Source organism: Rana temporaria, chromosome 4 (genome assembly GCF_905171775.1).
Source record: "Rana temporaria chromosome 4, aRanTem1.1, whole genome shotgun sequence".
In the NCBI taxonomy this organism is placed as follows: Eukaryota; Metazoa; Chordata; class Amphibia; order Anura; family Ranidae; genus Rana; species Rana temporaria.
The window spans coordinates 137,753,988-137,826,076 of record NC_053492.1 but is presented as its reverse complement, the minus strand read 5'-3'; positions in this window follow the sequence as shown (position 1 = coordinate 137,826,076).

The window sequence follows — 72,089 nt, the reverse complement described above, 5'->3', positions numbered from 1 at the left end:
TTTCTTGAACACTCGAGGTGCCGTAGCCAGCCGGAAAGGAAGGGACACAAACTGAAAGTGGCGCTGATTCACCGCAAACCTTAGAAATTTTTGGTGAGTGGGGAATATTGCCACATGTAGATATGCATCTCTGATGTCTATTTATGCCAGGAATTCTCCTCCCTGGAGGGTGGAGACAACTTAATGGACAGACTCCATGCGAAAGGAGGGGATGTTCAGAAACTGATTCAGGCTTTTCAGATCTAGAATAGGTCTGATGTCCCCGTTTGGTTTTGGAACTGTGAAAAGGTTTGAGTAAAACCCTGATCCCTGATCCTCTGGGGCTAACTCTATGATTACCCCCTGGGCCAACAGGTGTTCCAAGGCCAAAAACAAAGGCCTTCTTTTTTCTGGATCTTGTCAATTCTTGATCTCAGAAAATGGGGTGGGGGAAGTTCTCTGAAATCCAGCTTGTAGCCTAAGGACACCGTGGAGATTCCCCACTTGTCCTGAACTTCTTCCCACCAGGCGTTTGCAAATTGCAGCATCTTTCCCCCCACTGGGCCAAGCGGGGGCGTCCCTTCATAGGGAAGTTTTGGGGTTATGCTTGGAAGATTTTGAACCCCAAGTCCTTTTCTGCCCTTGGGCTTGGCTCTGGGCCTTTCCCCTAGCGTTATACTGGGGAGGCCGTCGCCACTGCCTGGAGAATTAGGTTCCAGGGGCTGGGGAAAGAGAATGCTTAAATGAAGGATGTTTACTCTTCTTTTTAACCGACAACAGAGTAGACTTGCCTCCAATAATCTTTTGGATGTATTTATCCAAATCATCCCCAAACAGGCATCCTCCACCAAAGGGGAATGCCGCCAAGTATCTTCTGCAAGAAACCTTGTCTTCCCAATGTTTCAACCAAAGGGACCTGCGCATGTGAACCAGCAGGAGATTCAAGCGGGATGCTTGCTGAATAGAGTTCATAATTGCATCAATCGTAAAGCATAGGGCCTTAGGAAGGTCCTTATAAACCTCAATAGTGGGGAGGAGGTTAACTATCGGCTTCATCTGTCCCTTAAGGAACTGACATATGCCAATTGCTGCAACAGCAGGTTGTACTACAGCACCGGCCATAGTGGTGGAGGCTTTCAATAAAGTTTCCAGATTTTTATCATTTGGATCTTTAAAGCCCTGAGCCTTGTCTATAGGACAGGTCAGGCTTTTGTTTGCACAAGAAATAGCTGCAGCTATAGCAGGTACCCTCCATTTCTTAGTGAAACCTTCCTCCATAGGATAAAGGAGGGAAAACTGTTTAGAAGGAGAAAACAGTTTATCTGGGTGAACCCAGTCATCATACATCAGTTTATCCAGCAAGGGATGAACTGGAAAGGAGCATTCAGGCTGTGGGGATTTCCGAGATCCCAAAGAGGAAACAGAGGACATGGAAGCTTCAACAGGAGGCAATTTGTAAGTGACACTCACCATCTCTGCATAATATTGCACCTGTATCTTTAGCGACTGAGAGGTAGAAGGAATCTTCTCATCCTCTGAGTCCTCAGACTGCACCTTATCCTCATCTCCAGAGAGGGATTCCCAATCCTCACCCTCAGAATGCTCATCTGATGAGAGAGCCAGAGCAGATGAAGGGGATCTACCCCGTTTTCTGCCACCTTTTAAGGAGGTTGCGATTATAGTAGCAATCTTTCCTTTTAAGCCATCCAAAGCTACTTTTAAAGTGTCCTCAGTGACCTATACAGGAGCTGCCATAGGAGAAATTGCAAAACCAGACAGGGGCACATGATCATCCTGTGAGGCTTCTACCAGACTGACAGAGGAGGATGGTAAACTGCAGGCAAGCTCAGAATCCTTAGTCATAAGCATGGATTTCCTAGTGTCTCTTTTACTAGCCCTTGTACCTCTTCTGGGGGACATAGTCCTTTCTGCAAAGCAAAGGTACTATCACAAAAATGCAATCACTGGTGTGCTATAGTCTTACAATACACAATATTAGCTCACTGCACAACTTGATGAGTAGGAGTCTTAGGTTTGCCTGGTTCAATCCACAGGAATGCTTACAGCCCACAGCTCTGTGTCCATGCCGCTTTATAGAAGGCTCTAGCGTGCTGGGCCTTTTAAACAAGCCTCTTGGCACCTGCACATAGGTGTGCCGTGCATGCACATGGGAACGAGCAACCATGGCCCTCCCCCTCTCCACCTGCCTATAGATAGTCACAAGCACACTCCCGGCACGTTGACCATCATGGCGGTGCCCTGTGGTGAAAGAGGAAGGAGAGTAGAACACTGGGGGGCTTTGGGGGACCCCCGTATGTGTTTTGTGGCAGAGCCTGCATCGGAGGAGGTGATTGGTGTTTAAACTGACCGACTTTACTGAGCGTGTTTCCTGGATGGCCTTTTAAGAATACACCAGGTGTGTAACTTACTCCATCTAGTGGTGAAAACCAGGTAAGACATCCTACTCACAGAAGATAAGAAAAATATAAATAATTATCCTCTCTAGCATAATCCCCGCTGCAAGAAAACTACTAAAAAATAGTAGTTCCAGCCTTCATACATTACGGCAGGTAATGTTGTGCCAACCTTCAGGTTTCCATGGGTTCCTACTTAGAGGAACCTCATATCTGGACCTGTAGAAGACTCTGCCAGTAACTTTTCGTGCCACAGTTGCATTAGTACACCAAAGCCTGGATCCCAGAGCCCAGACCTCCGCAGAGAGACATTACATGCAAACCTTGTTTCTTCTTTACACAAGGCCCGGGTACCACCCATCTTAGGCTTTTGATATCAGCCCAAGGTATGGATCCGGTTATAGCTCCTAGGCCCCCGCAGAAAACCATCAAAAGAGCTTTTTCTTTTTAGCACATGTTCAATGTGACCAACCACCTTAGACACTGGTGAAAAAACTGAGGTACTCTCCATTTGGGAGGGGTTATATAGGGGAGGAACTCAATTCTAATTGGGTTTGCTAGTGTCCAATCACTTGTGGTGACTACATAACCCATTAAGTAATTAAGGCTCTGTGTCCAGTGATGTATGAGAAAGAAATTGATGTGTACTTGAAGAGGGACTATGTCATGGTCAGTGTTTAACCACACCCATAGGTGTTCGCAGCCTATTGCATTAGGGTGTGCACCCCAAAGCCCAAACACACACTGCCGATCGCTCATGGTGTTCATTTAGAAAGGGTAGGGGCCGGGCCGGTAAATTACATATTTACTGTCCCCTTCCCCACTCCATAAACATCCCAGCAGCAACAGCCGATAGGAGAGGAGGGAAGCTGGCAGCGCTGCGGGGGGAAATAAGTGAGCCAGGGCAGTAGGGGGAATCTGTGCTGCACAGGGTGATTAGGGTTCGCCTATGACCACACCCCCAAAGATTTATATCAACATCTCTAGACTCTATTTGGGGATGCAGCGTAAGTACACTGAAGTACACTGAAGTACACAGTGACATTTGCTATGCTAGCAAAATAAGACTCACTAAAGCTAAGCAACCCTCTTATTTGAGGTTATTTACTAAAACTAGCACGTGCAAAATCTGGTGCAGATCTGCATAGAAACCAATCAGCTTCCAGGTTTTATTGCCACAGCTTAACTGAACAAGCTGAGGTTCAAAGCTGATTGGCTTCCATGTACCAGATTCTAAAGCCATTAGTTGTAGTAAACCTCCCCTATTATGCCTTCTGGCATTCATTAGGGTTTTTAATTTACCAATTCAGAACTGAATATAAATGGGTATATCCAAAATTTCAAAACTCGTTTTCTATTTCTCTCTCCTCCTTTTTTTTAACATGTTATCATAAAAGCAGTGTTTCTTGTAGGGGGAGGGTGTAGATAGTAACTCTTAGACACTATATATCAGGTAAGCTAAATTAAACAAAACGTGTTATCTTTTTAGGATGGGTGAAAATATAAAATAATAGTATGAATAATATTAATAATAATGTGATTTTAATATGAAAATAAAAATAACAAACACAAGCTTTCATTGTTTGACACCAGTACAATAATCTGCTGTTTTCATTAGTGTCAATTCCTTTTACTGTGAACTACAGCCATAAATGCACTAAGTAGCACACACAGAATATAAAATATGAAGACAAGCCAGCCTAGCCTATGAATTGTGAATATTCCCATACATTACAAAAGATCGCTATTCCTCATTAATTTTGCTGAAGCCTCCAGATGGGAAAGAAAATATTAATTTTGTTCAGCCTTAGGCATTGTCAACTGTTAAGGTACACACTAAATCACTAAATCTTATTCGCATTAATATCAGATTGCTGATGTAAAAAAAAGTTGAGGCCCATGGGTATAAGGTTTAGTTTGTCATAAGTGTTATTAATTATTTCCATGTCATGATTAATTTGTCAAGATGGCAAACATAATGGAAACTGGAATGTGAGCCTGGAAGTACTCCTGTTCAAACCATCCTACCTTAAAGTGCTAGAAATACCAATGGAATTATGCAAATGAATTGACTCTTTCAATGTTGCATAAACTGATACTCAGAACAGTGCATGGTACATTAGTCTGTTCACCCAGCACAAAAAGTTGAATTTGAAAGGCTGGAATCTTTATGAAAGAGACATTCTGGTTGAGGGTGCTTAGAAGTACAATTTATTTTTCAATAAGGCAATAGACTTGCAACCATTTCACAGCAGTCTCTTTCTTTTTTATTACCAGTTTTAAGTGACTGTGGAAAAGATACAAATGCCACTTTATTGTAAAATAGATAAGCAAGATAAGAGATCGATGGCAATAAGTGATGCTAAAAGATAAAATAAAGAAAATAGGATGAAAAAAGATTAACAGGAGTTTTAATGGTAGAATCCAATTTAGATGCCCAGAAAACCCACGATACACTACATTGAAATCTAAAAGATTAACTTAATTATGTAAATTAAATTTACTGTTTATCTGTTAAACATTAAAATCAATGGCATAGCAAAGACAAAACACATTTAGAATAATGTGAGCGTCCAAAAAGAAAACAATAAATATGCTCTATGCAAAATTTATCTGCGAAGGAATGACAGATGAATAGATACTAATGCACATTTGCTAGGTCAAGTATCTGCAAAACAATCATGTTTTAATATAAATTCTTTTACTGGATGTACATAAAACTCTTTTACTGAATACACATAAAAGCTAGTAGCAGCAATCGTGCTTGTGAGTTTCCTAAACTGCAATTAATTTTAATTATGTCTCAAATAATGAAAACAAAATGTACAGCATATAGAGCATATAGAGATATGCATTGGTTCGACCTCAACTTTCAAACTTCAAAAAGAAAAACTTTTAAAATGAGGAAACGAAAGGATGAACTGGAAGATATAACAACTAGAGAGAATGACATATATGGAGAGAACAAAATGGTTAATAAAGAAGGAATAAATGACTACAAGAATACAGATAATCTGTTGGTTATGAAGGATTTGGGTGAATAGGTGGTGAAAGGTAAAGCTGGCCATAGGCTTTAAAGCTAAATTCCAGGAATTGAGCCACTTTGTAAAAAGTGAAGGCACACTATGAGTTAAGTTCAATGAGGTGTATGCCATCTCCTGGACTTCTCCTTATTATTTACATTTGCAGGTTTGTTGCTCTGCCAGAGAGAAACTCTGGGATCTGAGAGGAGAGATGCACACAGAGCAGCTATGTCGGCCTCCCCCTTCCACTGGCCATTCACAGAAGCCTTTGTATTGTGCGAATGTGTAATACACAGACTTGTGTGATTGGGCATTATGAGGGGAAGGGGCAGGTGTATTAGCTGTAGTGACTCTGTTAAAGATGCAGAGATAAAAAGGATCAGAATCAAGCTCCTGAAAATACAGCAATAGCTGCCTTCTGAGAGTACTATAAACCTGTCAGATATAAATAATAGATATAAGTCCAGGAGATGTCTCTGAGACAAACTTAGTTTTAAAATGGCACAAGGGAATATAATAGTTAAAGTGATACTTGTATGTAATGTAAGTATTTTTCACTCTCGTTTACCCGTGGATGTTTATTACTTCTCATCCTTGAGCCATATGTTTGCACTGTGTACTTGTTAAATTGTATTCGTTTTTTTTCTGTGCTGTTTTTCCCTGTTATTCCTATAACACTCAATAAAACACATTGGGGGTTATTTACGAAAGGCATATCCACTTTGCATTACACTTGAAAGTGCACTTGTAAGTGCAGTCACTGTAGATTGATGTAGATCTGAGGGGAAAGCTTTGAAATGAGGGGAAGCTCTGCTGATTGTATCATCCAATCATGTGCAAGCTAAAATGTCCCCCTTAGATCTACAGTGACTGCACTTCCAAGTGAACTTTCAAGTGCATTTGCCTTTAGTAAATAGCCCCCATTGTTTCATAAAAGAAAAGTGATACCAAAGGATGTTTATTTGTTGCTTAAAAATTCAAAAGATGTTATACTTATCTGCTTTGTGCAATGATATTGCATTCTCTTTCCTCCCCTTCTGGTGTCCCCCCACCAGCACTGTATGCTCTTCCTTCCTCTGGGCGCCCCCTCGGCAAGCCATGTGTTACGGTGGCACCTGTGCAGGTGCACTACCAAGCCAGGCTGTTTTCTTCCATAGATATACACAGCACTGACAAGCCATGTCCACACTCCCTGCTGACAGGAGTAGGACTCCCACCACTGCCTGTGTCTCCTGTGAGACTAAGAAGGGGACGCGGCAGCCAAGGCAACACTGGTTCGATGAGAGGGGCCAAGTAAGTGTGTATGTAAAGCCAGGTAAGTGTTTTGTAGTAGGGGACAGGTAGTGGGGTGCGTGGCTTTCTAAATTATTTTGCTTTCTATTCTATATTTTTTTGAGGGACATTCACATTGCTATTATAATTCTTCAGATTACAGATGTTATAGGTTCTAGTGATTATCTGTAAGTTTTTCTAGTTCAAGTAATAAAACTTGGTGAACAAAAGCTGAGATAATAGGATAATGTACCATAGACAATGCATAGTATATTTTCCCAGAAAAGAACAGTAAAGAACAATATGCTGGCTAAGGGACTCTCCTTATTTACCTGTAGTTGTTGGCCATGGTTTTTATACCCACAATTGCACTGTCTGCATGGAGTTTGAATGTCCTCCCCATATTTGAGTAGATTTCTGTTAGCTATGGTTTTATCTAATAACAAAGACCTATAGGTAGAATAAATTGTGTATAACCTAATTAGCCTGAGAGTGTGCAAATAAGGTCAGCCCATGTTGAATTTTAAAGCGGATCTCCCATGCCAAAACGTTTTTTTTAGGGGGGTAGTTAAACAGTCATTCTTAATGCATACATTAACTCACGTTTTGCGTGTTCGTGGTCCGTCTATATGTGCTGCTGTCTCTAATAATAACTTATATTACATCTCTTTAGCCGTTGCCATCTTCACTGTGGGCATTATGAATCCCACTAGCAGAGATTTCCTGGATGCGGTGATGCTGTAATCCCAGCATCCACCGCTCGATCTGTCCTGTAATGGAGAGATTTCAAGTGCCCGCCCTCCTTCCATTGTTTACATCGCGCGTCACTTCCTGCTGGACGAAGTCGTGCGATGTTTCCTCTAACACGGGCCAAATATGATAACAAGGGAGCTATGACACAAGCTCCCAGAAGACACTGCGCGGGACAGGAAAGAACGGAAAACCCGTCGGAAACCTATCTTGTTTATAAGGTACAGTAAACGTTTTTTTAGATGCAAATATCGGATTAAGCATTGTTCAGGAGCATTATTAAGATTGAGATTATGTTTTATTTAGGGTGGAGCTCCGCTTTAAGCATTTTTAAGAGCATGAAATGTTCACACATACTGTATGCAAATTTGATGTGGGTTTCCCTGCATCCAATTTGCATGACAGGAAAGCGTGACTGGCTCTCGCGGTATTCCTGAGTCTGGCTCGGGGTGGAATTTCAGCACCAATAGCGGTAACCCCAAGCCAGACTAGGGATCGCATCGCAGTATCCACAGGCAGAGGTTACATACCTTGTCTCTGGATCCTGCGATGCCTCCCCGCTGTGTGATTGAGCTGTGTCTCCTCGCTCGATTCACATAGTGCCGAGTGCCGCCGAGCTCTGTTCCCTGCGCCGTTACGATGCGCAAGGCGGAGATCGGCGCTAAATTACATAAAGTAGATACACACAATACATACAGTATACTGTAATCTTATAGATTACAGTACTGTATGAAATAAATACACACCCCCTTTGTCCCTAGTGGTCTGTCCAGTGTCCTACATGCACTTTTCTATTATAAATGCTGTTCTTTCTGCCTTGAAACTGGAGATTGTCCATAGCAACCAAAAAGTGTCCCTTTACATCAAAAGTGGTTTTATATCAGCTACAAAACAGTGATAATAAATTAGAATCACTTGCAGAAATGAGCGATAGCGATTTGTGGGGAAATTCTAATCAAACATTAAAAGTAATGACAGCGACAATTCTGTAACTGAGCAAATTTCAGTGTTTTGAATTTTATTACATTATTGAATAATTTTATTATAATAACATTATTATTTCTTATAATTATTTATAGTTATTTATTATATTATAATTTATGATTTTGTTTTTCAAACTTTATCATACCCGGGATGTCTACTAGACTCTTGTTTGGACAGATTTAAGTGAGCTATTCCTAAGAATTTCAGGCCTACAATATAAAACGCCAAATTTCCATGCAAAATAATGGTACAGCATTCAGCACCTAAAATCTGACATAATCATACCGCCAGGGAGGTTAAGATGGTCTAGACTATAAGATCGCCAAAAACCCTTAAACTGAGCTGCAGCAGTGGCCAAGACCATACACAGTGGTTTAACAGGGCAGGTTCGACTCAGAACAGGCCTCGCCATGGTCGACCAAACAAGTTGAGTGCACGTGATCAGCATCATATCCAGAGGTTGTCTTTGGGAAATAGACATTTGAGGGCTGTCAGCATTGATGCATAGGTTGAAGGGGTGCGGGGTCAGCCTGTCAGTGCTCAGACCATACACAGCACACTGCATCAAAGTGGTCTGCATGGCTATCATCCCAGAAGAAAGCCTCTTCTAAAGATAATGCACAAGAAAGCTCGCAAACAATTTGCTGAAGATAAGTGGACTAAAGACATGGATTACTGTAAATGTCCTGTGGTCTGATGAGACCGAGATAAACTTATTTGGTTCAGATGGTCTCAAGCGTGTATGGCAGGAACAAGGTGAGGAGTACAAAGACAAGTGTGTCTTGCCTACAGTCAAGCATGGTGGTGGGAGCCTCATGGTCTGGGGCTGCATGAGTGCTGCCATCACTGGGGAGCTACAGTTAATTAAGGAACCATGAATGTCAACATGTACTGAGATATACTGAGGCAGACCATGATCCACTCCCTTCAGAGACTGGGCCACAGGACAGTATTCCAACATGATAACGACCCCAAACACACCTCCAATACACAAGTGTAATCTTAAGCGCTAGCCAATAGTGAAAATAAATGAAAATTAAATAAATGTGCAATAAAACAAAACTGCTGCTCAAATCTAAATGTGCTAACGACAAAACAAGTGGTATGAATAAGGTAAAGGTGATGAGCGCAAATTTATGCACTTAACAATGTATGACAGTAAAACACTGATTAAATATGCAAACAAACCATGAAAATCCATGTGAAAAATACCAAAAAAATTGCAAAATTAATAGAAATTCCCTTAAAACATGTAACAAAACTTTAAAGGTGACTAAGTTCACAAAAATGAACTTTAAAAATTCAAATGCACAAAAGAAAAAAATTCAAACTGAACGTATAATAATAATGAATAATTGCAATAAAAGTCCCATCCAAAACAACTGATGTGGGAAAATCGCCTGAACAGATCCTCAAAATCGAGTGTATGGAGACTAGAGCATCCTCTCAGCTGTATGCAAAGTCCTGGTCTTCAACAATATGGAGAGTCACCAAGGGATGCAGATGGATTACCAAAGAAAAAGCAAAAAAATAGAGACTCCCATCGTGAAGTACCGTATTTATCGCGGTATAACGCCCTCCAGCGTATACCGCGCACCCCTAAAGTTGCCCCCGAAATTCCTGTAAAAAAAATGTTAGATGATTTCATTACTTACAGTTTTGGTGTCTTCCCAGCGTCCATCGTCCGGTCCGGCGTCCGTCTGTGGCCTCGATGGTGTCCTCCCGGCTTCTCCAGCGCGTGCCTCAAGTCGAGTCCCCGCTTCCCTTGCTCAGTTTGACCGCCTCCGCCGACATATACCGAGTGCAGTACACTCGGGTACATTCGGCAAGGCTCGGCGTCGCTCGCGCTCACGCTCTGTGATGTTTATGCGTGAGCACGAGCGAAGCCGAGCCTTCCCGAATGTACCCGAGTGTACTGCACTCGGTATATGTCGGCGCAGGATTTCAAACTGAGCGCGGGAAGCGGCTATCGGCGTATATATCGCGCACCCACGATTTTCCCCTTATTTTAAGGGGAAAATAGTGCGCGATATACGCCGATAAATACGGTATATCAAAAAAATATGGGGGTTTATTAAGACTAAAATGTGCTTAGAAGCATGTATATCAAAAACGCCAAAACCAAACACTTCCGGTCGGACAAACGGGGCTGCGCGTCACTTCCGGTCACGTCTGGCTCGTACCTTATGCGTTACGTCATGACACGTGACTTCATCAGAGGCTTCTGATTGGCTGAGCGATACTTCCTTAAATATACTAATAAGTGGAAATGGATCCGCGGCCATTTTGGAGACTGAGTGTATTCTCATGCTATGGCGGCCATTTTACATATGGGAAAAAACAATGGGCAAACTTAAAAATACAATAAGGATGATTGAAATCAACTCTTTAGTGATTGACAACACATTAAAGGAGAGATATTCATGATTCTCATCAACCTTATAAGGAAGATGAAATGTAAATCATAAAAATAATCCTAAAGAGCAATCTAATCAAAAGGTGAATAGATGCAAATTATTGAAAACATTCGACGTAATATCAATTAACGATAGAGAAAAAGCATCCTAAATATCATTACATTGGCTAATATTGAAAAAGATTAATACATGATATTAATTAAAATGTATTAAAATATACATTTGTGTGGTAAAATAAGTTCCCATCATAAACTCTTAAAATTGATTGATTAAAAAACCGAATGAATAATATGTAAAGGAAAACAATATTGTAGTCCCTAAACCATGACAATAAACAGCGAGACGTCCAAATGCTGGATAATCATGGTATAAACTGTAAGTTATGGATAGACTAGACAGAAGTGAACCCGTAACCCCATCCGTTAACAATATGATAATTCCAAATCCATCCTGAATTCATTAAATGAGGACTATAGTAACAACAGTAAAATTTTAAAAAAAAATTACTTAAAAAACAATTGATGTCGAACTCCACATTTAAGCCATCTGGGACAAGTGTATGCAGAGAATGAATCCACTGAGATTCCTTCTGGCTAATAGTTCTGACCAAATGGGCACCTCTCCATGGTCTATTGAACTTATCTATACCCCAGAAGGATAGTTGTTTTGGATCTTTGTTGTGTACCTCCGCAAAATATCTACTGACATTATGTTTGGGGAAGCCCTTTATGATATTTCTAATGTGTTCCTTAATTCGAACCATTAAAGGTCTCTTGGTTCTTCCTACGTATTGTCGGTTGCATGTGCACTGTAAAACATACACCACACCCTCTGTGTGGCAACTAATGAAGTCCTTAATAGGATGGCACACGTTGGTGTGGATAGCCATAAAGTCAGTCCTTTTTTGTTGTGGACCTTTTGAGTGTGTACAGGCATAACAGTACTTACATGGAAAAAAAAACTTCTTATTGAAGAACGTATAACCACTCCTAGGCGGAGGGTCAACCACATTTTTTACCAGAATATCTCTGATTGTGGGTGCTCTTTTGTAAATAATATTGGGTTTTTCTGGCAAAATGTCTTTCAAGTGTTTATCACCTTTCAAGACATGCCAGTGTTTTTTAATTATTTTTTTTTATATACTTCACGATGGGAGTCTCTATTTTTTTTTGCTTTTTCTTTGGTAATCCATCTGCATCCCGTGACCAAGTCCGATTGCGACGAAACGTTGGGAGGCGGCGTGCTGACGTCACCGCGTACTGTTTACCTGATACAGGCTGTGTATCGAGCGGGCCGGCTCAATTTTTATTCGTTTGCCTACATTGACATGTAAGTGTTATTTTACTGATTTTGACATTAAACCAAGACATTATTACGCTATGTGGAGTCTTTTTGCTTTCTTATATCCCTGGATGACCCATCGAGTGATGCATCTGTAAAGATTACTCACTAGGATTTCACCGCTGTTGCTGTCCATTGCTGCCTATGGGATATCCATTCATGCCTCTTATGCACAGTTTGATCTCTCTTAAACCAGAGATCAATTTTATTCGGTAAGAGGCTTTTATATCGTTGGTGGAGGATCTTTCTGTCCAGCACTTTTCCTTGTGGATTGAGTTTATCACCTGGGAGAATTTATTTACTTGCCTCTGTGGCGGGACATATTATTCATTGAACTTTATGTCACTTTTTGTTCACTTATCACTTATTTAGCGCAATCTCTTCCTTTTTTTTGCATATTTGATAGTGTAGTATAACACTTTTTGATCGCTGCTTTTCCCTTTTTTTTCTTTTTCACTGTTAACAAGCGCAATATTTTTTTCTTACATATTAATCCATCTGCATCCCTTGGTGAGTCTCCGTATTGTTGAAGACCAGGACTTTGCATACAGCTGAGAGGACGCTCATTTTCCCACATCAGGGAGGTAAGCGCTCTGTGAGCTCAGTACTTGTGAAGACTCATCTTTACCATCATATTATTCATTCCATTTGGCAGTTGTTTTGGATGGGACTTTTATTGCAATCATTCATTATTATTATTATACGTTCAGTTTAAAGTTTTTTCTTTTGTGCATTTGAATTTATAAAGTTGATTTTTGTGAACTTAGTCACCTTTAAAGTTTTGTTACATGTTTTAAGGGAATTTCTATTAATTTTGCAAATTTTTGGGTATTTTTCACATGGATTTTCATGATTTGTTTGCATATTTAATCACTGTCATACATTGTTTAGTGCATAAATTGCGCTCATCACACCTCCAATACAACCACTGCCTTGCTAAAGAATCTAAGAGTACAGGTGATGGACTGGCCAAGCATGTCTCCAGACCTAAACCCTATTGAGCATCTGTGGGGCAACCTCAATTGGAAGTTGGAGGAGCGCAAGGTCTCTAACATCCACCAGCTCCGTGATGTTGTCATTAAGGAGTAGAAGAGGACTCCGGAGGCAACCTGTGAAGCTCTTGTAAACTCCATGCCTAAGAGGGTTAAGGCAGTGTTGTAAAATAATGGTGGCCACACAAAATATTGACACTTTGGGCCCAATTTGGACATTTTCACGTAGGAGTGTACTCACTTTTGCTGCCAGCGTTTTAGACATTAATGGCTGTGTGTTTAGTTATTTTGAGGGGACTGTAATTAAAAGCTGTACACTCACTACTTCACATTGTATCAAAGTGTCATTTCTTCAGTGTTGTCACATGAAAAGATATAATAAAATATTAACAAAAGTGTGAAGGCTGCACTCACTCTTGTGAGATACTGTATTTTGAGGTAAACGTTTCACATATTACCCTTCCAAATGAACACATTGTATGACTCATATTATACAATTAATATGAGTGATGTTATCATGATGTATCTTCATTTATCTTCATTTATTTTTTACTGCCTTGTCCCCTACTTGTATATCTCCTGAGGGAGTGGGTCACCGATGATGTCCATGAGCTACACTTTTTGACAGGCAGAGGTGACCCCATATATGTGGGGGGGGTAGCAACTATCAAAAGGGGCATATATATATATATATATATATATATATATATATATATATATATATATATATATATATATATATATATTATATTAATTTGTATGTTTATTTCCTTGTTTATTAATACTGTATTGTTAAAATATATATAAATGAAATGTATTGTTTTTAAACAAATGTGTGATGTCTCACGACAGTACCAAGAAAATCCTGCTGCCCCATTGTCCCAATTGTACTTTTTCATGAACCTTAGGATGTGGGTACCAGTATTTTAGAATTCATTTAGCACTGAGCAATTACTTACTAAAATTTAAAGTTCTGTATTCAATGAAATAACTACAGTAAACTGTACCTGGCATGTGACTTGTTTAGTGACATAAAAAATTGCTTAGGTTTTTGTTCCATCAAATCTTAATGTAATAATCATCACAGAATGCGGTGCATCAAACTCAGGGTTACCCCTTGATGAATAAATGTTAGGGATTTTCAATGCATGGTAGCTGGACAAAATATTACCGTATTTACATAGATGACAAGCTTACAATGACAGTGGAAAGTTATTTAATTAGAGGTAATATTATACTTTCAGACTAATTTTTAAAAGATCCGTACGACCCATTTATGTGTGAATATCATTTTAAATTTTTTAAATCCTTATGGGCTATATTTTAATTGAGATTAAGCTACTAAAATACACAGCTTTGATGAAAAGTACACAGGAGCTTTGAATGTAAATCTCACTAATTAAAACTTAATGTCTGTAAAGCAAATGCTGATCCCTTAGGTATTTCCCAATTCAAGTGCACAGTTTTTAAATGGATAGTAAATAAAAGGTAAATATTAACATTCCAGGCTCTAATGTGGCCTTTTAAACACACATAAACTTGACATTTTTTAAAAGAACATTCCCTCATAAAATACAATGGGAATGTTAGGCAATTGTTTTATTTTAAAAGAGTTTGGTTTCTTGCATACAACTACACATCATGCAGACATACAGCAAGTACAGAGCAGATGTAACTGCTCATTGTTCTACTAAACGGAAATGAAAGAACTGCTTGACACCTACTCCACCTACAATTTTTTACATTTTCTCCAATATCCAGAAAATCTGATATGACTCTCAAATTTTCACACTCTAAATTTTAATGGTGCTAAAATATATTTTTGCTCACAAAAATCAGCATGAAAAACGTTCCTACTGAGTAGGGATGAGCCAAACACCCCCCTGTTCGGATTGGCACCAGAACTTGCGAACACACCAAATGTTCGTGTGAACTTTAGAACCCCGTTAAAGTCTATGGGACTCGAACATTTGAAATCTAAAGTGCTAATTTTAAAGGCTAATATGCAAGTTATTGTCCTAAAAAGTGTTTGGGGACCTGGGTCCTGTCCCAGGGGACATGTATCAATGCAAAAAAAGTTTTAAAAACTGCCGTTTTTTCGGAAGCAGTGAATTTAATGATGCTAAAAGTGAAACAATAAAAGTGAAATATTACTTAAAATTTCGTACCTGGGGGGGGGGGGGGGGTTTAAAGTTAGCATATGAAATAGCGCATGTTTCCAGTACATAGAACTGTCCCTGCACAAAGTGTCATTTCTGAAAGGAAAAAAAGTCTTTTAAAACCGGACTTGCGGCTATAATGAATTGTCGGTCCCCCCAAATTCCATTACCAGGCCCTTCAGGTCTGGAATGGATATTAAGGGGAACCCCGCCGTCAATTAAAAAAAAAATTACGTGGGGTTCCCCCCAAATATCCATTACATTAACAAAGGGGACCCCCAGATCCTGACCCCCCGTATGTGAATTGGTAATGGGGTACATTGTATCTCTATCATTTCACGAAGGAAGTGTAAATAGTTGGAAAAAACACACACACACACCGTAGAAAAAAGTCCTTTAATAATAAAAAAAAAAGAAAAAAAATCCAGCGGTGATAATTCACTCTCGGTCCCGGCTTCCTGCTCCAACGTTGTCTATATCCAGCGATGGGTGTGGGTGATCTCCGGTCCAGCGATGAGAAGATCCATCCATCCAGAGCGCAGCATCGCCAACCTCCTCTCACCGCTGGACACAGCCCAGTGAATGACGCGGCTGAAGCTGTGACACTTCTTATATAGGGGATGCGTGGCCACCCGTCACGTGACCCTGCACCTTCTGATGCACCCTCTGCTACGTCACTTGGGAAGCCCAGGAAGGGGGAAGACTGGGCTTACCCAGTGACGTAGCAGAGGGTGCGTCAGAGTGCAATACTCTGCAATACCCTGCAATACTCCGCAATACCCCGCAATACTCCGCAATACCCTGCAATACCCCGCAATACTCTGCAATAGACTGCAATACCACGCAATACCCAGCAATACCCCGCTATACCCCGCAATACCCCGCAATACTCCACAATACCCTGCAATACTCCACAATATCCTGCAATACTCCACAATACCCCGCAATACTCCGAAATACCCCGCAATACTCTGCAATACCCTGCAATATTCTGCAATACTCCGCAATACCCTGCAATACTCTGCAATACCCTGCAATACTCTGTAATACCCCACAATACTCTGCAATACCCTGCAATACTCCGCAATACCCTGCAATACTTTGCAATACCCAGCAATACTCCATAATACCCAGCAATACTCTGCAATATGCACTTGCCTCCCGCCCGCCCGTCCGCCATTATATGACGTCCTTGATTTGTGTGGGGATATCTGAATGATGCCTGCAGCTACAGGCATCATTCAGATATCAGTTTTTTCAGCTGGCAATTCCCTACACCATAAGAACAATCATAGAAGGGATGCCCCCCCTCCCGCAGTCCTCTGGTGCTTCTACCGACTCACCGCTACGATTGAAGCCAGGATTGTTTTTTTTTATTTCAGGTTTCCCAGCCTAGAGGTGAGATGTGGGGTATTATTGACCCCATATCTCACTGTAAAGAGGACCTGTCATGCCATATTCCTATTACAAGGGATGTTTACATTTCTTGTAATAGGAATAAAAGTGATCAAAAAATAGATTTTTGCAGAACAAAGTGTCAAACTAAAATAAATAAAGTAAAATGAACAATAAAATATAAATATTTTTTTTAAAGCACCCCTGTCCCCGTGTGCTCGCATACAGAAGTGAACGCATACATAAGTCCCACCCACATATGAAAACGTGTTCAAACCACACATGTGAGGTAGCTCTGCGAAATTTAGAGCGAGAGCAATAATTTTGGCCCTAGACCTCCTCTGTAACTAAAATTGTGTAACCAGTAAAAATATTTAGAGCATCGCCTATGGAGAATTTTAAGTAGCGAAGTTTGGCACCATTCCACGAGCGTGTGCAATTTTGAAGGGTGACATGTTAGGTATCTATTTACTCGGCGTAACATCATCTTTCACATTATGCAAAAACATTCTGTAAAAAAACGCATTCGAAAATTGCTGCGCAAATACCGTGCGAGATAAAAAGTTGCAACGACCACCATTGTATTCTCTAGGGTCTTTGCTAAAAAAGCATATATATATATATATATATATATATATATATATATATATATAATGTTTTGGGGTTCTATGTAATTTTCTAGCAAATAAATTATGATTTTTACATGTAGGAGAGAAATGTCAGAATTGGCCTGGGTGCTCCAGAATGCCTGAAGGTGCTCCCTGCATGTTGGGCCTCTGTATGTGGCCACACTGTGTAAAAGTCTCACACATGTGGTATCGTGTGAGAAATAACCTGCTAATATGACAATTTAGTGAAAAAAAGAATTGTGAGAAAAAATGACAACTTCAAAAAACTCACTATGCCTCTTTCTAAATATCTTGGAATGTCTTCTTTCCAAAAAGGGGTCATTTGGGGGGTATTTGTACTTATCTGGCATGTGATGCCGCGTACACACAATCATTTTTCGGCATGTAAAAAATTACGTTTTAAAACAATTTAATTTAAAATGATTGTGTGTGGGCTTCACATCATTTTTCGGATTCTGAAAAATGACAAAAAAAATTTTGAATATGCTGCATTTTTAACGACGTTTTAAACAATGTTGTTTTTCAGGTTATAAAAAAATATCGTGTGTGGGCTAAAACGACGTTAAAAACCTGCGCATGCTCAGAAGCAAGTTATGAGACGGGAGCGCTCGTTCTGGTAAAACTACCGTTTTTAATGGAGTAAGCACATTCATCACGCTGTAACAGACAGAAAAGCGTGAATCGTCTTTTACTAACACAATATCAGCTAAAGCAGCCCCAAGGGTGGCGTCATCCGCATGGAACTTCCCCTTTATAGTGCCGTCGTACGTGTTGTACGTCACCGCGCTTTGTTAGAGCATTTTTTTTAACGATCGTGTGGGCAACGCCGTTTTAATGATGAAGTTGGAAAAAAAATGATCGTGTGTACGCGGCATTAGGGTCTCAAGAAATTAGATAGGCCGTCAGTACTTCAGGTGTGATCAGTTTTCAGAGATTGGCACCATAGCTTGTGGACTCTATAACTTTCACAAAGACCAAATAATATACACCAATTTGTACTTATTTTACCAAAGATATGTAGCAGCATAAAATTTGGCCAACATTTATAAAGAAAAATTACTAATTTGCTAAATTTTATAACAGAAACAAAGAAAAATTTCATTTTTCTACAGAATTTTCAGTCTTTTTTCTCTTATAGCACAAAAAATAAAAGACCCAACAGTGATTAAATACCACCAAAAGAAAAAAAGGACAAACATTTCATATGGTTACAGTGTTGTATGACTGAGTAATTGTCATTACTGGTTATTAAGTGGGTTTAAGTGCCCAGTGGTCAAGTGGTTAAAGAACATGTGACTCATTCACTGTACCAAAAGCGCTTAGCAAGGGCATTTTTGGGGCATTTTATGTGTATGGGACATCTGTGGTGATATATTATCCAAAGTGATAAGAATGTTTACTCTTACTGGATAATATGGATCCGAGTGTCAGCAACAACGAGTCAAAAAGGCATGGATAGTCGAAGAAGCCAAGGAATCTCCAAAAGTGATTCGGATGAATCTGGTAGGTGACTGTGAGGCTAGAAGGCTGTGGCAGAGCCTGACATGTAGAAGGAGACATCTCATACAGCCCCAGTTCAAGGACCCCTGGAGTTGTGACAGTGGCCGCAAGAGTACAGTGAGGTAGGAGTGCTGTGACAGTGTTTGGGTATGGGGAGCCCAATAGCAGGGGTACACACTTTGGATAAGGAAACTCAGGAGGTGAATCCAGCACAGTTTCCAAAAATGGCGTGCAAAAGGGAAAGTCCAATAATCAAAGTCAAACTTAGCAGAAGATCAGGGCAGGCAGCAAACTATCAGAGTCAATAAATGTAGCAAAGTTCAGGTAGCAATATCACATGGCAAGGAACAGGTACACACAGTGGGTAGCTCTAAAACAACTTAGTACAACTGTCACGGTCAGGTATAAAGCTCAGAGGCCAATAGCTATAGCAGTGGAAAAGTTCACACATAAACCAGCAGGAATAATGCATAAGTAAGCAGGTCCCGCTGTTGAATGATGTAGGTTCACCCAAAGCATGAGGTCTAAGCACTAAGCGGTTTTCACCAGAGCTCCTGATGGTGGAATTGGGTTTTGTAGCATGATAGTGCCAGGTCCTCAAGATCGCCCCACCAGGGAGTGAGCAAGTCGGGGTCTGGTAGCAGATGTAACAGGTAGGGATTAGGGATGAGCCGAACACCCCCCCCTCGTTCGGGGGGGGGGGGGTGTTCATTTTAAAGGCTAATATGCAAGTTATTGTCGTAAAACGGGTTTGAGAACCCGGGTCTTGCCCCAGGGAACATGTATCAATGGAAAAAAAAGTTTTAAAAACAGTCAATTTTTCTGAAGCAGTGATTTTAATGATGCTTAAAGTGAAAAAAAATTGAAAAATTCCTTTAAATATCATACCTGCTGGGTGTTACTATAAGAACAAAGTAATTTAAAACTGCTTACGGCTTTAATGTAATGTCTGGTCCCTGCAATATTGATGAAAATCATTGAGAAAAATAGCATGAGTTTCCCCTCCCCCCAGGTCATTACCAGCCCCTTTGGCCTGCCACCCCTCAATAGCACCAAAGTGCATGGGCCTTTTTTGAATTTTATTTTTTAATGCTGCTGCACCAACATGCATGGTGCTTTTGTTAGCATGCATTTTATTTTTGTGATTTTTTTTTTATTTACACACACACACACACACACACACACACACACACACATATATATATGTGTGTGTAAATAAAATGTAAAAAAAAACACGAAAATGCATGCTAACAAAAACACTGTGCATTTTTTTGAGAATCGTGAGAGAATCGTGATCTTCATTCTAAGATTCTTTGTGATTCTCATTTTTCCCAGAATCATGCAGCTCTACTGCCTTTAGGAATTAATATGAGAAGCACCAGCAAATCTATTGATGTAGCTTTAGGTGTACATTGTACAGAGGACACAGACAGTACACCACGTGAAAATACTGCAGCTAGCACAATCACCTGCCTGCCAGTATATTAGGAAGAGCGGATCTATTTAAACTCAATACAGTGTATAAATATATAAACAACACCTGGGATGCATATATATTCTCTACACACTGTGGGCCAAATTCCCAAAAACGTAGCCTAACTTAACTTTCAGCAGTTAAGTTACACAGGCGTTAAATTTCTACCTAAGTGCCCGATCTTCAAAGCACTTACCTAGAAATTACACGCCGTGTAACTTAAGTGCCTCCGTCGCAAGGCGGTCCTCTCCGGGGGGCGATTACAATTTAAATGAGGCGCGCTCCCCATTTATATAGGCCTCACCGTCCCATCATGCTCCGGTAGGTACCCACGTGGGTAGGCACCCACCACGTGGTTACCTACCGGAGCATGATGGGATGGTGAGGCCTATATAATTGGGATGCAAGGCGCGCTTCCATCATTGCAGTGAGAAGAGGCGTCGGCTCAACATCGGAAGAAGGGAGAAGAAGAGAAGAGAAGAAGATGACGTCACAGAAGACCGCGCTGGCTGCCTGCTAGTTATTGATCTAACACACGAAGATAGCAGGCAGCCAGCGCTGAAGGAGAAGGCACCGGACACCTGGAGAAGAACCGGGGTGCGCCGAGTCAACAGCGGAGAGCGGCGAAGATAGAAGAAGACCCCCGGAGAGCGGAGAAGACCCCCCGGAGAGCGGAAAAAACCCCCGGAGAGCGGAGAAGACCCCCGGAGAGTGGAAGAAGAAGCCCCCCCTGGTATTAGAGCTAAAGAAGACAGGGGGGGCCTCCGGAGCAGACTAATAAATGATTTTAAAAACCCTTGTGTTGTGTGTTTAATAACTATCACTTTGCCTCCAGGTGAATGGGTAGGGGTACGATGTACCCCATATCCATTCACTTAGGGTGGGGGGCCGGTATCTGGGGGCCCCCTTATTTGAGGGGACTCCCAGATTCCGATAAGCCCCCGCCCGCAGACCCCGACAACCAACGGCCAGGGTTGTCGGGAAGAGGTCCTGTCCTCATCAACATGGGGACAGGGTGCTCTGGGGTGGGGGTGCCCGCAGTGCGCCCCCCTGCTCCAGAGCACCCAACCCCCCCATGTTGAGGGCATGCGGCCTGGTACGGCTCAGGAGGGGGGGGCGCTCGCTCGTCCCCACTCCCATTCCTGGTCGGCCGGGTAGCGTGCTTTGGATACGGGTCTGGTATGGATTGTAGGGGGACCCCTATGTCGATTTTTCGGCGTAGGGGGGGTCTCCTTACAACCCATACCAGACCTAAGGGCCTGGTATGCTCCTGGGGGGGAACCCATGCCGGTTTTGATTTTACAAATTGCCGTGGAGTTCTCCCTCAGGAATGCATACCAAATGCCGTCGCTTGAATGTGCTTTTACATGGTGTTACTAACTTTCCACATTGTAAAACCAGCCCTAGTTTTGCGCAAGCAAATCGGAACTTACGCAGAAATCACAATGCTTAAAAGCTTTGTGGATCTGCTTAAGTCCTCATTTGCATACGCAAAGCGGCATTTCAATGAGAAATGCCCCCAGCGGCGGATGCGGTACTGCATCCTAAGATCTGACAGTGTAAGTGTCTTACAGATGTCAGATCTTCTGCCTAACTTTGGAAAAAGCCTTTTGAGGATCGTTTCCAAAGTTAGGCACAGAGATACACAGGCTGAACAGCAGTTCCGCCTGCGTATCTCTTTTGAGAATTTGGCCCTGTAACTCTAACTGACTAGCCTGCCTGCCTGCTCTTTCTAACTCCAAAAAATGACACTCTCTCTCTCTGTCTCTCTCTGTAAACCACCAACACACTACACAAGGCCGACTTCCAGGCAGCATTATATAGTGTGGGGCGTGTACTAAACCCCCTGAGCCATAATTGGCCAAAGCCACCCTGGCTTTGGCCAATTATGGCTCACCGTTTTTTGCATGCTGTGATTGGCCAAGCATGCGGGCCAATCATCAGCCAGCAATGCACTGCAATGCCGCAGTGAATTATGGGCCGAGACATGCCACTCAAATTTGGCGCGAACGTGAGTTTGACTCGAATATGAAGATCATCCCTGGTAGGGATCAAACAGAAGCGTAGTTGGTAAACAAGTCAAAGGTCAGTAACAAGTGGTGGCAGGGGGATCAAGCAGAAGAATAATTGAGAAATGAGCCAAAGATGTGTAACAAGTGGTAGTGAAGATATGGACACCAGCAGTAGCACACAAAGCAAGATATTGGTTGTAAAAGAGCAAAATAATCTGGCTAGCAGGAAGTCTAAAGACATGCCTTTAAGACAGGGCCATAGATAATTGTTTGTTCTGGGGGGTGTTCAGCAGCAGCAAATGTAAAAGTATTTTTAAATAATGCAAATTGCGCCAAATTCATAAAGACTGGAAAAAGGAAAACCTATGTGTTGCTCATAGTAAGCAATCACAACCTTAATCCTCTTGAGGATTGAACCGGATTTCAGTTTTGACTTCTTCCAGTTTTTATGAACATTGGCCAGTGAGATTGGTGGTGCACTGTAATAGCCAATCTTACTGGGCAGGTGCAAAGGGGCACCATTTTGTGGAAGGCAGCATACTCACTGTTTTTTTAAGGCAAATGTGGTACTGTGCAAAGACCATACATACAGAATGTACCTCTCAACTTTCCAGCTTGAGAATGAGGGGCATGACAGGGAGGCAAGTACGCTGCTGCAAAAAAGTGGGAGGGTCTTAGGGGCATGGTTAAACAAAACCTGGGCTTCCTTGTACTTATAAAATATGCTGAGGCCTCATACACACGACCATTTTCCTCAACAGAATCCATCAAGAAACTTGGTGGCAGAGCTTTTTTGCCGAGGAAACCAGTCGTGTGTATGCTTTTCATCGAGAAAACTGTAGAGGAACTCGACGAGGAAAAAAGAGAACAAGTTCTCTTTTTCCTCGATGGGAGTCTCAATTTCCTCGTCGTGTTCCTCGTCGGGCTGGTTTTCGATGAGAAACACAATCGTGTGTATGCTAAGAAACCCATGCATGCTCAGAATAAAGTATGAGACGGGAGCGCACCTTCGGTAAAAGTAGCGTTTGTAATGGAGATAGCACATTTGTCACGCTGTAACAGTCCAAAAAGTGCAAATTGTCTCTTACCAAACTTTTACTTAACACGCAGTAACATGAGATTAGCAAAAGCAGCCCCAAGGGTTGTGCCAGTGGAATCGAACTTCCCCTGCCCGTTGTATGTGTTGTAAGTCACCGCGCTTGAGAACGAGGAGATTTGGTCTTGACAGTGTGTACGCAAAGAAAGCTTGTCAAGTTTCTCCACAAGCCTGACAAGGAACTCGTGGGAAAACAATGTGTCTTTTCCGACTAGTTCCTCGATCGTGTGTACGAGGCCTGAGTCTTCCATAATTGTTGTTGTGTTAGCCTATTAGGCCCTGACTGTTCACATGTAACGATTTGGCATTGTGGGCAGAATTGCTGTGATTCTGCCCGCAATTCCAAATCACACTGCAATGTTGGCAAAACGCAGCACACGTGTTTGTGTTCCATTCATTTTTATTGGCACCAAAACACGGTGTGGTCATCATAAATCACTCAACAGTCACAGCAAAAAGACACCACATTGTGGAGCCAGTAAAAAATAATAGAACACAAACACGTGGGCTGCATTTTGCCAGCATTGCAGTGTGATTTGGAATCGGGCGCGGTGGCGGGCAGAATCACAGCAATATTATGCCCACAATCCCAATTAGTTACATGTGCCTAACAGGCTAACACAACAGCAATTATGGAAGACTCAGTCCAGCGCCTCAATCACCAACTTTGTTAACAGTTGCCACAATCTCAGATACCTAGTAGAATGACTGGAATAAGCTAGCCTGACTAAGGAGGACACAAGGGAAAGAGGGACACACCTAGTAGAAAAAAAGAGAAAAAGAGGGTGCACCAACCTTGTGCATTATCCTTGGATATCATTTTTTATTGTAGAAGATAAGTAAAAACTACTCACAAACATATGGAGGAAACTTGCTTTACAAATAGCTTCCAGATGACAGCTATTGGTCTAACGACAACAGACTCCAGATGGTAACAGAGGATATTTCGAGGGCCACTGCCGACTGACGCATTTTGAATGAATACCATCTTCCTCAGAACCTAGTAACACAGGGATGGACTGGTGGGTCGATGGACAGCTGCAGCAGCCAGAAGAACTTCAGAACATCACCCACATCTATGTCCACATAGCAGGCTGGTGGCATACAGCACCATTGAGGGTCCAGCTCCTCACCTATTCAAGAGTCAAATGTGAGAAGTGTCACTGCAAGGAGGTGGAGCCAATGGAAATAGAGAGGATTGGTGGGCAGGTAAAGGAGAAGAAGTGTTTGCATGCTGGGGGTGAGGATGCTGGCATTGATGAATAAAAGAAATGGGTAGCTTCAAGGGGGATTATTCACCCCCTATCAAACAAGAGGATCTACTACCACTTTCCAAGAGTCAACCCTACTCTAAGGAAAAAAAAGTCTGGTTCAGGGTTCTTGGTGGCCAGGGGCGGGGCACTCAGTGGGCAGGTGGTGTGGGTGGTGGGGCTCTCAGCAGCCTAGGGGCAGGGCTTCCAGCAGTCCAGTGGCGGGGCTCCTAGTGGTCCAGTGGCGAGGCTCCCAGCGATCTGGGGGAGGCGCTCTCACTTGGTTTCTCTGCACCAAGCCTTTGAGCACATACAGACTGCATGGGGCAGGGCAGGGCAGGCTTAGCATGTCAACTGATCAATCGGCCCCACCACTCCCTGCTGACAGAGCCTAAGCCAAGTCAAATAGCCCGGGCCAGCGTGCCCCGGTGTTCGGGTGTTGTAATTTCATGCCAGGCCCAGGCAGCATACAACAGCATGTCTGTGAGTCAGTGCCGAGTTCGGCGTTCGGCGATTGGCAGAGCGACCGGCGCCACTAGTTAGAGCACACATAGCTACTTCTTATGCTCTGGGGGGGGGTTTTCAACCCCCTCCCCTTATCTACGGCCCTGCATTAAGAGAAAGTCCATGGGAGGAGCAAGGAGTTCAAAGTTCACTAGAAACAAGATAGAAACCAAGGTTGTCCAAGAGATCAGGAAGGGCGCTACTGCTAGACACAACAGAGGTCCTGGGTTTAGATCCAAATCTTGACAAAATGTCTGTCATTTTTCTGTGGAATAGTACCCCCTGTGAAACTGTGGCCTAGTAAATATTCTTACATAGTGTACTGTACAAGGTTTTAGAACAATATTTCTGACTTTTTTGTGAAATAATTCACTCTAATTTTGATTTCTTAGTTATCAGCCTGCCTGGTGTCTACATTTCCTGTGAAATAAAGCCTATAATGTTGATTTCCCAATAAAGCCACTCAAGTTTTGTTTTGTTTTTTGTGTGAAACAATGCACACTCGTTTTGATTTCTTGATGAAAACATGCCTGGTATCTCCACTTAAACTGTGGACTAGTACAGCTGATTAAATAGTGTACTGTGTATGGAGTCTGCACAATATTCTGGCCATTGTTTTTTAAATAATACAATGGTTTCTCCATCTTAAATTGTAATCTAATACATTTTCTTACATACTGTGTATCAACTGGCAAAATATTTCTGGCTATTGTTCTTGATAAAACAAAAACGTCTCATCCCACCCTTAAGAACTGCAATAAATCAGCGTACACACTATGCATTGATTGCACAATGGTTATCTTAAGTGTCACCGGCGCAAAATAAATATATTAAAACTGTGCGTGATCTGCTGCAATACTGTATAAACCCTCAATAGAGGGATTAGGTGTGCATGGGAAGAAAAATGTTATTGCGCTGATCTAACTCTCAAAGAATGCACTCTCTGGGGATGCGTTATAAACTGTGAACTATTTTAGTGTACAAACAACCATATATAAGAAAATATATAAGAAAATGTACCTGATACAATATATTTTCTTATATATGGTTTAAAAAGAAAATTAAAAAGAATGATTGCTGCGCTGCTAATATGGTAGACGTGTGTACATCATTACTGACATGATATAGTGAACAATAATACACATCACAAGAAAAGTGCTTATGTGCTAATAAATACAAAAGTGAAATAGTGCACAGAAAAATATAAAGTCCATATAGCTATGGTTTGCTAGATGTTGATTAAACGTGACAAATCTTCATATAAGCACCGAGTTGTGTTCAAAAGAAAATCCACACTTAGTGAAAAGCAGCTGATTGAAGCACCTCCACCTTAGGTAAAATTTCCTGCTTACCGAACACCAATTAATAAATCGCATGTAGTACTGATAGGTAACCTCCGTTCCCCAGCTAGGTTCTTCCACACCAGATGAAAACAATTGGTAGTCCTTAGCCAGAACGCACTCATGCGTTACACCCAGAGGTAAAAAACAAGAAGGGCAAACATAGAGTAGTACTGCTAACACAGCGATTTATTGAAAAAATAAAATTTATGCACTCACATATCCAAAATGGTAAGTTGGCGTGTGTTTAAAATGTAAAGCCGGCCGGCTTGTATAATCCGCTCGTTCCTTCCGGATAGTCGCGGGCAAACAATGATGACGTCAGCACGCCGTTCCTCCCTACGCCGTTTCGTCAGTAAAATGACATCTTCCAGGGGCACGAGCGGCGTGCTGACTCGCCACTATTTATGTGCATTCAATGTCAATCGGACCGCCCAGACTTGACTTCCGGGGATCGTGGACACAAATCCGCCATTTTTGATAAGGGATCCTATACCTAACAGTATATATCCCAACTACAATTGGGTGATGATGCTGGCAATAATTCCCAAAGTTGAATTAGATCAAACTATGTGGCAGCTAATCACTTATGGCTAAAATATACAAAGAAGTAAAATGTCTTACGGTCATTCACATTAATCAGATTAATCAGACATAAATTATGTGCCGCAGACATTTCAACATTAAAAAATACCTAAATTAAAGGCATAACTTAATATGAGGGCACATTCAACTTGAACTGGATACAGGTTATATATGGTTGTTTGTGCACTAAAATAGTTCACAGTTTATAACGCATCCCCAGAGAATGCATTGATTGCACAATATTCTGTTATTTTTTTCCAATGCATTATTGAATGTTTACTTTTTATTTGATGGCTTCAATAAGAAAAATCTCTCCATTGATCTTCTTTACAACTCTGTTGCGTGTGTTAGTTATCATTGTTATTAATCATTTCTTGAGTTTCAACAGTAAGACCTCCAGCTTCCTTAAAACTCCAATGTCCACTTTTATCATTATACTATCAATATCCTCCCTTTACATTGTCAGACATGTCCAATGATGCAGTTGAGGTTCAAATCAAAATCAGTTTTCCATTAGGGAACTATGTGCAGATCACTCCAAGAGAATTCAAAAATTAAAAGGTCTGAATTCAAATACTGTTTAAAATGTATAATAATAATCCATTATTTCTATGTACATAGGGCCAGATTCAGATACATCGGCGTGTCTTTAGTGCGGCGTAGCGCATCTGATATGCGCTACACCGACGTAACATAGAGAGGGAAGATCACTATTCACAAAGCACTCACCGACAACGTTGCGCGGGCGTAACATAAATAGGCCGGCGTAAGCCCACCTAATTCAAACTAGGTGGAAGGTGGGCGTGATGTATTTAAATGAATCGTGACCCCATGTAAATGAAGCGCCGAACGAATGGCGCATGCGCACGCATGCTCAGTATCACGTCGAATTTACTCCCTAACATACCCTGGCTCAATGCCTGTGACGTGAACGTAACCTACGCCCAACCCCATTCATGTACGACTTACGTAAACGATGTAAAAATCGGCTTTATGAGGGGTAAACTTACGCCGGACGTAAGCCTTACGTAAGCGGCGTAGCTTAATACAATTGGCGCAAGTATGTTCGTGAATCGGCGTATCTAGGTTATTTGCATATTCGACACGTAAATCTACGGAAGCGCCCCTTGCCGCCAGCGTAAATATGCACCCAAGATACGACGGCGTACTAAGACTTAGGTCGGTCGGAAGAAGCCATATTTCAGGCGTATCTAGTATTGTGAATAAGGCGCAGAGATACGACAGCGCATCTCTACACTTACGCTGCGTATCTGTAGATACGCCAGCGTAAGTGTTTTCTGAATCTGGCCCATAACCTCTGCCTTTCACAGACATTGCTTTTAAATAGAGTGGATTTACTAAATGTTTTCACGATTATAGCAAAAGGGGAAGAAAATAGGGGTTGTTTCAGAGCACACAGCCATTGTACACGAATATGTGTGTGCTGCCCCAAAAAGGACAGCTTTGCCTGTGCCAGGAATAAATATTAAACCAATGCCATCTTGTGTGAAAGTAGCTAGCCTGGGGCCTTTTATTTTACCCCTGTAGCTATGTCTCTAGTGGGATGGAGCCAGACACCAGATTTAACAAAACAGGGGGATACAAAAAAGGGGGGGGGGGTGCTTTATAGCACACCGCTATTGTAAGTGTGCAGTAAAAATGTAGCTTTGCCTCTTTCCTCAATAAACCAAAGACACTTTGTGGGGGGATGTACAGCCTTGCCTAATTGGTTGTTCCACTTCAGCTTTGCCTACAGGGTGAAATATCCAGCCACAATCAGGTACCGTGGCAAAAGAGCTTATTTTGCTGGGCAACCTCAGAATGGAGTACTTTGTGCTCCTTTTTAGATGGTAGCAGGATATTTATTTGTTTCTACCTGCCATTTTCTCTGTGCTGTAGAAGGGCAGGCTGCCTATGCCTGTAGGCTTTTCCCCTGAAGATATGCCCCCAGTGCATTGGATCAAGACACCATCAGCAAATGCAGCAAAACGTTTTGGGTTGACTCTTGGAAAGTGGTAGTAGATCCCCTTGTTTCATAGGGGGGTGAATAACCCCCCTTGAAGCTACCCCATATTTCTCTTATTCATTAATGCCAGCATCCTCACAACCAGCACTTAAACTATTCTTCTCCTCTACCTCACCACAAGCAACCCAATGTTAGCATTTTTCCCAAGTCACCCTCGAAGTTGTATTCAAAGGAGGACTGTAATGTATTTTTTTTTCATTGGTTTATGTCCCCCATTGTAGTGCCCAATTCCCATGCCTCTTGCCTGTTAGCTATGAAAATGGCCAGAATTGATTTTCAAGATTCACCCCTATATACTTCATTGAGGTTTGGATTAATAGTCACAATTTTCAGACTCTCTCATGGGTTCAGTAAATAGCCTGCAAACAAGGTCAATTCGCTGACCCCTACTGTATCTGACATTACTTGTACCTCAAGAGGTGAATTTAGAATTTGGGAGCAATTTATGTGCAACATAACTGTTTCTTCTTCTTCAAAATGGCATATTGAATGCCTTAACCTAAATTTGATAACAAACTAATAAAAATAAAAATAAAATAAAAAAGTTAATAAAAGAAAAACGTTAAAAGTCATCCATCTATCTCTATGCATACAGTTTTGTGAAAACCCCAGTAAAGATTAGAAACCTCTCATTTGTGTTACATTTGGGCTTCCTTTATAAGCTATTTCAAATTCCTATTAGTAACTACTACTAGTAACTGGACATTTGGATCAGTTAAGATTTGTAAAGTCAAATTCCTTTGCTGTCATTAAAAAAAAACAAAAAAACATCAGTAAATCAGATGATGTTTGCAATTGCAAGTCTCCATCATGAAATGCCATGAACTGGGTGAATTCCCAAATGTGTTTCATTCATCCACCCATCTGTTTTGTTAACTAACTGCAGCAAAATATAAAGTGGTGTTAAACTCAAAATCAAACAAGTATTATATTGCAGCTAACCAACTTTTAGATGTGATGGCTGCATTAGCTTTCTTGTTTCATTTTTTTTTTTAATTATATTTTACCTGGTGATCCTCCACTAAGTCTCTTTATTTCAACAGAACAAAGAAAAATCAATAATTGTTGCTCTAAAATGTCAATCATATGCAGAGCTGCATTGTATGCAAGATAAGGATGAAGAGTTAAAAATGTCAAAAGTCAGGACAAGCAGTAATAAACAGCAGCAGAGAGTCAATAAATGACAAATGTTTTAAAAAATGACTCCTGGTGAGAATATTGTTTGTTAAAAAGGGGGAGGATCTGTAGCCTAAGTATTTTGCCACAGGGATATGTAACTAGCACAAAAGGAGGCAGCATGCTGAAGGGTAGAAAAACCTTTGGAAGAAATACAAAAAGAGAAACAAGCAGTGCCAACCTAAGTGCAGTAATGATGTAACACGTTTTTTAATTCAAATAAAAATGCACTCACTCTGAGTATGATAAAAACAGGCACATCATAGTAATGTCCGGTTGGCGCTGCTTGTTTCTCTTTTTGTATTTCAACAGAACAAACTTTTCTGCAAAAGTAGCAGTTACAGGGTTGAGACAAACCATTTACAACTGACAGGGGTGCTTGAAATAATCAGTTTTTACTTATCAATGTAAAACCTTTATCCCAAAAGACAACAAAAAAAACTGCTTATATAGTGTTTAGCTTTCATTTGCTTAGTGTATCTAAATATGCTAGTGCATCTAACACTCCCCTTCCCTCAGGTTAACAATTCTGCTATCCAAAGGTTCCCCCTGTGCTCCTTTATCCAGATGAAGATGAACAGTGTTACTGGTAAGATCACCAGGTGAAAACAGACAGAAAAAGCCTAAACAAATAAAACGAATGCAGCCACCACATCTGACGATTGGTAAGATGCAATATAAATGTTTTATGGTTTGGGATTTAATACTGCTCTTATGCCGCGTACACACGGTCGCTTTATGTGATGAAAAAAAAACAACGCTTTTAAAAACATCATTTAAAATGACCGTGTGTGGGGAAAGCGTTGTTTTATGTCTTCTGAAAAACGACAAAAAAAAAAAATCTAGCATACTTCAATTTTTTGTGTAGTTTTTCAAAACGTTGTTTTTTGTGTCATAAAAAATGACCGTGTGTAGGCTAAAACGACGTTTAAAAAAACGTTTTTAAACCCGCACATTCTCAGAAGCAAGTTAGGACGTGAGTTTTAATGGAACAGAGTGCCGTCGTACGTGCTGAACGTAACCGCGCTTTGCTAGAGCTTTTGGAAAAAACGATGGTGTGTATGCTACATTGTTTTTGAAAATGAAGTTTGAAAAAAGTCGTTTTTTTTCATCACATAAAACGTCGTTTTTTTCTATCACAAAAAACAACCGTCTGTACGCGGCATAAGACTCTCTCAGAGGTGCAGATTATAAATAAAGTGTACCAGAGTGCATATGAGAAATGAATTAATCCAGTAGTTATATTCATTTATTTCCCTTCCCAGGAAAGCATCTGTAAGAGTTTCTGTCAAAGTGTTTAGCTGCATGCTTCACTACCATGTTATGAAAGGTGTATTTCAACCTAGTGTTAGAAAAATATAGAACTGTATATGTAGACAATGAGAACATTTATGAGCTTGAAACAGAAGATACATAAACTTTAACTTCACCTAAAAAAGGATAACACTGGTTTGGGACTGAGCTTAATAATGAAATATGGAAGCTTGTGTTGTTGCTCATCTGTGACTGATATATATTTACATTTACATTTTGGCTTTGGCTCAGAACACATAGGCATGTTGATACATGTTTATATGTGGAAGAATAGCATGCAAAGTTTGGTAAAATTCTTAGTATTTCTTTTTTGTGTTTGGGGCTCATATGAATTCAGTATATTGCAGTCTATTTGGGTAACAAAATATAACTTTAGAAGTTCAAATGGTCTCCCAGTTCCCGAGAACATGCATATGTGGTGATGGTGAAGAGGGATGAGCCGAACACCCCCCCGGTTCAGTTCGTAGCAGAACATGTGAACAGGCAAAAAATTTGTTCGAACACGCAAACACCATTAAACTCTATGAGACACGAACAATCGTGAAAAATCAAAAGTGCTCATTTTAAAGGTTGATATGCAAGTTATTGTCATAAAAAGTGTTTTGGGACCTGGGTCCTGCCCCAGGGGACATGTATCAATGCAAAAATAAGTTTTAAAAACTAACTTTTTTTCAGGAGCAGTGATTTTAATAATGCTTGAAGTGAAACAATACAAGTGAAATATTCCTTTAAATTTCGTACCTGGGGGGTGTCTATAGTATGCCTGTAAATTAGCGCATGTTTCCCGTGTTTTTAACAGTCTCTGCACAAAATGGCATTTCTAAAGGAAAAAAAGTAATTTGTTAAACATTGTTAAAAACCACAGTACACAGCTTGGGACAAGTCCTTTATTAAAAATAAAGTTTTTAACAATGTACCCCTTACCAATTCACATAGGGGGGCCAGGATCTGGGGGTCCCCTTTGTTAAAGGGGGCTTCCAGATTCCGATAAGCCCCCCACCCGCAGACCCCCACAGCCACCAGGCAAGGGTTGTGGGGATGAGGCCCTTGTCCCCATCAACATGGGGACATCCTCCCCATGTTGAGGGCATGTGGCCTGGTACGGTTCAGGAGGGGGACACTCTCTCGTCCCCCCCTCTTTTCCTGCGGCCTGCCAGGTTGCCTTCTTGGATAAGTGTCTGGTGTGGATTTTGGGGGAATCCTACGCAGTTTTTTTTTAAATTTGGCACGGGGTTCCCCTTAAAACCCATACCAGACCTGAAGAGTCTGGTATGGATGTTTAGGGGACCCCTATGCATTTAAAAAAAAAATTGGCGCAGGATTCCCCTTATTATCCATACCAGACCTGAAGGGCCTGATATGGAATTTGGGGGGGCCCCACGCATTATTTTATTTTTTTTGGTTTGGGGTTTCCCTTAATACTCATACCAGACCCAAATGGCCTGGTAATGAACTAGGGGGGAACAAATGCCTTTTTTTTTCAATTACTTTTATCTGTATTGCCGGGACCCGACAATTCATTATTCCATGAGTAGTTTTAAATTACTTTTTTTCATTTAGAAATTTCATTTTGGGCAGGGACTGTTAGAAACATGGGAAACATGCGCTAATTTACAGACATACTATAGACATCCCCCAGGTACGAAAGGAATATTTCACTTTTATTGTTTCACTTTAAGCATTATTAAAATCACTGCTCCTGATAACTTGCATATTAACCTTTAAAATTAGAACTTTTGATTTCTCCCATAGATTTTTAAAGGGTGTTCCATGGCTTTCGAATTTGCCGCAAACACCCCAAATTGTTCACTATTTGGCGAACGGGCGAACATCCAATGTTCGAGTCAAGCTCATGTTCGACCCGAACATAAAGCTCATTCCTAGTGTTGAATAAATGAATATATCTCTTGTAAATGTTTTAATTGGATCTTACAAATAAGTGAAATTCACTCACTTTTAAAAGAGTGTAGAAAAGTTCTGTGTTCTGTGTTCATTAATGATCAATGGTCTCTACTTCAAAAACGTTTGTATTCAGTGATACATTATGGTATGACATTCTGTATGCACTCAGAGAAGAGTAAAGCAATCGTGTTAAAGTGGTTGTAAAGTTAGAAGGTTTTTTATCTTATTGCATTCTATGCATTAGGATAAAAACCTGCTGCATGCAGCAGCCCCCCTTAGCCTCCCTAATACTTACTTGAGCACCATCTCGATCCAGCGATGTACACAAATGTCTCCCAATTGATGGTGGCTTCACATGTGGACTCTCTGATCAGAAGTGCATTCTTTGATCAAAAGTGCGAGTTAAAAAACAGGAGTTTGAAACAGGAGGTAAGACAGGAGTCTTCATTATTTTTTTTCAATCACTGATCCAGAACAAGCTTGCAGCTAATAAAGTTGGAACTCTTGCTATTTAGATTCAGCGGTGCAGCAGACGCTCTCATCTAAGTCTGCTCACCCCAGGGATAGTGAGAGCAGGACGCTCTCAAACGAGTCGGCTCTCCCCAGGGATAGTGCAGCCAGGCAGGGTCCTCCCAGCTCTCAGGTGCTGCAGACACAGCTCAAAAAAACAGGACTAAGACCCCCCTCCCCCCACACCCCCCTAGCCAATTGATCCAGGGTTGCACCGATCGCCGTTAAGGGGTCAGGAAGGAATTTTTTCCCCCGATCGCTGCAGATTGGCACAGCACGCCGGGGGTTTTTCGCCTTCCTCTGGACCAATCGGGGAGAGAAGACTCAACGAGTGACGGCTCACTTGGACAGTCTTCCACCCATCGCGTCCGGCGTCTCGCGGCTCTTCCCGCATCCGTGCCAGACCAGGCCTCATTCGCGGCCGCCGCAATTAGGCAAGACTGACGACAATGTGACTGGCGACAATGGCTAATCTGCGATACTCTGCGGACTCTATTCGGGGTCTGAGACAATTTGCAACAGCATTACCAGCCGTCACCAAAAAGGCCTTAAAAATAGAGCAACTTTTGAGATTCGATCGACGATCGACCATCAAAAATGTAAACTATTTAACCCAGCTCAAGCACATATCATGTGCTTTGATCAACACAAGATCGGCAGTAAAACACTGATTAGAAATCCACGATTTCTTACTACAAAACGATCTAGACTGCCTCTTTATTACAGAAAGCTGGCTCTCAGACGACTGCAACACCATTCTCGGAGAATTGGTGCCAGAAAACAATCGCATTATAACGGAAAACAGAATAGGGCAAAGAGGAGGAGGCCTGGCGGTGATCCACAAGAATCACATTACAATCACTAAGCCAGCCCTTCAAAATCCTCTTCCATTCATGGAAACCCTTACCCTTCAACTTCAAACTTCCCCCCAGGAGACTGTTCACATTCTCCTCTGCTATAGGCCACCTGGGCCAAAATCGCAGTTTTTGCCATCTTTAACAGAGTTTATATCCACTTATACCCTTAACAACAAACACCTTTTGCTGCTCGGGGACTTTAATATGTGGGCCAACTCCGCACAGGATCCCATTGCGGACGCCTGCATCGATCACCTGGAGGGATTAGGGCTACAGCAACTTATATGCGGGCCAACACATGCTTCAGGTCACACACTCGACCTAATTTTCAGACAAAATCTGAAAATAAGCATTTTAGAAAATGAACCATTGCCATGGACAGACCCCCATGCAATCAATTTCATAATCTCCAAAATTCCCCCAGTGATAAAAGCACCCAAGCCGGTGACAATACACTGGGCTAGATCTCAGAAGAAGCTCCATTCGGAACTCTTTAAATCTACCTTGGGAAACAGAATCAAAACAATCCATCCACATCAAACAGCCGCAGATACACTGGATGCCATAAACGCAGCCCTGCTACAGTCAGCCGATTTAGTAGCACCGAAACGCAAAGCCTGCATCCGAAAAAGAAAGTCTGGCTGGTTCAACAACCAGCTGTCGCTTCTGAAGCAAGAGCGCAGAAGGGCGGAAGCCGCCTGGAAAAGAAGCCCTGCAGAGGATAACCTCATCATCTACAAGGCAATAACAACACAATATCATAAAGAAATCTTCAAAGCCAAGAAACATCATTTTTCTATGGCGATTAACAGCACCCTAAACCGCCCCCACGAACTCTTCAAGATGGTCACCCAGACCATGAATCCAGGATGTCTTGAAGTCCCCAACTCAGACACCCAAGAGTTCTGTAATGAACTATCGGATTTCTTCATCAACAAAATTGAAAGAATCCGGAAAAGCATCTTGCAAAACAATACCCCCCTCAACCCCACCGTCAATCAACCACAAAACACCCACAGAAACGCTCTACAATCAACAAAGTTCACTCTGGAACCGATCTCCATCGATACCACAAAAAATATCATTGGTGCTTTGCGGAACAGCACATCGCCCAATGATATCATCCCCACCAAACTGCTGAAGGAATGTGCCGACATCCTGGCACCACCCATCACACAGCTTATAAACCAGTCATTTAAGGAAGGCACAGTGCCATCCCTGTTGAAAGAGGGCACAATCCAGCCCATCTTGAAAAAACCTAACCTGGATCCCAAGGACCCAACTCACCGCCGTCCCATAACAGGCCTAAATGTTCTCTCCAAGATAATGGAGAAAGTAGTGGTACAACAGCTGCAACAGCATCTAGATACCCACAATCTACTGGATCCATTACAATCAGGCTTCCGTCCCGGACACGGGACAGAAACGGCCTTACTCAAAATATGGGACGATGCCCTCGAGGCCGCAGACGAAGGAGAATCTTGTCTCCTGGTTCTGCTGGACCTAAGCGCTGCCTTTGACACGGTAGACCACAAACTGTTACTGATGCGACTAGCCAAGGTAGCAGAAGTCGCAGAAGGTGATTTACCATGGTTTTCTTCCTTTCTTGAAAACCGATCACAAACAGTTAAATTGGGTTCTTTCACGTCGGAAAAGCGCACGATGTCATGTGGAGTCCCCCAAGGATCCCCCTGTCACCGGTGCTTTTCAACATCTATCTTCGCCCTCTCTTTGATATTATCAGTAGCCAAGAACTACTCTATCACTCTTATGCAGACGATACGCAACTGTATTTTCGCATCTGCAACAAAAAGGATCATCATCCCAGTTTAGAGAAATGTCTCTCTTTGATAGAAAACTGGATGACAAAGAGTTATCTTAAACTCAACAGTTCAAAAACAGAACTCCTTATGTTTCACGCCAGCCGAAAGAGTCAACTGGCAACAACCTGGACACCCCCGCCCATTCTGGGCCAAATCATCACCCCTAGCTCCAAAGTCAAAAGTCTCGGGGTCATCTTCGACACCTTCATGACAATGGACGCACAAATAGGGTCAGTAGTCAGCGGAGCGCACCATCTGTTGCGCCTACTACGCAGACTTATTCCATTTATCCCCAAAGAAGACGTAGCAGTCGTGGTGGGAACAATCGTGAATTCCAGACTGGACTATGCTAACGCCCTGTACCTCGGACTCCCAAAGTACCAAATCTCCCGTCTGCAAGTCGTTCAGAATACGGCCGCCAGACTGGTGACTGGGAAAAAAAAATGGGAATCAATCTCACCTTCGTTGAGAACCCTTCACTGGCTGCCAGTAAAAGACAGAATTGCATTTAAAGCACTCTGCCTGACACATAAGTGCATCCATGGGAAGGCTCCGCAATATCTTTGCGACAAGATAGAACCTCACAATTCGAATCGCATTCTGCGATCCACCGACCAAAATCTGGTCAGGGTACCAAAAACCAAATACAAGTCCAAAGGAGAAAGAAGGTTTGCTTTTCAGGGTCCTAGACTATGGAACGCTTTACCAACCAGCATTCGGTTGGAGGAAAACCACCTGACTTTCAGAAGACAGATCAAAACTCTGCTCTTTTGATGTCATGAGACACAAACAACTAGCGCCCAGAAGCGATTCAGTTCGCATGCGCCGCGCTTTATAAGTTTTTCATTCATTCATTCATTCATTCATTCTCAGCAGTCCGGGATAGCCCTCCTGATTGGCTGTGACACAGCAGTGGCACCATTAGCTCCTGTTGCTGTCAATCAATGTCAGTCAGCCAATCAAGAGAGAGGGGGTGGACCTAACCATGGCTCAGTGTCTGAATGGATACATGGAGCTGCAGCTTGTCTAGGGTGCCCCCATAACAAGCTGTATGCTGAGGGGGCATATGACAGGAGAGAGGGGCCAGAAGCACCAATATGGACCAGAGAAGAGCAGGATCTGGGCTGATCTATGCAAAACTATTACACAGAGCAGGTAATTCTAATGTGTTTGTTATTTTTAAACAAAAATAATTTACTTTCACTTTAATTTAATAAAGAAGTAAAGGTTCCTCACTTAGCAAAGTGAATGTTTCCTCTAGTGTGAATGTTGGTAAAGGTATACCTGTGTTCCCCTTGATTTTTAATCATGTGTTGGGAAAATTAAAAAAAAAACAAATTTTCTTGTAAATGATTGAAGTAAACACAGCCTAATTAACAAGCTTACTAAACATTCACTTTGACAAGTGAGCATTCACCTTTAGTAACTTAATCCCACAGTATATATTGCCTCGCAACCCTGTGTGAGACACATTGGTATACATTTATATTTTACTAGTATCTTTTCTATGTTTTAAAAAGTCATCAAAAGCAGCACATTATACTGTAGCACGTCTTTAAATGATAACCTGTTCTACGGGAATACAGTTAAATATTTTTAGCCTGCTTTTATATATGTCTCTCTATATATCTAAATAACAACAAGCGCGTGTCCATATGTTTCCATGTTCAAAGATGTCAGCTTGTTAGATTTGCTTCTTCAAAGTACTGACATCACTCAAAGGTCCTCCTTGAAAAAGTTCAACTCTCTGTAGGGGTGGGAATCCTTTATGGATTGCTTTAGAACACAGAGAGGATTTTTTCTACAAAGATGTTAAGTTGTTCATAATGAGAAAAGGAAGTTTTCTTTTATCACGTCTGGGGAATGGACTTACATAGGAAGATCCCCTTTTTAAGTAGAAACTTTTTAATAAAAGTTTTCCAGTTTTTTTTTTTTTTTTTACAAAGACCCAGTTCAACCAACAGGTAATGGTAGGACGTATATAAAAAGGGTCAATCACACAATCCACCATCATACAGCAGAGGTAGTACAACTTTCCAAATAGTTCACTATAACAGTAGAAAGTATCAATAACAAGGATTGGCATCGGCAAATACATTTCAGGTAGGTGAACATCAGAATACAGAGAAACAGACAGAGAGATCAGACAGAAAGGCAAGTGTAAAGGGTGATATTTATTCATGCATGCATGTTAAAGAGAACGATACACCTTTAATTGACCTATAGCCCTAAATATACGTAGTTCTACTTGGGAACCAAGGGATTTACTAATGCAGGCCTATTTGGTAGGAAGGTCAGGGGAGATCCATGTCTTAGCTATAAGCCTTTTCCTTTCTGGCTACAAAAAAATTAGTTTTTATATAGTGTTTAGTTCAGGGGGTAACAAAAGGAAGCTCTTCTACATATTCCAGAAGACAAGTTAAGGATGCAGTATGTCATAAAAAAAAGGAAGGGATATTTCCTGCATAATCTCCTCCCAATAGCACTGTAGTTTAGGCAAATGCCACAATATATTAATCAAATCGCCCATATATAGGTGGCCTTTAGGGCATTATACTTTAGGGTGGAGACCAGCTTTAAAGAGCTTTTCAGGAGTCAATAAAATTGTGTCTTACCTCTCTACGTGTGATTCAGACAAGTAATGGAAATTTATTTAACCACTTAAGCCCTGGACCATTTGGCTGGCCAAAGACCAGAGGACTTTTTGCGATGTGGCTCCCAAACAAAATTGACGTTCTTTTTTCCCACAAATAGAGCTTTCTTTTGGTGGTACTATTTTTTGTGCTATAAACAAAAATAGAGCAACAATTTTGAAAAAAAAACAACAATATTTTTTACTTTTTGCTATAATAAATATCCGCAAAAAATCTATAAAAAAAACTAAAATTTTCCACAGTTTAGGCTGATGAATATTCTTCTACATACTTTTGGTAAAAAAAAATTGCAATAAGCGTATATTGATTGATTTGCGCAAAAGTAATTGCATCTACAAAATAGGGGTAGTTTTATGACTTTTTTTTTATTATTATTATTTTTACTAGTAATGGTGGTGATATGCAATTTTTATCATGACTGCGACTTTATGGCAGACACATCAGACACTTTTGACATATTTTTGTGACCACTGTCAGTTTTACAGCAAACAGTGCTATAAAAATGCACTGCTTACTGTAAAAATAACACTGGCAGTGAAAGGGTTAACCACTAGGTGGCGCTGAAGGGGTTAAGTGTGTCCTATGGAGTGATTCTAACTCTTAGTGGGCGTGTCTACGAGTGATATGTCACTGATCGTGGCTCCCGATGAGAGGGAACAGACGAGCAGTGACAGTGTCACTAGGCAGAATGGGGAGATGCTTGTGAACCGATCGCCGGACACTGGTGGACATCGAGCTTGCGGGTCCCGCGGGCTTGGTCACGGAGCTTGCGGCAGGGGTGCACGAGCGCCCGCACGGCGGGAATGTTAAAGAGACATAAATATATGTTACTCTGCCCAGCCGCGGCATTCTGCCGACGTATATGTGCAGGAGCCGGTCGTTAACTGGTTAAGAACTGATTAATGATGCTCAGAGATTGTACCTCTGTCAGTGGACCATAAATTAATAACTTGTTGGTTATTGTAAGAGAGATGGTCACCAAGTAAATATATGTAAACTTTAAAAATAATTTCCTTAGTAGATTTTGCAGAGAAAACATCATCTGCTAATTGAAATACAGTATGGTAAACTGGAATGGAATGGAATTTTGATAGAGCATGAATTATTGTAAATACATATAGGAAAACAATTCTGGAATTTCACTTGGTGAGTAGAAAAGGATTTTAAAATAGATTTGTCATACAGCTGAGAAAGTCTAAATAGGCCATGGGGTTGCCAAATAAAATGCCCTTCCAGAGAGGTCCATGTTGTCCCATAATGGAGTGAACATAGTGTAGCATTCCACAGAGAGGATGTGTTTATTTGTATGCCAGAGTTTATGTAAGTACATTGTAAGATATTTCTGAAGATGTTTTAGTTGAGAAGTATCTAGAACAGGGATAAGCAATTAGCGGACCTCCAGCTGTTGCCAAACTACAAGTCCCATCATGCCTCTGCCTCTGGGTGTCATGCTTGATGCTGTTAAAGTCTCGCTATGCCTCATGGGACTTGTAGTTTGGCAACATCTGGAGGTCCGCTAATTGCTTATCCCTGATCTAGAAGAACAAACTGATTTGAGGCAGTGATTGTTTTACAAAAAAATAAATCTGTCAGGACTGCCAAAATGTAAGCATTGCACCTGACCTGCCAAATAAAGCTAAGGGTGTGGGGCTACCAGGTCTCCTTTAACCTTGCCCCTCTGGTATTTGGCAAGAACAATTCTCTCTCACTTACTGCTCCAAATAAAAGTGTAGAATAAGGATTGAAGTTGAGTAAAAGTACAGTTAGGTAAACCATTTTTGTATTTAATATACCGGTAATAAAATGATTTAGTCTGACAAATGCAACTTAGACCAGCATTGTAACCATTTACTAGCATCCAGCGTGTGGGGGTTCCAATTTAGTGCAATATATACAGATGGTTTGTTGGAAATTTTATATAATAAGATAACAAAAGGAGAACAAGTGAATTAATGGCCATCAGGGCAGATTTGTGCCAATTTACATGGAAACAAGAAAAGTAGCGAAAGGTAGTTAGCACCATTACTAAATAGGGATGAGCCAAACACCCCCCCGTTCGGTTCGTACCAGAACCTTCGAACGGACCGAACATTCGTGTGAACATTTAGAACCCCATTGACGTTAATGGGACTCGAACGTTTGAATTCAAAATTGCTAATTTTAAAGCCTAATATGCAAGTTATTGTCGGAAAATGGGTTTGAGAACCCGGGTCTTGCCCCAGGGAACATGTATAAATGGAAAAAAAAGTTTTAAAAACGTCCGTTTTTTCTGGAGAAGTGATTTTAATGATGCTTAAAGTGAAAAAAAAATGAAAAATTCCTTTAAATATCGTACCTGCTGGGTGTCTATAGTACAGTATGCCTGTGAGGTGGAACGTGTTTAGAACTGTCCCTGCACAAAATGAGATTACTAAAAGAAAAAAAGTAATTTAAAACTGCTTGCAGCTTTAATGTAATGTCTGGTCCCTGCAATATGGATGAAAATCATTGAGAAAAATAGCATGGGTTTCTCCCCACTCCCCCCAGGTCATTACAAGCCCCTTTGGCCCTATAAACTTTGAACAGCAGTATACAGGTGGTGCAAACAAGACAGGCACTGTAGGTTTGTTTGGTAAGTAGAATCTGTTTGTAGTTTTGAACTGGTACTTTTTTAAAGTGTAGCTCCAGCCATAAAATCTATTGTTAAGCTTTTCTGAAAACATAGAGAAGGGTTATCACCCCTGTAAACATTTGTTTTGCTGTCTGTGTACATCTGTTCAGAAGATTGCAATTCACTTTCTGTCCCAATGACAAATGATGTTTTGAAAATTTGGGTTTTGTAGTGAAACAAAGATTGGTTATAAAGCATCAGTGGACAGGAGACACCTCTTACAGAAGAGAATTTCCCTTCCTAGGGGTAGATTTCATCTCACTTCCTGTTGTCTCCTTCCGTTTGCAAGTAGGAGTCATTTGTAAGTTGGATGTTTGAAAGTAGGGGCCTGCCGTATATACTCTGCATAAATTTGGGCCCTAGGTGTTGGTGTTGCCACAACACTGTAAGCCCTCACAGTTAGTCTTGGTGGGCGCTGGAACGCCCTGCTGTGTGAACTATTATATCAAGAATTGTAATTACATGCCATTGTTGAACAGTGGTAAAAAAATTGGGCCTTTGGTGCTGGCGCTGGTGCCACAACTCTGTAAGTCCTCACAGTTACTCTTGGTGGGCACAAGAATGGGCCCTGCTGTGAAATATTAGATCAGGAATTGTAATTACATGCCCCTGTCGAACAGGGGCTGAAAAATTGGGCCTTTGTTGGTGGTGGTGCTGGTGCCACAACACTGCAACCCCTCACAGATACTCTAGTTGGAGTGCAGGAATGAGCCCGCTGCAAAGTATTGCATCAAAAATTGTAATTACACGCCCCTGTTAAACAGGGGCTGAAAAATTGGACCTTAGGCACTGGTGCTGGTGCCACAAGACTGCAACCCCTCACAGATACTCTAGTTAGAGCGCAGGAATGAGCCCGCTGCAAAGTATTGCATCAAAAATTCTAATTACATGCCCCTGTAGGGGCAGAAAATTTGGGCCTTAGGCACTGGTGCTGGTGCCACAACACTGCAACCCCTCACAGATACTCTAGTTAGAGCGTAGGAATGAGCCCGCTGCAAAGTATTGCAGCAGAAATTCTAATTACACGCCCCTGTAGGGGCAGAAAAATTGGGCCTTAGGCACTGGTGCTGGTGTCACAACACTGCAACCCCTCACAGATACTCTAGTTAAAGCGCAGGAATGAGCCCGCTGCAAATTGGGCCTTAGCCACTGGTGGCAGTGCCCAGAACCAAAAATGTTCTTACAAGCTATCAGCATGATCATTGAGGAGGAAAAGGATAGTCACTCAGCATATCAGGATAGTCACTTAGCATCAGCATAGGCAGTCTTAAAGGGATCTGACATTTCAAAAAAAATTACACAGTTACATCAGCATCAGGTGCTTGGTAGCTGGTGGTGATACAAGCCTGATTCATTTTTATGAAGGTCAGTCGATCGACCCAGTCTGTGATCGGTTACAAAGCCTCCAGCAGCACTGAATGTGCTTTCTGAAAGAACGCTGCATGCAGGACAAGCCAGTAGCTTAATTGCGTACTGTGCAAGCTCTGGCCAAGTGATCCATCCTCAAGACCCAGTAAGTCAGAGAATTTTTGGTGGGAAAGGTGTTCAAGTCTGATCTTGCCCCTAGGTATTCCCGCACCATGTAAACCAGACACTGGTGATGGTTGCTGGAACCGGTCATACCTTGGGGCTGCGGACCTAAAAATTGTCTGAACGCATCGGTCAGAAGCCTCAGCAACACCTTGTCCAGGACCTGGATTTTGTAACCCCCAGTCTCTGGGAATGCGTTGCACAGACCTTTCTGCAAGGCCTCCCGAAAATGTTTAATCTTCTGCTCCCTCTGCGCCGGCAAGATAAGGTCTGCAACCTTATTCTTGTAACGTGGATCAAGGAGAGTTGCCAGCCAGTAATGATCCCTCTCCTTGATAGCACAAATACAAGGATCCTTCCGCAGGCTTTGCAGGATCAGGGAGGCCATACAGCATAGGTTTGCTGAGGCATTCGTTGCGGAGTCCTCTGGGTCACTGAGGACGACAGGATCCGCAGCCACTTCATCCCAGCCACATACAAGTCCATGGGTTCCTTGGGACTGTAATTGATCCCTTGAAGACTGCTGCTGATGCTGAGTGCTAGGCTCCACCTCCATGCTGACACAATCCTCCTCCTCCTCGTCCTCTTCCTGTGTGATAGGCGGGCAAGCAGAAACACTGTCTGGATAAAGGGGGCCTTGAGAGGTATGGAAGTCCTCCTCTTCCTCCCTCTGTTCTGCCTCAAGGGCCCTGTCCATTATTCCACGCAACGTGTGCTCCAACATGTGAATAAGAGGGACAGTCTCACTGATGCATGCACTGTCACTGCTCACCATCCTCGTGGCCTCCTCAAATGGTGACAGGACAATGCATGCATCCCTGATCATGGCCCACTGGCGTGAGGGAAAAAAACCAAGCTCCCCTGACCCAGTTCTGCTGCCATATTGGCACAGATACTCATTGATGGCCCTCTGCTGCGTGTGCAGCCGCTGCAGCATGGCTAACATAGAGTTCCACCTGGTGGGCATGTCACAGATTAGGCGGTTCTTGGGCAGGTTTTATTCCCTTTGGAGGTCTGCCAGCCGAGCACTGCCATTCCTGGCCTGCTTCAGGACATCCTGTAAGCCCAGGTACCTGCCCAAGAACCGCTGCACCACCAAATTAAGGACATGAGAAAAACAGGGCACATGGGTCAGTTGTCCCTATCGCGGGGCGGAGAGGAGGTTGGTGCCATTGTCGCAAACCACCATTCCTGACTTAAGCTGGTGTGGCGTCAACCACCTCTGAGCCTGCCCCTGCAGAGCTGACAGAACCTCTGGCCCAGTGTGGCTCCTGTCCCCCAAGCACACCAGCTCAAGCACCGCATGGTATCTCTTTGCCTGCGTACCTGCGTAGCCCCTTGAACGCCTACGGAGCACCTGAGGACACATCAGCACAGGAAGAGGCCACAGAGTAAGAAGAAGAGGGGGTGGAGGAGAGAGGTGTGTCACAACCAGTAGTTGCATTTTGGAGGCGTGGTGGTGGAACAACCTCCAGCACTACTGTACCTTGTCCTGCGTCCTTCCCAGCTGCCAGCAGAGTCACCCAATGCGCCGTGAAAGATAGATAACTTCCCTGTTCATGCCTGCTGGACCATGAGTCAGCAGTAATATGCACCTTACCACTGACCGCCCTGTCCAGCGAGGCATGGACATTGCCTTCCACATGGCGGTAGAGAGCCGGAATCGCCTTCCGTGAGAAAAAGTGGCATTTGGGGACTTGCCACTGAGGTACCACACATTCCATAAACTCACGTAAGGGGGCAGAATCTACCAACTGAAAAGGCAGCAGTTGAAGTGCTAGCAATTTAGCTAAGCTAGCATTCAACCGCTGGGCATGTGGATGGCTGGAAGAGAACTTCTTTTGGCGCTGCAGCAGCTGGGGCAGGGAAATTTGCCTGGTACAGTCTGCCATTGGTGTACCGATAGTAGATTGCCAGCATGTACTAGGCTGTGACACACCTAATTCTACACCTTCAGTCCTATCAGTGCAGGCTTCAGAGAGGACTGAGGGTATAGTGGGGTTGGAGATCCCAGCTGATGAGGGGCAAGGGGAGGTTCGCTTTGTTCTTTGGTGTTGGTTTGTGAGGTACGCTTGCCAACGAACTGCATGGCAGGTCGACATATGTCTGGTCAAGCATGTGGTGCCCAAGCGGGTGATGTTTTGGCCACGCGAGATACGCTTGAGACATATGTTGCAAATAGCAGCAGTGCGATCTGATGCACTCGTCTCAAAAAAGAACCACACCAAAGAACTTTTGGAATAACGCTGAGACACAGCAGCGACCTGCATATGCGTAGCTCTGCGTTGTGATGCAGACGGTGTGCTGCCCTTAAGCTGGCCCCTGGAGGGCATCCTGCCTTGTTGAAGATGTGCCTGTGCCTCCTCCTCCTCCTCCCCCTCTCTCCTATCAGGCACCCACGTAGATACAGTGACCTCATCACCCCATCCCTCCTCATCACTGTAGAAAACCTGGCAGTATGCTGCAGCTGGGGGAACATGACTGCCAGATTGCTGTCCTTCTTGGGCACCCCCTCTCTCTGGGCTCACGTTACTGCCTTCCTCTAGCTGTGTACCATCATTGGAGCCTTCAAAATGCTGAGCATCCTCATGCAGCATGTACCCAACACTGTGGTCTAACAGTTCGGGGGTCTCCTCAGGAGGACATGGTGGGGCTAGGGAAGGAGTGATTGATGCCATTGAGCAGAGGGAAGAGGACGCCTTGGCAGCTGCTTTGCCAGACAAAGTACCCTGATCCTGGGTGAGAGAGGATGGGGAGGATGAGGACGGCTTGGTCATCCACTCTACCAAGTCTTTGGATGTTGCGTCTCAAAACGGCCAGCTGCCGAAAACACGGACGAGCGTATCCAACGGCCACGTGCTGATGAGGATGCACCGTGTCCACGACCAGCACTGTTGCCTCTAGACGCAGAGCCTGCTTGCCCTCGTGACTCTCTGCCTCTCCTTGTTGTCCTTCCAGACATACTAATGGCCTGCAGAGGACAAAGGCAGTACACACACCTCGTAGCTTTAGGTGAAAACTGCAGAGGACACGGGCAGTACACACCAAGTAGCTTTAGGTGCAAACTGCAGAGGACATGGGCAGTACACACCAAGTAGCTTTAGGTGCAAACTACAGAGGACAAAGGCAGTACACACCACGTAGCTTTATTGTGCACACTGCAGAGGACACGGGCAGTACACACTATGTAGCTTTAAGTGCAAACTGCAGAGGACACGGGCAGTATACACCAAGTAGCTTTAGGTGCAAACTACAGAGGACACGGGCAGTACACACCAAGTGCTTTAGGTGCAAACTGCAGAGGACAAAGGCAGTACACACCACGTAGCTTTATGGTGCACACTGCAGAGGACACGGGCACAAGTAAAAAACATGGGTTTATGGGTATAAGGTTTACCCATAATCCCATGTTTTTTCTGCTCAAAAGGTACAAGCTAAATCATATATTACCATGCTATATGTTATAAGATAATAATTTATTACTTATCTATTTACTGTGAAGTTACTGGTTTGAAGTTATAACTTTAAGCCACCTGTTTGAGTAAAATTTGAGAAAATATAGTAAATTACCTTAAAAATAATATATATTGATTATTTGTATATTACTTACTTATGGTAATTACCCCTTGCCATTGCTCATAATCCCCCAACATTATATATATTGTTTTAGCAGACACCCTAGGGAATAAAATGGTTATGTTGCACGGTATTTGCACAGCAATTTTTCAAACGCTTTTTTTTTTAAAGAAACTGTTTCATGAATTAAGAAAAGCACTACAGTTAGCCTGATTCTTTTTGTATACTATGAAAGAGGATCTATCCGCTGGAATTTATCTGCGGATCAGTTCCAGCGGATAGATCCGCTGGTGTGTACAACCCAGCAGATATTTTTCCGCGGATTTTTCTCGGGCCGACCGATTTCCAGCGGATAAAAATTTCTTAGCATGCTAAGAAATCTATCCGCTGGAATCGGCTCCAGCGGATCGATCCGGTGGTCTGTACAGACTCACCGGATCGATCCGTCCGAAACCATCCCTCGCATGCATAATGATTCGACGCATGCGTGGAATTGCTTATATGACAGCGTCGCGCACGTCGCCGCGTCATCATCGCGGCGACGGCGCGAAACATCACCGCGGTGTGAATTCGGCGCGGATTTCGATCCGATGGTGAGTACAATCCAGCGGATCGAAATCCTCAGAGGATTTATCCGCGGAAACGGTCGGGACCGTATCCGCGGATAAATCCTCTCGTGTGTACTAGGCATAACATGTCATGCTTTAAAATTGCGCACACTTGTGTCAAACTTCAGAATGTAAAAATCTCCATAGATGATGTTTTAAACATTTTTACAGGTTACATGTTTAGAGTTACAGAGGATGTCCAATGCTAGAATTATTGCTCTTGCTCTAACGATTACGGCGTATGTAACCTGTGTGTATCTAGTTCTGATACTAGCCAGTGCCTCACCAGCCACTGGCCTCACCGCATGCCCCAGATATATTCAGACAAGTAGACTAAGGACATGAATTACAGGAACCATGTCCTGTGATCTGATGAGACCACGATAAACTTATGTGGTTCAGATGGTGTCAAGCGTGTGGTGGCAACCAGGTGAGCATTGTGGTGGGAGTGTCATGGTCTGGGCCTGAATAATTGCGGCTGTCACTGGGGAGCTACAGTTCATTGAGACAACCATGAATACCAACATGTGCTGTGACATACTGAAGTAGAGCATGATCCCCTCTCTTTGGAGACTGGACCGCATGGCAGTTTTCCAACATGATAACGACCCCAAACATACCTCCAAGATGACCACTGCCTTTCTTTTTTTTTCCACAAAAGGTTTTTATTAAGGCAAAATCAAGGATACAATACAAACATTTGTCAAGTTGCATAGTTCCAAGACAGATATATAGAGGGCTTCATTGACAAACCCGTAACAATATATGCATCAGACATAACATTGAAGCATAAAATAAACAGAAAAGAACATTAGGAAGCAAAAGGGACCTGGAAAACAAAACATGGGGTACATCTGACATATAGTTTACGTAGGGCAGAGCTGCCCCGGATGTTGCAAAAGTTGTCCCATTGTAGGAGAAGAAGGTTAGTCTACCCATATCTGACTTAGAGATGCAGCAGGGATGGATAGGGGTAGGTAAACGTGCAAGTCCTGAATGAACGGGTGGTCAGAGTGGGACAGCAAGTTGGACACGAGTCCACTGCCAGAATGGGAACGAATTCCAGGGATGGGGTGGTGGACTAGAAAAGAAAGGAGAGGACAGGGACTAGAGCAGAAAGGAGAGGACAGGGAGAAAGAAAGAGGGAGAGGGGAAAGAGGGGAGAAGAGAAGAGAAAAAAAAAAAAAAAAAGGGGGTGTGGATGGGAAAGAACAAAGGAGGGGGGGGGAAGAACGGAATGGGAGGGGGCCACTCCTCCATCGCAGCATTTCCAGACACAGCAGCCTGGGAGAGGGGTATATAACGTAAAGCGATTTCACGAAGCCGTGGGGTGAATCACGTTTTAGGTGGGGAAATGGGATTTATAGCGGTCAGAGAATGTGAAATGGGTCCAACAAGCCCAGGTTTGTGTGAAAGTTTGTAGCCGTTCCTGAGAGATAGCGATTAACTCCTCTAATTCAGCTATTTTTGCTACTCTGGACAGCCATTCCCTAATGGTGGGTGTGACCGATGAGCGCCAATGTGTTGGTACGCAGAGCCTAGCCTCGTTAACCATGTGCATGGCTAAAGATTTGTGATATTCACGTTTAGAGAGGGTTGTGTGATGGAGGAGGTACTGTGCCGGGCTGTAGTCCAACTCATACGTGGTAACGCTTTTAATGATGGAGTGTACCTCGGCCCAGAAAGGCTGGACAGACCTACACTCCCACCAGATATGAATCATCGATCCCACATCATCATTGCATCTCCAGCAAATATTCGGGATGTCAGGCGAAAATTTGTGTAAGCGTGAGGGGGTCCTGTACCATTTGGTCACAATTTTGTATCCATTTTCTTGGATCGCCACATTCATGGAACCTTTATGAGCAAGAGTATAGATGTTTCCCCAGTCTTCATCATCAAAAGTTAGTTTTAGGTCCCTCTCCCAGGACTCGTGCAGTCGTTTAGACACCAGGGGAAGGGGATCTACCTGGAGGAGAGCGTAGAGGAGAGAAATGAGATGTCTTTGTGGTGGAGGGCGTGAGCACAAGGCTTCAAACGGGGTAGGCTGCCTAGACCACGTCGTGGTCGGGGTTTTGGTCGTAAGGTAGTGTCTCAGTTGTCTGTAAGACCAAAAGGGAAAGGTCTGAGTACGTGAATCGGCCACCAAGTCCTTGTAGGAACGGATGTTGCCTTTTTGGAAAAAGTGTTTCGCTAGAATGTCTGCGTGTTGCCATTCCTCTCGGGGGAATGTAGAGTCTCCTGGAGAGAAGTCTGGATTCCCTCTCAAGGGCGTCAACGGACTTAAGTGTGAGGAGATCTTATACTGAGCGACTGCTTTATTGAAGGCTGCTAGGGAGGGGTATATCAGTGGGTGGGCTTTAAGTGACTGGGGCCAGTGACGGGTTGGTAACCAAGGGAGTACGTGTGTGGGTGTATGAACAAGGTGTCTCTCTAAGGTGACCCAAGCTTTCTCCAAATGGTGTATCTTCCAGTCCACAATTCTTGTCAAGTGGCATGCGAGGTAATATTTGTGGAGATCTGGTAGGCCAATTCCACCCAGATCTTTGGGGAGAGTGAGACGTGAGTATTTGATGCATGGAGGTTTGTCGTTCCACAGGAAAGCTGTACATGCTCTCCTATAAGACGCAAAGAAGGAGGGAGGGAGATGGATAGGGATTGACTGCATCAGATATAGTAATCGGGGAAGCACTATCATTTTGATCAAAGCTGCCCGGCCAAACCAAGAAATATTTAGGTTGGCCCAGTCTTTCAGGTCTTTCTGAGCCCTAGAGAGCGCCGCCAAGAAGTTCAAGTTATAAAGGTCTTCCATTTTTCTGGCGATCCGAATACCAAGGTAAGTGATTGCAGTCTCCTTCCACTGAAACGGGAAAGATTCCTGGCAGTGAGTAACTTCCTGTGGGGGCAGAGAGACATTTAAAGCGTGCGACTTAGAGTAATTTATTTTTAGGTTCGAGAGTTCTCCAAATTGGTGTATGTCTTTTAATAGATTGGGCAGGGAGATTCTGGGGGCCTGTAGGGATAGCAGAATGTCATCCGCGAAAGCGGCTACCTTGAATTCTTTGCCTGCAATGGGCACACCCCTAATGTCCCGGGTTGCTACGCAGTCTGTTCAAGAGGGGTTCCAGCGTCAAAACAAATATCAGGGGGGATAAGGGGCAGCCCTGCCGTGTTCCATTACCGATAGAGAAGGCGTTTGACAGGAGGCCATTGGTCTTCACCCTTGCCGAGGGATTGGAATATAGGGCGTTGATATACGTAGCCATGCGGGGCATGAGACCAATACCTTTTAATACCTCCCGCATATAGTCCCAGGCCACCCTGTCAAACGCCTTCTCAGCATCCAGGGATAGGAAAAATCCCTTGGAGCCCGAGGTACGTAGCCAGTGCTGTATGTTCAGAGCGCGTATGGAGTTGTCCCTAGCTTCTCTGCCAGGAACAAAGCCTACTTGGTCCAAAGTTACTAAGCCAGGAATGAGGGGGAGCAGCCTATTGGCCAAAATTTTTGCAAATAATTTAATGTCTACGTTGAGTAGAGAGATTGGCCTGTATCTAGAGTCCGATAGAGGATCTTTGCCCTCCTTAGGGATAACTGTCACGTGTGCTTCTAAAAGCCTACCTGGATGGGCGTTCGGGTTTGACAACGAGTTAAACATGTTAAGCATCTCAGGGGATAAAGTATCTCGGAAAGACTTGTAGTATATTAAAGGGAGACCGTCTGGGCCCGGGCACTTACCCACTTTCATTTGCTTTATGGCTAGATGCAATTCTGCTTTGGACAAGGGGATTTCCAAGGCCTCAGCTTGTTGAGAAGAAATGGGTTTGGGACAGTACTCAGCTAGGAATTCACGCATCCGGGCCGTTCGTCCGGTCACCCCCGTGTCTTTCGAGTCATCACTGGTAAATTATAGAGGGTCGAGTAAAACTCCTCGAAGTGTCCTGCTATTTCTTCATTTCTAGAGAGGGAATGCACCATGTTTGTCTCGGATTTGGTGAATCCTGGAAGCGAGTTTGGCGTTCTGTATCGTGCGTGCCAGCATTCTGCTGCTTTTGTTGCCGTGTTCGTAGAACACTTTTTGCTGCAAGACGTAACGTCTTCTTGTGCGTTTCCCTAGTTCATCTAGGAGAGTACATCTAGCTTGTGTCAAGTCCTGCAACACAGTTTGCGAGGTTGACTGTTTGTGCGAGGCTCCCAATTTGTTAATAGTTTGAACCAGTGTCATAATAAGTGCCTGACTCTGTTTCTTGGCGGCTGACTAAGTTTACCCCGGAGAACGCATTTATGCGCTTCCCAGAGTGTAACTGGCGTGATCTTCGGGTTGGAGTTTTCCTGGAAATAGAGTTGGATATGGGATCTGATCTGCTCAATCGTTGCTGGGTCTTTCAACAGGGAGGGATTTAGGCGCCACGATTTAGTAGATTTGTTCACCTCAGGGAAAACAAGTGTTACGGTTATGGGATGGTGGTCGGATAAGTACATTGGTTCAATAGTGGCCTGAGATAAGAACGAGAGGTCGGTTTGAGAGACAAAAAAGTAATCGATCCTCGAGTACTTCTGATGTGGGGGGGAAAAGAAGGTATAATCCTTGTCTTGCGGAAACAAGGTACGCCAGGTGTCGTGAAGTGTCAAGGCCTGTAGTTGAAGTTTCATCTGCCGGATCGCACGGTATGGGAGTGTGGAGATTCCGGAAGAGGTATCCAGGGCCGGGTTCAGTGGGGTGTTAAAGTCCCCACCCAGGAGTAACAGACCTTCCTGAAAGGTAGAGAGGAGGTCACTCATTTTCCTGAAGAAGGTAACTTGGTGTTCATTCGGGCAATAGATATTGGCCAGGGTGATTGGCTTGGATGCGTACGTGCCTTTAAGGAAAATGTATCTGCCGTCAGGGTCGATCAAAGTGTCACGTAGTTGGAAATCAGCATGCTTAGAGATAAGGATGGAGACGCCCTTGGTTTTGGAGACTGGGTTCGTGGAATGTAGTGCTTGCTTATAAACGTGGTTCACCAGTTTAGGAATGGCGTCCGATCTAAAGTGAGTTTCTTGGAGTAGCAGGAAGTGCGCCCCATGCTTAGTCAACGCGGGTAAAACCTGAGATCTTTTTCTGGAACGTTTAGGCCCTTAACGTTTAGCGAGAGGCATTTGAGATAGAGATGTTTTGATTTGTCCATTCGACTGGTTCGGGTGATAGGACACTAGGGTCTAGACGTTATGGGTGAAGTAAGGGAGTAAACCCGCTCTGGGGTCAATGAGGCGATCGACGAGCGAGCCTGAGTGCAAGGAGGAGCGGCCTCCAGAGAGAGAGAAAGGGAAAAAGAGAAGAAGAAAAGAAAAGAAGAAAAAAAAAAAGGGGGGGGGAGTAAGCAAGGGAGGAGTGGAGGAGTAAGGAAGGGGGGGGAAGTGGTGAGAGGAAAATAGGACCACTGCCTTTCTAAAGAAGCTGAAGGTAAAGGTGATGGTCTGGACAAGCATGTCTCCAGACCTAAACCCTATTGAGCATCTGTGGGGCATCCTCAAATGGAAGGTGGAAGAGTGCAAGGTCTCTAACATCCACCAACTCTTTGATGTCGTCACAGAGGAGTGGAACCTGTGAAGCTCACGCAAACTCCATGCCCAAGAGGGTTAAGGCAGTACTGGAAAATAATGGTGACCACACAAAAAATGTACACTTTGGACCCAATTTTGACATTTTCACGTAGTGGTGTACTTACTTTTGTTGCCAGTGGTTTAGACATTAATGGTTGTGTGTTGAGTTATTTTGATGGGACAGCAAATTTAAACTGTTATACAAGCTGTACACTCACTACTTTACATTGTAGCAAAGTGTAATTTCTTCAGTGTTGTCACATATATTAAAATATTTAAAAGAATGTGAGGGGTGTACTCAATTTTGTGAGATACTGTGTGAGTATATATATATATATATATATATATATATATATATATATATATATATATATATATATATGTAGCTGATATATATGCAGTCCTTTTTGAGGCAAAGGCACACTTTGGTGTCTTCAGCTAGCCACTTTTGTTGATGCACTTTAACTCCTGGGTAGCAGGGCAAACAATATAACTGGCCCAATTTACCAAGTGAAACAGACAGGATTTTGTTCAACAAGGTGAGAGGAAAATTGTGTCTGTATGTCCCAAAAATAGATAGCCTTATCCTTTATCACTGTAGTAATACAAGTGTCAGCAAGATGACTACCGGCAATGATGTTTGTATACAGTGTTCAAATAACTCTTCCTGTAGTGCAGTATCTCTGTTCCCTGCAGATGGGCAGAAATGCCCTCTAACCAATTCCTGTGAACAGGGCGCAAGCGATTGTCCTGGAACAGGCAGGCTTTCATGGTGTGAAAAGTTATCTGACCATTCAAATTGGCATCACAAATTAGCGCCCCCTATCTCACTTTTCATGCTATTTGGAGATTACCACTCTTTAAGGGGAGCAGCATTTTATTTATTTAGTAATTTAGAGTCACTAAATCAAAAAAAAAATATTTGTTTTTTGGCGCAGAGTTTACAGGCTTTCATGGTGACCCGACCGGACCCCTCATACTGGAACGGTTCACTGTTGGTGGAGATGTGCCTCAATTTTCACCTGGGATCCCCCTCTCTTAGGCTGGACATCCCAACTCGTAGTGGACGCCTGAATCGCGCAGGGAAATCATCTGATAGACAGCACCTCTCCCCCAGGTCTGGTCTCTTCACTCCCTCAAGGCTGACTGAACTTTTTCCTCAGGACACAAAATGGAGTCTTTAACTTTACTGTCAGCAAAGCATCATGGGGTTGGCAGTTCTACCTGTATACTAGTCTATGGTATACCGTTTTGTGTAAGAACTTCATGTCCCATGAGGAAGAAGGGGGATTAAAAAAGCCCAGACATGACAGGCAACTTTCTCCCTAACTGAAGCTGGAAAGCCTGTGTACATTTTTCTGGCCAGCTTGGCGAGATTTGTGGGTTATAGAGTGAGACACCCGCTACATATATATACACATCAATCTTTTTTCCTTTTTTTTACACTTTATTTTCAGAGGCAAGGTTGGATCTGGTAAGTGAAGACCAGACCAGCTGCCATTTTGAAATGTGGTGAATACCTGCTCTCTTTACACTCCTTAAAACAGCACTGGGGACTCGCGTGATTAAAAAAAGAGTGTTGGTAATTATGAGTGAATCTTTGGAAAAGCTGTCATGGAATCAGTTTGTTATGAAGTGTTATGAAGTAACCCAAGTAGTGAGTATATATTTGGAAAGATAGTTGTGCAGTTGGAAGGCAAGGGTTAAAAGTAAAAAGTAAATCTGTATTCTCCTGGTTATTTTATCTGCTTAAGTGCAAATCCCTTGACAGTTAAAACAACTCTGCTATGTGTTTGTATATATGTATTCAGCTGTTGAGATTTATTTTCTAGACTCATTCATGTTTAGGTACATTTTCTGAAAGAGCACCCAACATCTTCCAGGCTGTATCTTTGGTGAACTTTCAAAAAATAATAGAAGTCTATGAGAAACCGTGGAGAAACTGTTTATAACCCGCCCAAAAATTGCAGGTACACTGTGTTGTAGCCAATATGGTGGTAGGGCATGTTTTCACCCGTAGTGATTACTCTTAAACCTTCACATTTGGAAAAAAATAGCTAAGCCATGCCTACAATCTTTGAAAACAGGATATAAAATGATGGGCAGGACGATAGCAGAGGTCCTAATCCTCATGCCGCGTACACATGATCATTTTTAAGCATGTTGCCTACACACCATCGTTTTAAAAAAAATTATCTAGCGAAGCGCGGTGATGTACAACACGTACAATGGCACTATAAAGGGGAAGTTCCATTCGCCTTAGGGCTGCTTTAGCTGATTCCGTGTTAGTAAAAGACGATTTGCGCTTTTCTGTCTGTTACAGCGTGATGAGTGTGCTTCTTCCATTATGAACGGTAGTTTTACCAGAACGAGCGCTCCCATCTCATAACTTGCTTCTGAGCATGCGCGGGTTTTGTACGTCGTTTTAGCCCACACACGATCATTTTTTACAACTCGAAAACGACATTGTTTAAAACGACGTTAAAAAATGCAGCATGTTCGATTTTTTTTTTTGTCGTTTTTCAGAACCTGAAAAATTATGTGTAGCCCACACACGATCATTTTAAATGACGTTTTTGAAAAACAACTTTTTTTAATGCCGAAAAATGATCGTGTGTACGCGGCATTAGGCATTTTACTGAAAAAAAGCATTTCAGATTTTATAAAAGGAGAGAGGGTTAATCTTTGCAACAGCCTACAATAAAATCTGCCAGTAGTTCTCTACCTTCACTATCATGCCCAAAACCTAAAGGAAGTTCTGTCTGGAGCTGGTTTTGTAGAGAGTGGAAAGGGATTAGAACACCTATCAGTTTTATTGCTGTCTGTGCACCATTAGTGAGAATTGCCCTCTCTATGGGCCAAATCCACAGCCAGCGGCGCAAAATAAGTTTTTTCTAACTTATGTAATTTAAGTTACGGCGCCCTAAGTTGGTGTCGTAATTGCCGTATCCACAGCGCATTTGCGCACAAAAGTGCGCCTGCCGTAACGTAAATTCGGAGGCGTAAGGCATGGTTATGGCAAGTGGGAAGGAAGTGGGCGTGCTTCATTGTAATGAGCCGTGACCCCATGCAAATGAAGGTCCGGCCGTACTGCGCATGCGCGCACGAATCTGCTGCTCACTGCGCATGTGCAGAACTTTGCTTGGCGCAATCAGTGAGATAGGTAAAAGGCCAAGTGTACTTAGTTTGAGGATCGCACTGTGCTTAACTAGCTCCAGTCAAACACACTTCATTTGCAAAAGTATTTCCCTGTGTTCCCTTCCATGAGCAATTTGCTTCTGCTCTTAGTTTGTCAGTGTTTGTTGGTAAGTTGTGTTTGATAGAGAAGTGTTGGAGGAGTAGTAGATAGTAGTTGTTGTTTGTTTGTGATAAGTGTAATTTTTGTTTGATTGTTTCTGCTAATTTTTTTGTTTGTTTTTTTTCTGCTTGGATTTTGTGTTTGGTTTTTGTGTGTTTGTATTTGACTTTGTAGTAGCTGTCTGCGTCTGTGTGTATTTTTGTGTATTTGTTTGGTGTGTATTTTTGTGTGTTTGTATTTGACTTTGTAGTAGCTGTCTGCTTGTGTGTGTATTTTTGTGTGTTTGTCCTGTTTGGCTTCTTGTTGCTGGGTGGTGTCTGTGATGGCCCCCAAACGCAGGAAGCTGAATTTTTCACATGTTGAAAAGCAAATCCTAGCCAGGTATATCATCCAATATGGAAGATATCTACATGGGCCTGATAGCCGGAACACCTCCCCGGCCCAAAGGAAGAGGATCTATGCCAAAATAACAGATCACATAAATGCGGCGGGGGGAGGGGAGACGAGGACCCCCGCTGGCATTAAGAAAAAGATCAATGATCTGAGGAGCGTGGTCCGCAATAAGGTGGCCAAGCTCACTGCGCATAGGAGGGGCACTGGAGGAGGAGGACCATGCCCCATCCGGCTGACTGAGGAGGAATGGGCAGTGGCCCGGAGTTTCGAGCCAGAGCAGGTGGTGGGCCTGCCTGGTTATCAGTCTGATGTTCCTGTGAGGCCAGGTAAGGTTTTTTTTTTTTATTTGGTGATTAGCATGTGTGGGTGGGGTAAGGGAACATGTGCCAAGTGTGTGGATCCTCAAACCTGTGATTGTTTGGTGTCTTCCACAGATGACCAGGAGATTGCTGGGCCATCAGGCCAGGCTGCTGCACCACCCCAAAGACAGGAGGCTGCTGAGGAGTCCCCAGGGGAGGGGAGTGGCCAAACCTCCCCTCATGAGGAGGCTGAGGGGGAGGAGGATGAGGGGGAGGAGGATGAGGGGGAGGAGGAAGAAGATCTCCAGATTGGCCGGGAAATCATTATTGCCACAGATCTGATGACCTTTGACGATACCCTTGAGGCTAGCCTTGAGGCTCCCCTTGAGGCTACCCCAGAGGCTCCCCTTGAGGCTACCCCAGAGGCTCCCCTTGAGGCTACCCCAGAGGCTACCCCAGAGGATCCCCCAGAGGCTGGCACCAGTCAGGCCACCATCAGGGGTAGCCCCTCCCACTCCTCCCACAACATGCCGCAACCCACAAGGGTCACTCTATCCCCTCCTACCTGGCCACAAGCCTCAGGGGCAGGCAGGATGGCGACCCAGGACACCAGGGTGGGGTCTGAGCATATGCCGGCCAGTCTGCTGAGGGACAATGCCAAGCAGACCCGCAGTCTGGGTGACATCAAAAAAACTATGGCCAAGATGGAGCACAGCCTGGATGTAATGAGGGAGTCACTCAGTGATGTGGCCACCAATTCATTGGGTGTCATCACCTGTTTGTGGTCCCTGCATACCGCCACAACAGGCGTGGGCCAGGAGGTGACTGCCCTCACCCGGGCTGTGCAGGACAACACCCGGGCTGTGCAGGAGAACACACGGGCTGGCCAGGCCAATACGGCTGCCATCACTGACTGCCTGACCAGGATAGCAGTGGCCTTGGAGGGCAGGCCAGCCGGAGGTCAGACACCAGGGGAGGCTCCTCCCTCCCCTGCTCCCCCCCCCCAATGAAGATACTCCCTCCCCTGCTCCCCCCCCCAATGAAGATACTCCCTCCCCTGCTCCCCCCCCAATGAAGATAATCCCTCCCCTGCTCCCCCCCCCGTGAAGATCCTCCAGGTGCCCGTGGCCGTGCCCGTGGCCGTGCCCGTGCCCCTGCCCGTGGGCAGCCTAGACGGAGCACTCGCCGCCGGACTTAAATACCAGGGGTACTTTTTTTTTTTTCTTTAAAAATTTTGGTTATTATACTGTACTTATGATTTGGTTTATGTGTGTGAATGATGTGTGAATGTGGGGGGTGGCATTCCTGACAAAATAAGGGTGTCACCCTCAGTTTTGGTGGAGAAGGGATCCCCAGGACCAGGGAGAAGTCATCCTAGGTTCCTGAATGGTGTATGAATGCACAGTGACATAATTGGAGCCGTGGCGGGGCGTTACTGCTCCCAAGTACCAAAGGGGGGGGGGTACTTGGATCTAATCCAATTCGATGTGCATGTGATGTGTTTGTGCTAGGGACCACAGTGGTGTGCATTCATGCATTCTCATTGTGACATAAATCATGTGCGTTTCCAGAGACAAAAACATTCTCAATGTGTCATTAAACATGTGCGTTTACTGTGCAAAGCAACATTCTCATTGTCACATAATTCATGTGCGTTTGCAGTGAAAACAAATAATAACATTGTCACATAATTCATGTGCGTTTGCAGTGAAAACAAATAATAACATTGTCACATAATTCATGTGCGTTTGCAGTGAAAACAAATAATATCATTGTGACATGATTTCTGGCCATTTACTGAGAAAAGATGCCTTCTGCGAGGCGTCTCCTGGCTACTGTGCCCTGGTAGACCGGGTAGAGTGGGCTAGGGGGGGATTGCCTGGGTGGGGGGTCAGGTCAGCACGTAAGTTAATCTCCAGTCCCCTTCTCATTGCAAAGTTATGAAGAATGCAACAAGCCCCTATTATTTGGCACACAAAGTCTGGGGAATACAGCAGTGTACCCCCAGTCTTGTCCAGGCATCTGAAGCGGGACTTCAGCAGGCCAAATGTACGCTCCACTACTGCCCGGGTACGTATATGAGCCTCGTTGTAGCGTTGCTCTCCTGGGGTTTGGGGGTTCCTGAATGGGGTCATCATGTGAGGGCCCAGGGCATATCCAGAGTCACCTGGAAGGGAAAAGACAGGAGGATATTAGTCATGCATGTGCCCCATGTGATGTCTGCATCATGGGGGGGGACAGTCATACCTGACACACATGTCACTCACCAACCAGCCAGCTGTCTCCATACACGTTCTGCTCCAATTCACGTGCTATGTTGGTCTGCCTAAAGATGTAGCTGTCATGGCACGAACCTGGAAATTTGGCACACACATGCCAGATGAGGCCATGGGCATCCACGATTACCTGGACATTGATGGAATGCCAGTTTTTGCGATTCCTGAACAGGTGCTCTGTATCATGGGGGGGCTGTAGTGCCACATGGGTACAGTCAATGGCCCCGATGGTCCGTGGGAATCGTGCAATCTGATAGAAATCAGCCATGCTCTTCATTCACTGGTCCTCCTGGGTGGGCTTTTCAAATTGACTGCCCATGCGTCTCAGTATTGCAGGGACAACCTGGTGCACACACCTGCTCATCGAGGACTGTACCATCCCAGCCAGACCTCCACATGTTCTCTGAAAAGACCCAGTGGCCAGAAAATGCAGGGTGGCCATAACTTTAATGTGAGCTGGCAGGGCATGGGATCGTTGGGTTGGGGTGTTCAGATCATCCTGCAGGATCCTGGTTAAGTCCAGGATGGCTTCCTGGTTAAATCTGAAGTTGCCAATGACCTCAGACGCAGTCATGCCAAAGAGATCTTGGCGTGGGCGGTATATCCTCTCCTGTGCCCTCCTCCTCCTCCTCTGTGCCCTCCTCCTTCTCTGCGCCTGTAAAGTTGCGAGTGCCGTTATAATCATTGATGGCCCAGGCATTTTGGCAGTCACAATGAAGTCAAGCAAAGAAGTGTTGGCAGCTCTTCCTAAATGGTGTTGCTTCAGCAGACCTTTACAGGGCTGGTGTAAAATTAGGGCTGCTTTTATAAAGTCTAATTTTGCTCCAGAAAACTAACAGGTGCGCACAGGGCGTTATCTACGGCGCACAGGGCGTAATCTACGGCGCACACACTTAATTTTGAGGATCGCCCTATCTCCCTCATTTGCATCTTTGCCTATCAAATAAAGCGGCGTGACTAGCGTAATTTGCGTCAGAGGATGCGCCAGAGTAATTATTTTAAGTAGGACGGAAAAAAACGGATTTTTCGTTTTGAGGATCGGGCGCAAAGATACGCGCAGAGTAAAATTAGAAATCTCGAGTTAAGTCGGCGCATCTGCTTTGTGGATTTGCCCCTATGTGTCCTGTTTACTGTTATTATCGAAAGTGAAAGTAAATGAAAATCTCATATTTTTGTTTGACATCAAAACAGTATTAAAGGGAAAGACTTCCAATGGAAATAGTTTTGGTGACACCCTTGGTTTCCCTCCTTTTGGAAGAAATTCTCTCACTTCCTGTTTTGTCTTTGGGACAGGAAGTAAAGGAAATTCTCCCCTATGGGACACAGATGGCAAAAAAACTGACAAGGGATATAACCCTCCCTTACTCCATTCAAAATGACAGTAAGTTTTGCCTTTAGTTCTATTTTAAGTGCTAGCAGAGCTGGAGTTGTTGTCAACAGAATGTTAGATTAAAAAAAAAATAAGAATGTTGGTTAATTTTTGTAGATAATACTTTCAGAAAAAAGAGTATAACTTTTCTTTCATCAAAATTTAGCAGTACCATGTGTATTTTTTTGTAATATGTATTTCCACCACTATGTTTTTTTATTTTTTATTTCCTGTTGTAAATCTGCTGACCACATCTGTATAAGGTCTTGTAAGCTTAAATGGGTTGTAAAGGTTTGTCTTTTATTTTCTAAATAGGTTCCTTTAAGCTAGTACATTGTTGGTTCACTTACCTTTTCTTTCGATTTCCCTTCTAAAAGTTTTTTTGAATTTCTCACTTCCTGTTTCTCCTCAGTAAGCTTTCCACCATCATCTGAGTGGTGGAAAGTCATTTAGAACAGCTTACTGAACACCTTACTGAGGAGGAACAGGAAGTGAGAAATTTAGACAAAGAAAACAAAGTAAAAAAAACATTTAGAAGGTAAATTGAAGGAAAAGGTAAGTGAACCAACAATACACTAGCTTACAGTAACATATTTAGAAAATAAAAAATGAACCTTTACAACCCCTTTAAGTTAATAGTGACAATAGCACATCAATATATCTAAAACACATTTGTTGGAATTCTAATTTTATCTTGATACTTGTATAGAACAGATCAATGCGGCTTGAAACCTTCTTACTTCACTTAGGTAAAGTATATGTTTTCCAGATAAATGATATCTGCTGTGAAATACAGTATATAACAAAGAGATCTAATTTACTTTAAAGGGAATTCCTGTGGATTCAGTAGGTACATGGGACCTATAGAGTCCATTTGTTTTGTTTTCACGAAAAGCTGCAGAGAATAATAACACATCTTTATTTGAGAGAGCTTTATAATTACACTTTGGAGACTTCCATGCAGCCATCCTGGACTTGGATTTTTTTTCTTTATAATGAATGTCTGATTGGATACTTTTGCATTTTGATCTGTCAAAGGAAGAATACGGATTAAACAATTATATTACTGCCCAATTACAATTGTATGATACACAGGCGGTACAGCACATTCTACCTCTCGTAATATTGAGATAAAGGCATATTATAATTTTATTTGGAAACTGATAATTGCATATTCAAGGGTTTCTACCGTATGACTTTTTTATGCTTTCTAGTACAAATGTGCCATATTCCTGCTAATCTATTACATATATACCACTCCCTACCTATGTTATTGCCAGTATTCTCTAACATGAAATAGATTGGCAGGGAAAAAACTCCCCCTCTCTTTCTCTCTCTATATATTTATATACAGTGTATATATATATATATATATATATATATATATATATATATATATATATATATATATATACATATAATATTTGTTCATCATACTGTATGAGTAACAAGGGTTGATTTACTAAAGGAATATAGACTATTCTCGTCAAGCACTCGGACAGCCCCACACAAATGAATCCGATGACTTGTCTAATATGTTAATTTCCTATGATTGTCACCTAGTGGCCATAAAGAGGTATATTACTCAGATCAGGAAAATACCACATTATGGCCACTAGATTGAGCTGAAAGGCATAGGAAATAAACATATTAGACAAAATACATGGATTATATGTGATGACTGTGCAAATGCTTGAGACATCTGCACATCAAATTTCTTCATAGACACCTTTGTGTATGTACAAAAAAAAATGTGTACAGTTTTTTTTCTTTGCACATAATTAGAAAAGAACATAACATTACCTTATTCAAAAAGAAATATGAAACGTCAGAAGCCTTGAAAGTGGGGTAGTCTTAAACGGTGAGTACAGGCAAAAAATCTTAAAAAAACTGTAAAATTAGGGGGTCGTCTTATACGCCCAGTCACCTTATACACTGGCAAATACAGTAATCAAATGATTTTCTAAACATTAGTAGGGAAATCGATTGTAAATAGTGAAAAAAAAAACATGAAGCGCATGTGCATTGATCATTGATTGACAAAAAATGTACCATTTATGCTGTTAATGATTGATAATATGTGGAAAATCATTGGATACAATGATGACATTAACACACAGTTGCTTGACAGATCTTTATGAAAAACAAAAGTTTTTATTTTCTATGTATGGCCAGCCTTACTCTACAGTTTTGTTCTATCACAGTAATGCTAAAAAGCTATGACTCAAGTACAAGAGTTTAATTTAACTACTGTAAGGCCTCTTGCACACAATACTCCTGCTACTTTTTAAGAAGTTTTTTTTGTATGTATTTGCATGCATTTTCACGCATATGTGTTTATGCAATTTCTGTGCGAATGCGTGGAAATTTGTGCACGCGCACAGAAACTATTTCTCACGTTTTCGTTCTGCACAATATGTAAATTACTGACCAAAAATGCAGATTTTTTTTTTTTTTTTTTTTTTTTTGAAGAATGCACGGCTCTTGTTTACTCGCATGTGTGCATAGGCACATTACAATTAATGGGCTGTATTTTAGCTCAGTAAAAAAAAAAAGCTCTACTGAGCCTTTTCAAGCTGCAGTGTGCAAGAGGCCTTTTTTTTATAATTATCAGTTTTTTTTCATACCAATTAATTAAACTCACTAGCCAAATTGCAGTGTTATAACACTAGCATTTAGTAAATAACACTGCTGTAAGTTTGCATGCAAATTTGTTGGCTCCTTCAGCATTGCCATAGCTCTTTTCATCACAACAACAGGGCAAAACAGGATAAAAAAGCGTTCATGAAACCTAAAATATTCTTGGAGATGTGCATATATCATCACGCTTCCTACACAATGCTGAAATTCCTATGCACATGGGATACATGATCTTGAGTTCAATAAGATCTCCAATTACCCTGTTTAGGTCCTCAAGAACATAATGATTCTCTATTGAGCCTCAATTACCAAGGATATTCTGGATTCCTTAAGACCACAGCAGTCTTGTTTCTGGTTTAGATGCTGTGATGCCATGGGCTTGTGTCTACGACATCAGTTTGACATCAATTCAATATTCTCCTGAGATTTTTCAAAATTCATTAAAAGTTGCATTTGAACTGAAGTTTACCTGCTTCAAATGAATTTTATATATTGAGAGACGTGTATGGGAAAGAAATAACCATTGGAAGTGAACAAAAACCCATCAACCGAGGACCTAAGTGTCTCTCTATACTGAGTTCAGTTATGCCTTGTATCCACTGAGCGGAACAATTTGGGTTGGTACAGTTTGAAAGGGTTAGAATGGTCCCGCCTATTCAGGTGAGCGTTTCCACTGCAAGTCGGACCATCAGGGGCCATACAGGGTTTAGAAAAAATGCCTAGCGTGTCCGCCAATCAGTGGAATGTATTGCAGCTCTGCCGTAACCGAACCATAGCATTTTCTATGGCCCCACATCTGAAGCAGGACCCAGAATGGTGCGGTATGGTTTGGTTGTATGGGCCGCTCTCATAATGGAAACACTCAAAATAGCGTACCGTACCAAACCAACCCGAACCGATCCGCTCAGTGGAAATGAGGCATAAGAGTTGGAGTGTTTTTTACACTATTTTGGGGGATGGGGCATTGTTTAGGCCATCTTCTTGAAGCATCCTCCATCTGTTTAATGGCACATAAGCTGGTATGGCTACATGAGTGTTGCCTTATGCCTGCTTGTATGCTAGATATACCAGAACTGAGAAGAGGCACAGATTTTTTAACAACAACCCATAAAGTTAAAAAAAATACAGTAGCAGATAGACATAAGCAGCACAGCAAGGTCGAACCACAACAGCTGGTGTCAATAAAGCAAATCTTGGAACAACTTGCAATAGCCTAAAATATTCAAGTATTACAATTTTTAGCTTTAGAACATGTGCATGTCATCTGTGACATCACAAATAATATAAAAGCAGCTGATACTTGCAGTAATTGCATGTTTTTTGTTATGTAAACCAAGGTGATGAAGGGCTACCTAACACTCAAGCTCAACCATTAAATTGGAGAAATAATATTTTACATGCTGTTAGGTTATTTAGCATGCCTGCAATCCTATGCTGTTACACAGCCATTGTTCAGGAACTCCTTTCTTTGATGTCTTTCATGGTGGAAACTACAAGATTCCATCCACGGATTCCAACAACCAAGATAAAGGATTTTTATCTTGGCATAATTACTGCATCTTGTACATTACAGAAACTCTTTCATTAATGCATGGTGAAAATGCTTGAATGCATGATCCTTTAACATACACTAAAAATAAAGCTATAGCCAGCTGTAGACTTCAGTGATTCTGTTTTGTGCTGAGGCTCCTAATGCCTGTGTGCTCACTCTTTTGAGCTGTGCATGCAGAGACCTCAAAGCATGAAAAATCTATGAAAAATTTACATGCAGTTGTGATATAGTTTTGATGTGATTGTCAGGTGTTCAGAAATATTTCACTCAATTGGAGCCCTGAGGAACACTTGAAAACCTTATCAAAACCATTCATACATTGACAGATTAGTGTTGGTGAGTATAGACCATGCTGATAGCAGTTCTCAATACTTTTACTGTATAAAAGCAATAACATACTGTTAGCAATACTACACTGTTAATGATCCACCAAGGACCCTAATCTGTATATGGCTTTTATGTGAAGGATAAAAAGAAAAAAATATAATGCTTACTGTCTAAATGGTCAAAGACTAACCATTGCAATTCAAAATACAAGGAGACAAATGTTCTTCTGACGTAAACAGTTTTGACACCATTAACAAGTTTGACACGCTTGAAAGTTATATGAAATGCTGTGGAAACTCAGATCCAAAAATGTAGCATAAAAAAAAAATGGACATTGTTCCATGGGCCACGCTCACTGAGGTTGATTTACTAAAGGAGGATTGGCTGTTTACTTATATTAGGAATTAACCACCTCAATACCAGACACGTTTACCCTCTTCCTGCCCAGGCCAATTTTCACCTTTCAGCTCTGTCACACTTTAGGCCCATACACGCGATCAGACTTTTTGACAACAAATGTCCAACGGACCTATTTGATCGGACAATCCGACCGTGTGTACGCTCCATCGGACAATTTTTTTTCGCTTTTTCATCAGACAAATGTTCACTGTGAAAACAGACAAACTTTCCAGCAACAAATGTCCTACGTCGGCTAATCCAATCGTGTGTACACAAGTACATCGGACTTAAGTCCAAAGTACAAGCAGGCATGCTCAGAACCAATGCTAAAGATCAGCCAACAATAGCAGAAGTTGCCCAAAGGGGCAACCACATGATTTGGTAAAAGTTGGCTGAAAAATTCTTGTTGTGTGTATGCATATCAAGTTCACGGCCAACGCCCATTCGGAGCAAAATCCATGGAAAAGTCAGTTGGAAGTTCAATCATGTGTATGAGGCTTATGAATGACAATTGCGTGATCATGCAACACTGTACACATATGAAATTTATATTTTTTTTTCACAAAAATACAGTTTTCTTTTGGTGGTATTTATTTATTCACAACTGGGTTTATATTTTTTGCTAAATAAATGCAAAAAGACAGAAAATGTTGAAAAAAATATGTTTTTCTTTGTTTCTGTTATAATATTTTGCAAATAAATAATATTTATTCGTAAATTTTGGGCAAAATGTATACAGCTAAATTTCTTTGGTGAAAATGACAACAAACTATGGTATATATTCAGTATTTGTATACACCCCTAACATTTTTGTAAATATGTTATTATATCTTTTCACATGGCATTACTGAAAGAAATTACATTTTGCTTTAATGTAAAGTAGTAAGTGTACAGCTTGTACAACAGTGTAAATTTGCTGTCCCCTCAAAATAACTCAACACTAGGGATGAGCCGAACACCCCCCCATTCAGTTCGCACCAGAACCTTCGAACAGACCGAACGTTCGCGCGAACATTTAGAACCCCATTGACGTCTATGGGGCTCGAACGTTCGAATTCAAAAGTGCTAATTTTAAAGCCTAATATGCAAGTTATTGTTGTAAAACGTCTTTTAGAACCCGGGTCTTGCCCCAGGGAACATGTATCAATGGAAAAAAAAGGTTTAAAAACAGTCGTTTTTTCAGAAGCAGTGATTTTAATGATGCTTAAATAAAAAAATAAAAAAATGAAAAATTCTTTTAAATATTGTACCTGCTGGGTGTCTATAGTATGCCTGTGAAAACATCTTTGAGAACCTGGGTCTTGCCCCAGGGAACCTGTATCAATGGAAAAAAAGTTTTAAAAACGGTTGTTTTTTTCAGGACTCCTGAAAAAATTACAGTTTTTAAAACTTTTTTTCCATTGATACATGTTCCCTGGGACAAGACCCGGGTTCTCAAAGACGTTTTCACAGGCATACTATAGACACCCAGCAGGTACAATATTTAAAGGAATTTTTCAATTTTTTTTTTATTTAAGCATCATCAAAATCACTGCTCCTGAATCTTTAGGTGCAAACTACAGAGCACACGGCCAGTACACACCAAGTAGCTTTAGGTGCAAACTACAAAGGACACAGGCAATAAACCACATAAGAATTCTGCAGCTAGCACAATCACCTGCCTGCCAGTAAATTAGGAAGAACTGATCTAGCTAAACTATACAGTGTATAAATATATGTACAACACCTGGGATGTATATATATCCTCTACACACTGTAACATTAACTGACTAGCCTGCCTGCCTGCTCTATCTACCTGAAAAAAATGACACTCTCTCTGTCCTCTCTTAACCACCGCAACACACTACACAAGGCCGACCTGCAGGCGGCCTTTTATAGTGCGGGCCGTGTACTTAACCCCCTGAGCCATAATTGGCCAAAGCCACCCTGGCTTTGGCCAATTATGGCTCTCCGTTTTTTGCAAGCTGTGATTGGCCAAGCATGCGGGTCATAGTGCATGCTTGGCCAATCATCAGCCAGTGATGCCGCAGTGAATTATGGTCTGTAAAACGTAACTCGAATTTGGCGCAAACGACCCATTTTGTTCGTAGTTCGACGAACGATCGAACATACGATGTCCGAGTCGAACATGAGTTCGACTCGAATCCAAAGCTCATCCCTACTCAACACACAAACATTAATGTCTAAACCACTGGCAATAAAAGTACATGTGATCACCAATCACAGAGCTCATCAAAATAGTGAATGGCATGCACCAAAGCCATTCATTGTGTGCAGTTGCCATGCGATCTGCTGTGATTGGTCACAGTGATTACATGGTACATGCCAGGTACAGTGATCTGTCATCGGTTGTGTCCGGTGAACACAACGGGTGACAGATCATTGTGGAGTGTGGCCTGTGGGGTGCTTGCAAGGCCCAGCCCTGGGAGGACATCATATGATGTCCTTTCAGGATAACAGGGCTCCTGCTCGGCCTATTGTAGTATGAGGCCATTAAGGAGAAGATGCTGTCATTTTCTATCATGCAATCATGTAAAAGCAAAAAAGTAATTTTTAATTTCTCCTACACATGACTAGGTATTCAAAGTGAGCATAGTTTTACAATATTCAAGCTAAATTAAGAGATTTTACATCTGTAGTCAATCAGTTCTAATATTGAAAAAAATTAGTTGAGCTGAATTTTTTTATATTCTTTGCAAAGATCCAACCAAAAACCTACCTACCCTCTTTGCCCACACCACTGACTAATATTGACTTAACCAAAATTAGGGAATAAAAGTATATTGTGCTACCCATAACTTTGCTTATTACACCAGAAAGACCGCACTTTGGTAAACATCTAGATTATTAAGTGACAGTTGGCTTGTTAGGCATATCCTCGACAGAATGTGTAAACTATACTCTTTAAATACTGTAGGTGAATAGATAATTGGGATAGTTATGTATAATAATGAACCCCTGCGCAAATCAAATATTGTAGACTGTAAAAAAAAACTGTGTGTATACAGGAAGCTAGATATTACACAGAATTAGAAGACAAATCACACTCATACAAATGACCCTAAATCAGTACACACATTAAAATAAAATAAAAATCCCAATATAAAGTGCCGTGCTAAAATCAAAATGAATAACATAAATTCATAAATTCATAATTGTATCAAATTTTTAACAGTGGAAATATAAAAGTTAATTAATTAATAAAATAAATAAGTATAAATAAATAAGAAGATGTGCTATGTTAAATTACAGTCCCTAAAGTGTTTGGTGCAAATCACATAAATAAGTTCATATGTAAAAATACATTTAAAACTTAATAAAGTACTTGCTGTGAAGAAAAAAGCTCAAAGGGTAATTCCATCATGAAAGTTTCAGAAAATAACAGTGACAATCCGATGGAAAGATTTGCTCTCACCCAGGTAAAAATACTCTGCATTTACCAAAATAATGCAGTGCCTTCAAAAAGTATTCACACCCCTTGAAATTTTCCAAATGTTGTCATGTTATAACTAGGGATGAGCCGAACACCCCCGGTTCGGTTTGCAGCAGAACATGCGAATAGGCAAAGAATTAGTTTGAACACGCGAACATCATGGGACACAAACATGAAAAATTATTCGGTGAGCCTCCGATGTTCGAGTCAAACTTACATTTGATTCGAACATCGGGCTCATCCCTAGTTATAACCAAAAATTTAAATGTATTTTATTGTGGTTTTATGTGTTGGACCAACGCAAAGTGGCACATACTTAAGAAGTGGAAGGAAAATGATAAATGCTTTTAATTTTTTTTTACAAATAAATATCTAAAAAGTGTGGCATGCATTTGTATTCAGCCCCCTTTACACTGATACCCCTAACTAAAATCTAGTGGAACCAATTGCCTTCAGAAGTCACCTAATTAGTAAATAGAGTTTACCTGTGTGTAATTTAATTACAGTATAAATATGGCTGTTCTGTGAAGCCCTCAGAGGTTTGTTGGAGAACCTTAGTGAACAAACGGCATCATGAAGGCCATGGAACATACCAGACTGGTCAGGGATAAAGCTGTGGAGAAGTTTAAAGGAGGGTTAGATTATAAATAAATATCCCACGCTTTGAACATCTCATGGAGAACTGTTCAGTCCATTATCCAAAAATGTATTAGTATGAGTATGGAACAACTGCAAATCTACCAAGACATGGACATCCACTTAAACTTACACGCCGGGTAAGGAGAGGAGCTACAGAGATTTATAGCTCAGGTGGGAGAATCTGTCCACAGGACAACTATTAGTCGTGCACTCTACAATTCTGGCCTTAGTGGAAGAGTGGCAAAAAGAAAGCCAGTGTTGAAAGAAAGCCATAAGAAGTCCTGTTTGCAGATTGCGAGAAGCCATGTGGGGGACACAGCAAACATGTGGAAGAAGGTGCTCTGGACAGACCAAAATTTAACTTTTTGGCCTAAAAGCAAAACTGTGTGGCAGAAAACTAACATTGCACATCACTCTGAACACACCATCCTCACTGCGAAACATGGTGGTGGCAGCATCATGATTGGGGATGCTTTTTTACAGCGGGGACAAGGAATCTGTTTAGAGTTGATAGGAAGATGGATGGAGCCAAATACAGGGCAATCTTACAAGAAAACCTGCTAGAGTCTGCAAAAGACATGAAACTGGGGTGGAGGTTCACCTTCCAGCAGGACAAACATACATCCAGAGCTACAATGGAATGGTTTAGATCAGGGGTCTCCAAACATTATAAACAAAGGGCCAGTTTATTGTCCTTCAGACTCTTTGGAGGGCCGGACTTTGGCAAGCGGGGGGTGGAAATTTTCTTGGCATCAGTGGGACTTAACATATGGAATTAGGGGGAGAAATCGTGCCCCATTGTTTATCATAGGGAGGAATAGTGCCCCATTAGTGGTGGCAGTGGGAGAAATTGTGCTCCACTGTCCGTGTCAGATGTCAGAATAGTGTATAGTATCTGTGGGAGGGATACTGCCCCAAGGGCCGGATAAAGGCACACAAAGGGCCGCATCCGGCCCCCGGGCCACAGTTTGGAGACCACTGGTTTAGATCAAAGCATATTTATATGTTAGAATGGCCCAGTCAAAGTTCAGATATAAATCCAACTGAGATTATGTGACAAGACTTGAAAATTGCTGTTCACAGATGCTCTCCATCCAATCTGACAGAGCTTGAGCCATTTTGCAAAGAAGAATGGGCAAAAATGTCACTCTCTAGATGTGTAAAGTTGGTATAGACATCCCCAAAAAGACTTGCAGCTGTAATTGCAGTGAAAGGTGATTCTACAAAGTATTGACTCGGGGGGGCTGAATACAAATGCACACCACACTTTTCATATATTTATTTGTGAAATTAAATGAAAGACATTTATCATTTTCCTTTCACTTCACTTTCACTTCACAATTATGTGCCACTTTGTGTTGATCTATCACATAATATTCCAATAAAATATATTTGTGCTTTTGGTTATAATATGGCAAAATGTGGAAAATTTCAAGAGATATGAGTACTTTTTCAAGGCATTCTATATGACCTCTTCTCTCAAACAAGGTCAAAAGCGCTTAAGGTAAGTGTATCCCAAAATGGATGTTATACTTAATCCTCCATCGATATCCTGAACATTTAGAAAACTTGCAAATCAACACACCCTGAGAAGCATTACTGTGCCTCTGTTCCAATAGCCATAAATGACATGTCCAAGAAAGTCTGGCTCTACGTGTTTTATCAGCAAATGTCTGATGTCATCAGGGGTCCCTGATGACATCAGATGTTTGCTGATAAAACACATAGGACAGGACTTTATTATAAATGTATTTATACATTTATTTATATGTATTTATATTATTCATTTATTAAATTTTCACTGTTTATTAATTTTTTACATACCCATGTATTTTTATACAATTAGGAATTTATAATACTTATTTTTATTTTAGCACAACACTTTATATTGGGATTTAAAAAAAAATGGAGCGGATCCAAGTAGTTTCACAAATAAAGGCAAAGAAACGCACCTCATCCCGATAATGTAATATATAGGAGGAAGAAGTAGTGGGATTATAGCTAAAAGAATATTAACATGACCATAATTTTAATTATTTATTTAAAAATATCATGAATTATAAAAATTACATAATATACAAAATGCTAAAAACATATATTGTATTACAGACAGGTCGATTATTTCTGGGTTGATGGAAATC